This window comes from Netta rufina, assembly GCF_964035555.1.
Source record: "Netta rufina genome assembly, chromosome: 1".
NCBI lineage: Eukaryota > Metazoa > Chordata > Aves > Anseriformes > Anatidae > Netta > Netta rufina.
The window spans coordinates 145,169,806-145,241,894 of NC_140123.1; the positions used below are offsets into that span (position 1 = coordinate 145,169,806).

The following is a 72,089-nucleotide window of genomic DNA, read 5'->3' on the forward strand; positions in this document are numbered from 1 at the left end:
GGAGGAGTTACTGAATGCCTTCTTTGCTTCAGTCTTCACTGCTAAAGCTAGCCCCCAAACACTACTGAGACCAGAAACGAAAGAAAATCTGGAGAGAGGAAGACTTTCTCCTGATTGAGGAGTATTGGGTTAGAGGCTCAGGGGAGACCTTATTGCTCTCTGCAACTACCTGAAAGGAACTTGTGGGGAGCTGGGGGTAAGCGTCATCTCGCAGATAACCAGCGACAGGACTAGAGGGACTAGAAGGACTAGACAGCCTTGAGTTGCGCCAGGGGAGCTTTAGGTTGGAAATTAGAAGAGATTTCTTCTCAGAAAGAGATTGGACAGACATTGGAGTGGGTTGCCCAGGGAGGTGGTGAAGTCACCGTCCCTGGGGGTGTTTAAGGAAAGTTTGGACATGGTGCTTAGGGACATGGTTTAGTGGGTGATATTGGTGGTAGGGGTATGGTTGGACCAGATAATCTTGGAGGTCCAACCTTAATGTTACTATGCTTCTATGAGGAAACAGTGTGTCCTTAAATCCTGCCAAGATCTCATGTTTCAGCTTGTCCCCCTGTCTCTGATCCACTCAGCTGTGAAGGGTCTGCATCTGTCTAAGCGCCAACCCCCTTGTAGGCCCTGAAGGGGTGCTGTTAGGTGTCCCCAGCCACCTCTCCTCTCAGCTGACCAAGCCCTGCTCCCTCAACATCCACTCTCCAGCCCTGACCAGCTCAGTAGCCCTCCACCGAGCTCCCTCTAGTTTGTGTGTCTTTCCTGCACTGGAGGCCCCAAACCTGGCTGTGGTACTTTACACATGGTCTAGAAAGTGCTGAGTGAACAGATACTTCTGTCAACCAAATACAGCCCTCTGTACTTTCAGTAATATTCCACATTTTGAAATTCCCTTTTGGAAATTCCAAAGTGCTAATGTACAGCCTCTTCTGCATTTTTTCTTTTTGTATTTTCACGCCTGAAAACCTTTCTTTCAGCATTGGCATGGGAAGCCGAGATTTCCGGAGGCACTGAAGCAGGACGCCCAAATCATTCATGATTTCGCCTGCATCTTGAGTTTCCCTAAAGCCTCCATCTCAAATTTGTTTTTTCTGTATTTACTCGGATTCTCATTTCAGCAGTGGCAGGCTGGATGGCTGCCACCAGACACCTCCCCGTGTTTAAGAAGGCATTCAGAAGGCGGCCAGTGGCCCGCTTTGCCCCATCCTTATACCCCAAAGCGGCAGGGGGCTGGTGGAAGCGTTCCCCAAGCCTCTGCCCTGCCGGGGAAGCCCAAGACGAGGACCGAGACTGTGGGGCCGCCCAGGGGCGTTGGTGGGCGCACCCGTCCCCGCGGCGATGAGGGCGGGCCGGGACCCGGAAGAGGAGCCGCTGCCGACCGCCTGACTTCCCAGGCAGGCAGACAGGCAGGCAGGCAGAAGGGGCGGGCGCCATGCTGCAGTTCTTGGTAAGGTTCCGCCGGGCAGCGGCGGCGCCGCCATTTCGCGGCGGGGCGGAGCGAGGCGGCGGCCGGGGCGGCGGGCTGAGGGCTGCGCCGCAGGGCGGGCGGGGGCGGCGGGGGGGCCGCGCGTGGGAGGCTCGCAGGAGCTGGCGGTGGAGGAGATGCGGGGTGTGCAGCCAGCGCCTGTGGCCGAGCAGCCTCGCCTCGGAGCCTCCCGGCTCAGCGCTGTCAACACGGGGAGACCGAGTTGATCGAAGCTGCGAGCACGGTGTTCTAGTGTTGGTGGTTTCCTGCAGTTTCTCTTCTCCCGCTCCTTAAGGGCGATCATGGCCGTTCCGGTCGCACCCCTTTTTGTCAGGGAGCTGCACGGGTGCTCAGCTTCTCTGTCGTGCGGTGCCGGCCGTGGTTCAGCTCCCTGCAGGGTGGCTCGTCTCAGTTTCTCTGAAAATAAGGATGTTATGTCTTGTTTATATCTAAATCATGCCCTTAGTTTGTCTTTAAGATTCAGCAAATTTTCCTTGCTCACGGTGGTAACCTCTGGCTGCTCAAATGCCTCTGTACTAGTGCATACATGGACCTCCCTCCTTTTGGGAGAGCAGTCGCTTTCAGCCCTTGCCATTTTGCACACCTCTAAAAATTCATCAGTGGAGGTGCTTCTTTGTGTGTGTTTAAGTTATGGCAAGTGATAATGTTTCATTACTGCCTTTCTTTAAATCCCCATCTATTTAATAGATTATTTATTTATTTATTTATATTATTTTTCTCTCTTATTTTCCTTTCTGTCTTTATGCTTCCCTAAACTCTTCTGGATGTCTAAGGTTGGAAGCCTGTCAACTCTTAACTAAATACTTAATTAAATACTTAATTTTTACTGTCAACTCAGAAAATAAATTACCTGTCCACAAATAAAGAAGCTGTACTCTGTTGTAACAAAGTACAGAAACAGTCTCCCATTTTTAATTCTAGTTCTGTGTGTCATTGAGGGTGGTGCTCTAGGTTTTCAGTTTTGTTCAGATGCTTCCCAGTCAATACAAACAATTAGTGGTATCCTTTAATGCTTTAATAGGGAAGAGTAAGTCTGTTGGTTAGTAAGTTTCATACAAAGAGTTGATAAGGACAAGAAGAGAGGCCCTTTCTAAGTTGAGACAGCCTTTTGTGATTCTATGGAATGAATAGAAAGACCCATTTCGTATCTCAACTTCAAAACAAAATGTAACAATAAGTTGATATGAAAGCCTCAGTAATTTCTGTAGCAGTCTTTAGTTGTCTCTCCACTCAACTGAAAATACTCAGTAACAGTAAATATGCCTAGCCAGTCTCAAAGTTTGTGTTTATCAACTCTTTGCTTGCTGTTAATGTTTTTTTTTCAGTTTCTAGATAAAAACCTCATTATGACATCTCAATTAGTGCCTGAAAGTTTGAAAAAAGATAAATTAATTCTGAGCTTTTTTCTTCTTTGAGTGTAGATTGGGTGTTTGACTTTTGCTCTCCCTTGTTAGGGCTGTAACAGGGAGATAAAGGGATAATCTTGACAACCTTATTTTTTTGTTACCCGGAGTTAAGCATAACTTAACTAGGCATTTGCCTAAAATATGTCTCGAAATGCTGGGTAGAAATTGGATGACCCTGAACTTTCAGAAGCTTTATTGTCCTTAATTAATACGCAAATTTTAATTGCCTTTATATTTTGCAGTCCAAATTTTTTGAAGTCTAAATACTGAGATTTTTTCCCACTGTTTGAATTGTCAGCTATTGAAGTAAATGTAACTGGGTAGATTAGCATTTCATTCTAGAGCAGACTTTTCAGTAAAAGAGCATACTTAAAAGGTGTCCTAATGTCAGTACCATATGTACCAAATAAGGCTTACCACATAGCAGAACAAGAGATAGTTGTCCCATCTTTGGAACTATTCTAGGTTAAAAGTCTAGAAACCTGCTAGGATCTAGTTTGTGTTTTCCAGTGAATTCCCGAAGATATGTATGCTGGGGACAGAGGAAACTTGTTTCTATTACAATGACCCACTACATTAAGAGGAATCACAAGACTGATTTACTTCAGTGCAACATTTGTTAATGTCTCTGAATAATTCTTTAACTGATAATTAAAACTACAACAGCAAATTATAACCGATGCAGCACCCACAAAAAGAACTATGCTTCTTTGTAAATTATAAACACTATGATCCTTAAAAAGTAATTACAAACAGACAATAAGATCAAAAGTATGGAAAAAATTACTGAAGTTATTGCAGTCATGGTTCATGGGGCAGCTTTCAACTGATTTTAATTTTCTGTAGCTAACTTTTCACCAGTGCTACTTAAGGAATCTGAGTCACTGAAAAGATGAGCTGTGCTGTATACCACTTTGGGCTTGGAAAAGATGTCTACTCAGACGTGATGGGAAAGTTGTTGTGGACAGTGGTTTTAATTTTCTTATAATAGTCTTATTTTGGCAGCAGTGCCTGAGTAATAATAATTTTCTTAAATAGAATTGGCCTCAGCTGAGAATGAATGGAGGCACAGTATTAGTAGTCTCTACTTCCAAAACAGTCAAATGAACTTTTATAGTATAGTGTGTCCTTATTATGGTGTGTAACAATTAAAAATATCCAGAGCCTTTTAGAGCTGCTGAGTGAAAATTTCATCATCTGCATTTGAAGAGAGGAATTTCTTTCCCTTGCAAAATGAATCATAGAATCATTAAGGTTGGTAAAGACCTCCAAGATCATCTGCTCCAACTGCCCCCCCCCCCCCCCCAACATTACCCACTAAACCGTGTTGCAGAGCGCCACATCCAGCGTTTTTTTTTTTAAACACCTTCAGGGATGGTGACTCCACCACCTCCCTGGGCAACCCATTCCAATGCCTGACTGCTCCTTCTGAGAAGAAATGTCTCCTCATTTCCAACCTAAACCTCCCATGGCACAACTTGAGGCCGTTCCCTGTAGTCCTATCACTAGTTATCTGCAAGAAGAGGCAGACCCCCACACCTTCCTTTCAGGGAGTTGTAGAGAGCAATAAGGTCTCTTCTGAGCCTCCTCTTCCCCAGACTAAACAACCCCAGTTCCTTCAGCCACTCCTCTGCATAGGATTTGTGTTCCAGGCTCTTCAACGTCTTTGTAGCTCTTCTCTGGACACATACCAGAGCCTCAATGTCTTTCCTGTACTGCGGGTACCAAAATTGAACACAGTACTCAAGGTGTGGCCTCACCAGAGCAGAGTACAGGGGGATGATCACCTCCCTGGTCCTGCTGGCTACACTATTCCTGATACAAGCCAGGATGCCGTTGGCCTTCTTGGCCACCTGGGCACACTGACAGCTCATGTTCAGGAAAGCATCGACCAGAACCCCAGATCCTGTTCCTGTGAACAGCTTTTGAGCTGCTCTGCCCCAGGCCTGTAGTACTGCATGGGGTTGTTGTGGCCAAAGTGCAGGACACATCACTTAGCCATATTGAACCTCATTCCATTGGCCTCTGCTCATCGATCCAACATGTCACCGTCCACTTGAGGCTTTTCTTTGACTGGCAAGCACGGGAACAAGATGAGAACTGTGCTTCCATTTTGTTCTTGCTCTCCTTCCAGAGTACAGTTTCACAGACAGCGTTCAAGCAACTACGAGTTTGCAGTTGTCAAAATAGGTTGTGCCCTGCACACATTCCAGCAATGCCTTCCTGCCTTAGAGGAGCCCCTAGATCAGAGTAGATTTGGCGTAAAGCTTCTCTTGTGAGGTCCAAGGGGCCTGGTGGTTGCAGAAGAGAAGTAGCAGCAGTACTGCACTGGAGCAAAGTGGAGAGGGATGGGAAGCCAGCTGCCCATCAGTGACAGTACAGTTTTGCATCAGTTGAAGTTGATGGGGGAACACCTTTTAACTTGAGGCTGAGATCTTTTTGCTGTCAGAGCCTCTGTTGTGCAATTCCAGCTTGCAAATCTTTTTGTTGCTATTGTATTATTAATGTGTTGCATCATTCTGTGTGTGTATTCTTCCCCAGCACTGAGTTTTACTCAGGTATTGTTTTACTGAGGTATTGATGTAAGCTTTTCAGTTGTGGACAAGGACCTCTGAGGAATGTGGGTCCCTGCTGCTATGTAGTTGTACTTTCCCAAGTTACTGCCTTTATGGGTTTGCAAATAACTTTACAAAGATGATCATAGCCTTATCCAGTCTTGGAGAATTGTGTTTAAAACACACCATTATTTCCAAAATACAACCCAGTTAAGGTTTTCCTAGAGAAGTGACTGGGTAAAATTGTGTCTGCCTTTGGAAGAAGGGCACAAAAGTACAACTAAAATTGAAACTCTACTTTTCACCTTTTTTTTTTTTTTCTTTCCTCAACCGATGTGCTTTTGATAGGATGCTAACAATTCTTTTCTTTCTCCCTTTTCAGCTTGGTTTTACTCTTGGCAATGTGGTTGGGATGTATCTGGCTCAGAACTATGATGTAAGTATCCTTGCATTCTCAGAATTGAATTTAATCTGAATTGAAAATATAAGGATGTTTTACTTCAATCAAAATTGAATCCATCTTAATTTTGTTGTTTTATTGGATTTGAATAGAATACAAATTGATATACAAATAGAATACAAATTGGATTTGAGTAGAATACAAATACAAAAAAATACAAACCGTAATTACAGATAAACTCAGATTTAGATGGAACCACAAAGAGCTGGATTCTTTCTGAATTTCACTTGTCTGTGAGAAAGTAATGGGTGGAGCCTTAACTAATACTGGAGACCCAGAGCACAGATATTGTAACCAGACATCTACATAGGTAGAGGCAGGAGAAATAGAAAAAGTCTAGCCAGCTGTCTGGGAGATTTCAGTACCTGCTTCTATTTCAAACAGTACACTGATCTGCAGTCTTTCTGTCTTTGTCTGACTGAGAGTTTTCTCAGAGTTAGAAAAGAAGATTTACAGCCAAGTTTTCAATACAAGCTTTCAGTTTCTGCAGAGTAAGTAGAATCCCTTATAAGACCAGTTCCGCTTAACTGCTTGCGGGCTAAAGGAGTTACTGAATTTTAACATACTTTTTTCCCCCTTTCTTTTATAATCTATACTAGCTTTTTCTTTTCAATATTTTTTACAAAGTTAGGAAAACGCAGTCAAAAGAATGTATTGTGTATCACTTTGTATTGTAAGCATAGTATAGTGTTTTTCTGGAAGCACTAATGATGTGTAGCCACAAGAGGGGGACTTCTGCTTTTGATTTGGAGGAAATGGTTCCCTGATAATGTAATGCTGACCTGCAGTGGTAATTGGTAATTTGGTAACTGGCAATGGTAATTTTATTGCTGGTATCAAGAATTATTTTTCTTAGATAACTTCTAAGATGAACTTGTCGTCATGAGATGCTAATTCTGCAATGATAGGCGTGTGTGTTTAATTATAAGCATATGGAGAGTTCTGCTGATAACAATGTACTTCTCTTGGTTTATTTTAGATGTCAGACCTGTTAAGGGTTGGGCTTTTAATTTTGCTTTCTCAAAAGGAGCTTAAGTTTGAAAAATAGGGAAGAGAGGAACTTCTGACATTTCCTGTACTATCATCCTCAAACCATCCAACCAGAGGTCTGCAGTCTGTTTGGATTGAATATCCTTCGCTGTGGTCAGGGTACAACTGAAGTAAAAGTCCATGATTTTCTTCATAAATACCAGTGAAAATTTTGGTTTCATTTAATTAGTTCACTTGTAAAATCCTATGTTGATTCCAAATTTAGGTCGGAGTCATAAGTTAATCTTTTCCATCCCCTTTAAAAGTTCCTTTAAAAGTTCCTTTTTTTTGCCCCCCAAGTTGTCCAAACATACTGTTAGATTCCTTTTAAAAATGCTTTTGTTTTTAAATGAAAGCTGAAGCTTTGAATTTCAAAAGCAGCAAATTGAATTTTCATTCAAGTATGAAGCTGCAAAAGCTTGACAATTTGCAATGCAGTAAACTTCCCCGGTGGGGAATTTTGGTGCCCACAAAATGGACCAGCAGATGTACTTCTTCACAGATTATTTTAAAACATATTGGCTGTTACTAAGCATCTCTTTTCTCCTTTTTTTTTTTTTTTTTTTTCTTGGACCAGTATAGTACAATCTAATTTTCCCTCTAAAAGTCATTATTAAAGCCTGTGCATCAGTGATTGAATCACTTACTCTTTGGCAGTTCATTCTCTTTCAGTGAGGAAGCCAGACTGGTCTTACTGAATTTCTTCTGAAGTGATTTCTTTTCCTCCCTCCTGTTCCCATCAACACTGGCTGATGTTTTTTCTTAGCAGTCTGCCTATTCCAAAATATTTCCCAAAGTCCCATGTGAGGTGCTTTCTTCTGCTGTTTGCTTGAGGCTACGTTGCTTTTAACAAAATCTGTGCAAAGTAACAGATCCTGGGAGCAAGCGTCTATTACAAAGCAGTGTAAACTTTTTAGAGTTTCTGTGTTTATGGTATGGTCTTACCCGCTGAAGTTCATGAGATCACGTAATTCATTTTTTGTTGTTGTTGTTATTTGTTTCTTGTTTTTGTCTTTAAAGATTCCTAACATTGCAAAGAAGCTTGAAGATTTTAAGAAGGATGTGGAAGCTAAGAAGAAACCTCCCAGCGACAAGTCCTAAGGGAGCGGTGTTACCCAAGTCACCTCTGTGCATGCATCAAGGATGCAATTTACCTTTCAGGCAACAAAGATCAAGTAGAGGTTTGGCATGGGAGCTTCCTCCACTTTTAGTCTCCTAGAGCCAGAATGTCCTGTTTTGAAAAAGCAACCATGAACTTTTTTGTGGGACTGATTTTCAAGGGTTTCAGAATTTTGGATTTGCAACAATATGACTGGATAAGATCACTTGTACTTTTCGTTATTGCTTTTCCTAATATTTTGTAGCACATTTTTACCTGATCCAACTGGAGAATAGTGTTAGTCCTATTATTATGTATACCTCATACTTTGTAATACCCTAAGTCTTAGAATACCGCAAAAGAAATTAAATGCATCATGAATTAACTTTCAGGGTTTCTTGTAATTTGTTGTGGGTACTTCTTAAGATCTGCATTCCATTTGAGATGAGAACTTCCTGAGAGGTGCAACAATAAAGTTAATTTATCAAGCTATGAACTTGGGGGGAGGGAGAAGTTTCTGCTTTTTCCGTTATGTTAAGTGATCACTTCTACCAGTGTAAAATTTGTGCTATCTCTGATGATTCCGGAAGGCATAAAAGGTTGTCTAATTTAACCTACGTTTCATTGTTTCTTCTACTGTTGTCTCTTCCTGTTCTTTCCATTTGACTTGGTTGCCTGAGGATATCTCTGTGATGATGGGTAGGATGGCATAGAAAAGAGTTATCTTCCATTTGTGGTAACTAAGACATTTGGTTACAGTAACAGTTTGAATCCAAACCATTGACTGTGTATTTAATGGACCAATTTGCATAATTATTCCTGCATAGAGACAGGAGATGGATTTGATGATCTTTGTGGTTCCATTCCAACTTGGAATATTCTATGATTCTATTTCTATCAAATATATTTGGTATTACCTATCACTCTGCATGGTCTTCAGCCCACTGGCTTTTCATTTGGCTCAGTTTATCTACAATGTATTTTCATAGGATTAGAACCACTTTTTTACTGTGCCCCTTACTGTCTGTCTGGTATGTTCCTCTTCACCTTTTTCTGCCACTAAAAACCCCAGTCTATGAGAAAATACACACCATACTACACCACTATCCTTTTCTGTTTGAATGGAAATCAAAGTCAGCATTTGGAAAGTATGGTTTTATACAAACTCTGTTGTAAATTCCTAAGAAAATATTGCAGTAGTTTAAGTAGATACAAGCTTTATTTGGTAGATTGTTGAATTAATATCGTTTCCTTTTTTTTTTTTTTTTTTCCGTAAAGTTGAAAAGTCCTATCAACATTGTAAGGTGACTTAAATCACTAAGTCCCCTTGACAGTCTTGAAGAACATCGAATTTTTGAACTTCACCACTAAAGACACTACCTATTTTGCTCTATAGACTCAGGGCACTGTGCTGCTTAAGGTAAACACACCCTTCAAGCTTTTAAGTCCAGGATTCCCCTTGCATCCATTGTGATTTTCACCCCCCTACCCCAAACCCTTTAACTTGGAAAGATGCATGGATTCCAAGCTCATGAATTTTAACGGAATCACAAAAATGTTTACAAAATACCAAACACCAAACTTATACTTCATTTTCCAAAGTAAGGTGATGATAAGAGTCCTTCTATAATGCAGTTCTACCATTGAGAAAAGTATTTATCATCTTAAGATTCTCTTTAGAGAATATATATAGCCAAGATACATATCAACTATAATTTTTCATTCTGTTTCATCGTGAAATGTGTATCTGAAAAAGCTTTTGGTCTTTGCAAATTGGTATTTGGCAAACTTAAAAGCCACCTCAAGTCAGACAATTTTAGAAGCTATGCTACCAACTCTTTATATAGTAAACACTCAAACAACTCAAGGGAGAAATACTTCATACCACCTAGCACAAGTTAGTAGAAACTTCATGGTAGCAGTATGTATTAAACATGCTAAGAACGTGATTGGTGAAGGAAGTTCAAAAACAAAGTGCAGCCATGTTAAGCTATTATTAAACTTCCGAAGTGTATTTTGGTCTTTGAAAGGAGTTTTTATTAATTTTCACAGACTTCAGACCAGACTGAAAGACCTGTCCTCCACATGCTAACTTTCCATAGACTGAGACAGTACTGTACAGCTGTTTTAATGCTGTCATGAATGCAATGAACCTAGTTTCCCCTCCTTTTTAATATATATATTATTTATTTATTTATTTATTATTTTATATTTCTTTACTTCACATTCTTGAGCAGAGAGCTGAAAAATACTGGCTCTAACCTACTCATGTTTCTTTACTTGTCATATAAAACTATATTATCATGTAATATTGAACTAATTATTTCATCAAACGTGCTTTATGTTCTTACTGTTCTTTACACATAAATGGGAAGGGCAAGAATATTCAAAATCTGTGAATTTGCTGCCAGACAGGCCTGTGTCACTCTAAAAGTGCAAGTTGGATTTGAAACTTTCAGCTGAGCATTCCAAGCATACATTGGGATTCTTTTCCAATCAGATTATGAATTGAACCAGCCACAGCTGTAGTGTTGTAGGACAAGTATGTGTTAATACTAGACACAAGACTTCTTAAGCATTTCACAGAGTTTGCAACACTTTCCAGTTTAGCTCATTTCTGTCCCATATAATAAGCAGGAAATTAATATAATAGTGCAATGCAGTTCTTGTCAACTTTGCAACTACTCTATAATACATTTTACTGGTTCAGCCTGAGGCTATCCTAGGTGATAACAAAGGTTAAACTTGTGTTATATTTCAGATGGCAGAAGGTCCACATGGATAGTGCTTGATGCAGATCTTGCATGTGAGTGCTCAGAGGGACTTTGGTGTTGTCTTAGCAGGTCACACAGATAGGTTGAATGCACCTTCTAGACATCTAGGAGAGAGTTTCCCACTTAATATGGTTGCTGTGGATTTCTGCACATTCAAAATGTCTGTGTGGATAGCTGAAATCACCAATTAAAATATGCAATCTTCCTTTCTTTGCTACAAACTGTTAGATAAATGCAGTTGCATCCATTTTCTGGTGTTGATTGCTTTGTAACATGTCCTAGGAGTTGAAGATTTGAGGCAAAAGGGGAGAAAAGGAACATATGAGCTACTAACAGACTGCTAAAATATTTACTTTGGATTGAGATTTATCTTGTGATGGAAAATGTTGTCCTAGGCTCTTGTGGAGCATCATGCTTTGAAAATAGTAAAAGGTTAACACTGAAAAGATACAAAATGCTAGATAATAAAGCTAATTATTAACTTATTGTGCACCAAGAGCTAAAATAAGGAAGGTGGATTTTTGAGAGAAATTCTGGCATTTTACCTCACAGAACTTCACTGAAGTGAGCTCTGTGATTCTGTGAATGCTCAATGGTGCCATCACAGAACCACAGAGCCTTGTTGCACGATGGATGTTCCAGTCTCTTGGTTTTCATGGCCCTTGGGCAGGACTCACTCCAGTATGCCTATGTACCCCTTGTACTGGGAAGCCCAGAACTGGACAGAGCAGTCTAGATGTGTCTCATCAAAGCTAAGAACAAGAGAATTGTAGAATCATTAAGGTTGGAAAAGACCTCCAAAATCATCTGGTCCAACCACCCCCCTACCACCAATATCATCCACTGAAACCATGCTGCTACGCATTAACATTTCCTTAAACACCCCCAGGGATGGTGACTTTACCACATCCCTGGGAAACCCATTCCATTTACTGACTGCTCTTTCTGAGAAGAAATGTCTCCTAATTTCCAACCTGAATCTTCCTTGGCACAACTTGAGGCCATTCCCTCTAGTCCTATCACTAGTTATCTGTGAGAAGAGGCCAACTCCCACCTCTCCACAACTTCCTTTCAGGTAGTTGTAGAGAGCAAGGAGGACTCATCCCCCAGAGCCTACTGATTTACACCAGCTTTTGCAGCCCATACATCAAAGTGAGTGCAGTATTGTGAATGACAGAGATATCCTACCTGAAACAGCTCCTAAATAGCTGCTGTCCTGAACAAATGGAGGGCAAAGGTCTGAGGGGTCATTCCCAAAGCACCAGCCCTACAGCCCTATTTACTCCATCTGTTTTCTTCCCCCACAGCAGGCCAGCACCATCGATACCTTACACACTGGGCAATACGAATGTGGTGTGGTGGTCATTTCTCCTATTGACAGGCCCATGGACCAAATGTGACCCGCACCTGCGGGTGTGTATGTACACAACCACATTCACACAAACCCTCCATAGAGAAGCACCAGCGGTGCACAAACCCAACCACAATCTCTCGACATGCCTTTTTTTCCCCCATATATCCAAGCTTTTCCCTCAGGATTTTCCCGACGCAGCCCAGAGCCTCAGGCTCTGCCCTGACCATAGGGGAAGCTGGCCCCCTGGTGGGAGAGCCGCCATCTTCTCCCCTGCGCCACCCGGTGGCGGCTGAACTAAACTCAACTCTTCCTTCAGCCTGCGGAGGGTGGTCTGCCTAATGCAGCTGAGAGTACTGTTGACCTTCCTTGCCACAAGGGCATATTGCTGGCAGGTTTTCAGCCGGTCTGCCAGGACCCTCAGGTCGTTTTCTTCTTACTTTCACAGAATCATAGAATATCCCAAATTGGAAGGGACCCATAGGGATCATCGAGTCCAACTCCTGGCACCACAAAGGTCTACTCAAAAATTCAGACCATGTGACTAAGTGCACAGTCCAAACGCTTCTTAAACTCCAACAGGCTTGGTGCCGTGACTATGTCCCTGGAAAGCCTGTTCCAGTGCACCCTCTTAGTAAAGAACCTCTTCCTGATATCCATCCTGAACCTCCCTTGTCAGCTTGACACCATTTCCTCAGGTCCTATCACTAAAAGAGGCTAGATCAGCACCTGCCCCACCACCCCCCCTTGTGAGGAAGCTGTAGACTATGATGAGGTCTCACCTCAGCCTCCTCTTTTCCAGGCTGAACAGGCCAAGTGACCTCAGCTGCTCCTTATACTTCTTCCTCTCTAGGTCCTTCACTATCTTAGTAGCCCTTCTCTGGACACTCTCTAATAGTTTCACATCCTTTTTGTACTGTGATGTCCAGAACTGCACACAGTACTTGAGGTGAGGCTGCACCAGCATAGAGTAGAGCAAGACAATCACTTCCCTTGACCAACTAGCAATGCCGTGCTTGATGCACCCCAGGATACGGTTCTCAAAAGCTTTTTCTAGTAATAGCCTCCCACAACAGATGATTGTAGACATGGCTACAGCATAGGCCCAACCTCCTTCCAGGGATCAAATGAGGAGGCAGACTGGAAGCTGAATCTCCAGGTCTGTGCTCGAGTGGGGCTCGTGGGCCCAAGGGAGGGAGTTGTGGGTAGGAGTCCCAGATGAGGCTGCCGAGGGCTGTAAAGGCTCTTTGGTGCACTCAGGGCCCTGGCATTGGCTTTCTGAACCCTATCTGAGTTACTTAAATTACTAGTATCTCCAGCCTACTTGTGTAAAATTGGGTTATACTACACAGGAATTACTCAAGGACAAGGAAAAAAATAATGAAGACAACTCTTTATGTTTTTACATTAGTTAGAATCATCTACATCAGAAACTTTTATTGTGAGTTCATGTAAGGATACATGACTCCTGCTAATGTAGCATATTGTTCACAATATTTCTTACAAGACAGCTCTCATTTTTGATTGAAGAGTGCATATCTAGTTCATGAACCACCTTAATAGAGCTAACTATTTAGAGTAAAGGAATGTAGCACTGATCTGACAGTAATGGACGTTTCTCAGTGGTGATTCTGCAGGGAATTGTGGTGGGACTCAATAAACGTATTGCCTTTGTGAAGACAGAATATTTCCACTGTGGTTCTCCTTTGTCCTGTGTTGCTGTTGCTGGCAGTTGTGTGCACCAACAGCTGTTATGACTTCTCTGTGTGTTCTCTCTTGGAGCGATACTATATACTATACGTGCTGAGCACCTGGAAATATGCTTTGAATGGCCTGGACTACTGTTGACCCTAAGCACAGACTGCCTGTAGATTGCTATTGAGGTTTAAGTGTTGCAAAGGAAGAAATCAGTATTTCAAAATTAACAAGGAGTTGATTTTATAAGCCTAGATTTATAGGCTGTATTTATAGAAATAGAAATGACTGTAGAAATACAGAAATTATATTGAATTGATATTTGTATGTAAAAATTAATAATCTCCATTATGTCTAGTAGAATTACTTTGAATATTAAGAGGTAACAGTGCACATTACAATGTAGATGCTACTGCTAAGTTACATAAAGAAAGTTCCCTTACAGGTCTATTTTTGCCTCAGATGAACAAGAAAAAACGCTTACTCTATTTGTTACACTTCTCAGTGGTATACGCTAACCTTTGCTTTACAAATCCCAAGCCAAGGTCATTTTTATTGAATTTGTACTGAGATAAAATAGCTGAGGATGTTATTTGCTTTTTCACCTGGAACACACATTATTCACAGAGAGCCAAGATTACTATATTGAAAAATAAAACAAATTTCATAAATTGACTTCAGAATAGCTGCTCCCACCAAACTCAGTTCTGACTGTAGTTTTTAATACATCTGCATGACACCTAAATCTCTCACTTCTGTAAATCACTGACTCAAAGCATAAATATATTTGTAAACTTTTCTAACCTTTCCCTGACTAAGATTATGTATTTGTCTTTATTTTATTTTCTTTAACTGGGTTCCTAGAGCATTGGCAATCTTCTAATGTGGAGTTGATTCTTGTCAAAAATAAAAAAGATTAATCAGGCTGATTTTTTTAAGACAAAGACACTGCACAGATCTCACCTCTGCAGACTGCCTCAAAAACAGAGAGAAGTTCATTCTTCTAGCCTAACCTTTCCCCAGGCTGCCTGATAGCATCTCCTGTGAGCCCAAGTGCTGGAGTAGAACATACTGTTGGTTTTCTATGTGAAAACAGAGATTCTACAATCTTTCATCACATTGATTTCATCACCCTTCTCTGTAACCTGCACCTTTGGGTTCAAAGGTGGAACCCAAGCAGCAAGATCGGTATATGAAAAAAAAAAAAAAAGTATATGAGGGCCTGTTTTAAATTCTGTTATTCAGATTTTTCTACAAGCAAGAGAGAATTGAACAACCACTGTAAAAGTATTACTATCATGCTCTGCTGTTAAGAAATAAAGCATTACTCTATCAGCTACAGGATAAAGAATTGCTCAGTGTAAATCACCTCAGTTTACTTCAGTGAAATTGTTAAGGTTTTATATCACAGGAAAAAATAGATATGTAGTCTTAATAAAATTCTAGTAAAAGGTAATATAAAATTGTCAGATGAAATAGTATCCTGCTACTAGTTAAAGTGATTATACCTTTTGGAGAGAAATCTTAAATTCTGGGCTGAAATCAGAACTTCCATTTTTATGGCCCGATGAATGTGATGAATGTTCAAAGCTTCTGGAAATCACTTCATTTGAAATCAGGCTTTCCCCTCGAAGAAAATACTTTGGCTTTGGTTATTGGTTCTGACAAATCAGAAGTTCAGTGACAGTACGTTTTAAAATGCCAGTTAAAGGTTCCTTTTTGTTTGTTTTGTTTTGTTTTGTTCACTTGCCATTTATCCTCATTTCAAAATAGAAAAAGAAGCAATTGGCATCCATCACTGTCACCATATGAGCTGTGCAGCTTGCTCAACCCTAAGCTTGTAGTTTTCTGCTACTCATCTGCTATATCTTGTAGTATTCTGCTACTCGTCTGCTACTCATCTGCTATATCTGTAGTACTCTGCTATTCATCTGCTACTGTTTTCTGTTTTCCACTTTGAGATCCAGTTTCTGCCACTAAATACATTCTCATGTACTTTCTTGTTTCTTAAGTGAAATGAAGGGAATCAGAAATGTACATTTAAGGGCAGAATCTGGCTGTGCTGCATGCACTGACTGATCTGGTATGAAAAAAGTGCCAGTGCAGCACATTGCCTTCTTGGTGGGATGTGGCAGTGACAAGTGCCAGAAGCTGTGGACATCAAAATGTTCTGAGAGCACTGATACAAGAGGGAAGGCTGCTGGGGAAACTCCCTGCCAGAGTTCACTCCAAATGTCTCTACATCAGTCCTGTGAGACACAAACTATGCCAGAGGCTCATGGAAATGTTTCTGAAGAAATGAAATATTGCTTTAGGTGTGCAACACAGCTTCAAGCAATATTCTTTGACCTAGTGCTATTGGTGTGATTACTGGCAGCTACCCTATTTGATTTGTGAATAAGCCTACATCTCCCTAAAGCTGATTGGCACACCAGCTGCTTTCCTCTCTTGCAAAATATAAATACCCCATGTTCATATCCCTTGGGAATTGTGTGGGATAGCAAGGCCTGACGGGAGCAGAGCCGAGCCAAGAAATAAGTATTAAGCAGTGGAGAGTGATTTGTTGCCAGACAGCTAGGGAATTTGAGGACGGTGGTGGATGGAGCATGAATTGAAAAGGATTAGAATATGAGTGCAAAGCAACTAAAGCTTTGGGAAGGAAACAAGCCAGAAAAAAGTTTGTTGTAAGGGGAAGAATGGCTGAAAGTAACTTTGGGGACTGTGAACAAAGTGATGTCCTGCTGGTTGTGCATGAGGACAGGCCCTTTGGATGGGGAGGATCTGTGTTCCTGGGTCAGGCATGGGTTGCATGTGTTGGGGTGCAGCAGAGATGCAGGCTCAGGGTGGAGGAATACAGGAATCAGGGAGGCGAGAAGGGTTTTCTTTCTTGGATTAGGATGGCATGGGGATGCACCAAGCCACGGATTTACAGAAACACTTTGTTTTTCAAAACCGAGTTTACAGGATGTACTACGAATAGAAATTGTTTTGTTAGAGGATGTTGTCCCTGCTTTTGGTACAAGGAGTTAAGAAGTGCTTTTGTGATTTTCCAGTTTTGTTCCCCCTCTGCTGACCTGTAGCCTCTTACTGCGTCTGTTTATTTACAAGACAAGACTGTGGGATCCCTCTGTTTTGACAGAAGTCATAAAGCAACAGCTCCTGCTGTCTCAGCAGTGCTTTCCTAAGGGCTTTGTGGATTATGAGGTGAAATGTGTCTTATTTATATTCTCACAGAGTACAGAAATATGCAGTAGTGAATAATTTCTTTTATTGACATCTCATTTATGCTGTGTAGTCATTCACACTAATGTCTAGAGAGCCTAGATTATAAATGGAAAGCATAAAAATGTGTTAAAATATGTATATGAAGAATGTGATTACATGAAATCCAATCATCTTAATATACAGCTTAAAGTCATTGACATTAAAGAAATGATTAAAAGCAGCACATAATGCAAAAGAAGGTTTATGATGTATCACAGGTATCCAGTCAGCAAGGGCATTCGCTTTGCATACGATAAAGAGATTGGCCTTTTTGGTCTGCTAATTATCTGCTCTATGTGACAGTTTCCCACATTTCAAGTTCCTGTTCTCTGGGCTGCTAGAGAGCAGGCGGGTGTGATGTTCAAGTGAATACATACAATGATGAGATATGCCAGTGCAACTCCACTTCAGCCCTCTCCCTTCTTACTCATGGAGTAGCACTGAGGGCTATCTTAGAAGAGATGGTACTTTCTCTGTCAGGAAAATCATAAATCCTTAACCACCTAATCAGAGCCAAAAGAGAGGACTGCAATGGGCCTGTAGACCAGGCTATGTTTTGCTAGTCATGGCTCCCTTTACTGAGAAAGCTTCCACTGCAGCACAGTAATAAGGAAAGAAGATATTGACCAAAACTTTCTATCAGGGATTGCAAGTGCTGCAATACTGGAAACTTTATACTAATGCTGTGTGATAAAAAACAAACCAAAAAAAAAAAAAAAGCAAAAAAAAAAAAAAAAAGCCATAACAACAACAAACCACCACCACCAAAAAAAACCCCAACAATTCTCCTTTCTAAGAGTCTTCTTATCTGTTTTGTCATTTCTTATTATCCCTTTGAAATGCTGTAGCAGATAGTGGGTAGCTGTATATATTTCCAGGCCATATGGATTCACTGATAAACTTTTTTTTTTTTTTTTCCAACACAGTGATGACTTACTTCAAAAGAATAATAATAATTTGCCTTCAAAAGAAGTAGGCTTAGAAAACTCTGGCTTTGGGAAGAAGGCTCACCATTTACAATGGATTTATTCATTGTAGAAGTCAACAATGAAATTGAATATATAACTACTGAGTACACAAGTGTATTCATACTTGTCTTCTCTCATTGAAGTCCAATATCCACTGTTTTATAGATCATACGTAATTGTTCTAGACCATGAAAAATCTATAGGCAGAGAATTTGGAGGAGACTTTTTTTTTTTTTTTTTTTTTTTATGCAGAAGACCTTCTTGTTAATTTTCTTCATATTTTTCCCCAGGATCTTGGTTTTGTGTATGCTCAAATTTTCTCTTTTCTTTCATATGTATTTAGATTTACTATTTTGTCCTTACTCGCTTGGTCTTGCACTTTTATTTATTTATTTATTTATTTATTTATTTTTAATTTGAATTTGTTTTGTTTTGTTTTGTTTTTAAGACTAGATTTGGCTAGTGATGTTGCTTACTGCTGCCCATTCCGGAAAAGTATTCAGCTGGAAGAGTCTAATTCCCCACGTGTTGATTGCCACCATGACAACAGCCAGACCAATGAGATTTACACCCAGGCCAGCTTTAACCTATGGATAAACAAACAAACAAACAAAAAACAAACAAACAAACAAAAAACATTAGAGCATGATCAGTGATGACTTGATCAAAGACAGTTAACATGGAAAAAAAAAGGAAGGCGACAGGGTGCATGCATGGTGCAGAACTCTAACTTTGATGGAATATATTTGTAAATGTATGTGTACTTGTTTATACGTATGATAATATATATGATAATATATGTATACTGATTTGCAAGGTGACAAAAAAGCACAACTATTATTTATCATAGTGTATATCATGAGAGAATTCAGGAGTGGTAGATGCTGATGGTCAGAGGCTGATGCACCTCATTGGAAAATTAATTTGTCACTTGAACTTCTCAATCACATAATGAGAATGGGGTTTTATACTACGCACAGAAAGAGGATAAGTGCTTGTTTTAGTGTGGAGCTACATGACAAATCTGATTCCTTGTGCTCTCCTCATTTCCCCAACCACTGTGTCTGTTTCTTCTGCAACTGCCATTGTGCTTGTCCTAACAGATCAACACAAAGTATTGTGTACTTCTATTCTTTGCTACCTGTTTGACCATTATATTCATAAAAATAAAGATGAGAAATGTGCATATTCTACAGTAGATATGTAGATGATCTTAACCTGGCAGTTCTGTGTCATAATAGCAGTGCCAATCAGCATGACTTTACATTAACACTAATATCATCACCATTATTACTGGCTGCTGGATGTGGGGACAAGGTGTCAGGGTTGCATGAAGGACTGGAGGATATACCTGATCTCAAGACTCACCATGTCTTTAATCTGGCAGTGCCCATAACTGAAGACGATGGCATTTGGAGGATTACCCACCGGCAGCATCACCGCAAATGAGATACATATGGTGACAGGAATCAGAGTGTATAAAGGATTGATAAGAAGGGTTTCTGACTGGAAGGAGAGAGGAGGAAAGAGAAATTTTACTTAATCAGTAAAAGCTGGTGCTGATAATTAAGATGAAAAAACTGTCTTTGCTTTATGTGAAGATAAAAAGTTTATGCATCTCAGCTCCCTCATTTCTAAACCTAAGTGTGGAAGTATTTTTTTTGTTTGGTTGTTCTTTAAAGTGGGATAATGGTTTAATTTGGAGCTGGTCACCCTTCAGGGATTTCTGCTGAGCTATTTCACACTGGGCATGGGTGAAGATTGCTATTATTAGGCATTCCTCAGTCTTTTGCTTGTTTTCCCTGTCATTCTGTGCTGTGTGTTCTGGATCTGTCACCGGGAGGTGCTTCAGCCTTCATCCAAGAGAGATCATAACAGGTTGAAATGAAGAATTTCCTTATTACAGCTGCTGAAGTTGATGAAACAATTCTGTAAAGCTTTCCCAAGTGGCATTTAAGAAAGCTAGTTGCTTGTGGTACAAATTTACATTGTGAGGGGGCCATACTGGTGGAATGTTATTTTATTTTATTTTATTTTATTTTATTTTATTTTATTTTATTTTATTTTATTTTATTTTATTTTATTTTATTTTATTTTATTTTATTTTATTTTAAAGTGGTCTAAATAATTTTTCTTCCACTACAGCCTTCAGTGGGGGTGAAATTTTGTATTTTAATTTGTGTTGTTTTAGCAACACAATACATAGTTCCATGGGGGAAGGAAAGGAAAGGCTAACCGGAGAGTGAAGGCTAACTGAAGACAGAAGTGTTTCCAAGTTACTTTCACAGTCAAAAAAGAAATACTGTCTAAAAATGGGTATTCATGCTACGAAAGTAGATTACCACACTAAATTTCTCTTTAGGAGAGTCTCTTTATGTGTAGCGCAGAGGTAAATTTGAACTCATAAGCCATTCTAACATAATTACTTATTTTCATCTGACCATATTTTCATATTACCTCAGAGCTGTTCACATAACATTCTTTGGTACAATCTCATAAAATTGCTATAATAGGGAAACAAGATTCATGGTCTGCATTCTTGGTAAGGAAAGCTTCACATTACATAAAAAAGAAGAAATGAGGTACGTTTCTGTAACTGCTGTTCTAATATGGAAAGAGATTTGCATTTCTTTTTTCTGCCTTTGTCAACAGTGTACAATTTTTTAACTTTTCCTTACAAAAATCTCTGCACACCCTTCAACACATTTTAATCTGATACTGAATTCATTAATACAGTCTTTTCTTAGAAGTAATGAGTGGGTGACCACTAATTAACGAACAACACATTTAAAATAACATTGATAAGCTTCATGCAGACTTCACCAACTATCTTGTTGATTGCATGATCACCTTTCCTTTTATTTAAACTATCTATTCTTCAGGGCAGGAGCTATGCTTTTGCGTTGTCCTAGAAGTCTCAAATAAATTTATCAGTGCTAAAATTGCGTATCACTATTTTTTGCCAGGCTGAGTTTATAATGCCTTCTAAACATAAGACTGCGGACCAGTAGTTTGGGAACCAAGGCAGGGTTTCTTGAGATCCAAATGCCAATACTCTGCCATCCTGAAACATTCCCATGGGCCTATGAGAAAACAACAAACTAAAAATGCCATTGTTTTTACTCACCATGCTGCATAAAATAGGCAGAAATATGGTTATAGTTGCTGGGTTACTAACAAACTCTGTAACAAGGGACACCAAAATGCAGGCCAGCAGAGTTACAGCCCAGTAGGGAAGGCTGCTCAAGGAAAGCATTTGGCGTCCAATCCAAGTAGAGAGGCCAGAGGTCTGAGGAAAGGACAGAAGCACAATAATGACTAAGTACATGGGATGTTTGTTAACCAGTTTGTTCTCTTTCGGGCAGTTTGCGTCAGAGAATGCCACCAGCAAATAAACAAAGTTTAGATCAATGCTTTCTCCATTACTGTTTGTTTAGTAAACTGGATTTCACTGTAGTGTTTAGATCAATGCTTTCTCCATTACCTTTTGTTTGGAAAACTGGATTTCACTGTAGTGCCTACTAAACAATTCTCCATAGTATCAAAAAATTAATAACATGAGTTGGCACCAAGGCTGATCTTTCCTCTTTCTTCAGCATGCAGACTGAAGTACTGCAAATTGGTGATGAAGGATTTCATAGTCTAGGATTTCATACTCATACACAAATTTATTTGCTTACAGATAGGTGTCTGTAGGAGAACTAGGTGTATATTCACAAATTGTATCGAGTGGAGGTACAGTCAGTATAGCCTAGAGCATTATTTGTTTTATCAATGCTGGGTGTTTGACTCAGTTGCCCAAATATGAGCAACCAGTGGCAACTGAGATGTTCTTCCCACAGCTAGCTAGCTACTAGTTGAGATTTCCCTCAGGTGAGGTTTCCCTCAGATCCTGTGTCATTTCTACCAGCCTTGTAGAAATATCTAGCTCTACTAGAGCATCTGAAATGGTAGTAGGTGCCTATGCTTACACAACTGATTTGAGCGCTACTCATTCTTTTGTTAGCTAGGTATCTTTCCATTGGGTTTAGGGAGTAGGGGCTAGCTTGTGTACAAACTTGAAAGTATCTGCTTTATAATTCCAATCTGAGGAGAATACGAAAGGATAAAATGCCAAGTTTGCATTATTTATTTATTTATTCATTTTAGGAAGGGGAATATAATCTAAATCCGTACCTTGCATCCAGCTGCTAAGGCATAACCACCTCCAACCAACACTACAATTTCCCAGGGCATGGTCTTCTGGAAGTCCTTCCAGGTAATGATGGGATCCAGTGCGTTAATGTCTGTTGACCTTTCACTATCTCCTATATGAAAACAAGTGTGTGATCAATGTTGCATTGGCATTTATACAAAGATCTTCACATTTCATGATAGTAGTAATAATGCAATAACCATGGAAGTTATCTTGAGACCTGTCTGTGAGAGAGATGAAGAAGAAAAGTATAGCTTAATTCTCTGGATAGCTCAGCCTCAGAAAATGCAGCATATTGATTCCCAATACCATGACCTCCCCTTGGCTGCTCTCTTGATGTCAATGGTTACAAAACCCTGTGCTTTATGCTACAGCTTCTTGAGGGAATGTCTGCTGTGTATATACCTGTGAAAATTGTGTGTAGATTAAAAAGATGAAGTAAAAATGCGTTTATTTTGTTAAAGGACATTTTCTCTCTCCAGTAAGTCATGAAGCTTAATAAAATGCATTTATGTCCCTGAATCATTTATTGAAGTAGAAGCTAGATGGTGTTATTTTTCCTGATTGTTGCATGCATTTCAGTATAAAACAAAACAAACCAACCAACCAACCAACAACAAACACATATCTATATACACTTGTAATTTTGTAATCTCTACATAAGACTGTGCAGGGAGTTCTGTTTCCATACATTATTGATGAAAGTCTGGCACTGCAAACTGATAAATACTTCTGAGTGCTATCCAAAAATGAACATGAAATGTTGATCATTATTATTATTAGGAAGATTGCAAAAGGAAAAGGAAATAGGAAAGGATGGTATCAAGGAAAAAAATATCTACACTTCCACTTGAGAAAAAAAAATGTGTTCTTCAAACATTTTACAGAGACCAGAAAAATATTATTAAAAGAAAGTGTGCCAGGGCTCACTCTTGCCTTACCTTTTTCTCTTTTTCCAAAACATGGCTTTTTTGCTGGAATGAGGAAAAGAAGGAAACCAAGAAAAACAGAGACAGTGGCATCAGTCCGGTAGCCTTTCCTAAGAAAGAAGTGGTGGAGTTAGCATAAAAATTTACAGAAGCTTTCTTCAAATAGGTATGTAACAGTTATAGAATCCCAAAAACCCAGCATGCTTGAGGCTGGAAGGGACTGCTGGAGGTCATCTGGTCCAAACCTCCACTCAAGGAGTTACAGGTGAAGTTTTATTTCCACATCTAAAGTCTTAGCAACAGCCTTCTAAAAAAATGTCTGCACATCAAGGATACAAACAAATTTTTAACAAAATTTTATTCAATATAGAAAATTGTCTTCAGTAGCTAACTGTAATTATTTTCCTTTATTTTTTTATTTTATTTTTTTTTATTTTAACATTCTAGTGATAAAAAGAGATCCCTTTTGGTTTACAAATCTGTTAACTCAGAGGTACAGTAAAATAATTTGTTTACTAGAAGGAATAAATAGTAAACACATTCTCAGGAAAAGCCAAGCTCAAATGATCCTCTAGAAATGAACTCGACATTGATTTCTAATTAAACCATTAAAACTCATCATGAAAAGTACTTCAAGGTATGTCAAACTACAAAGATTCTCAGGAAATCCTAACAGTAAAAACTGTTCTTCAGTCAAAATTAGGATTATAAATTAAAATAATTTTATACAACAGAAACTGAAACAAATTTAACTTCATGTAGTCTTTGTTGTGTATTGTTTATTAAAGTTACTTCAAATAGAAATCTTTTCAATATTATTTAAAATAAAAAATAAAATCAATTGTTTCAATCTTCTAATATTTAATTGAAATATTTTCTTGATAAACTTTATCTCCACAAATTATATTTTGACCAAAAAAAATCTTTCAAAATAAAATAGAAAAAAAAAAAAAAAAGCACCCCAAAGTTTTAATTTGAAATATAACATCAATACATTTCAGAGATAGCTTCTCTTTGAATGTACTAAAAAGTTTTCACTTCAGTATGTGACTTTCCTATTTATTACATATGGAATATGTTTATTTCGTATAGTTAATTCCTTTTTCCTTACTCAGAAAGAACACAGTTTGCTGCTGTGTGAAGAGATGTAGTTTAAAAGACAAAAATGCTAAATTTGAATAAAAACTTCATTTTTTGCCACCTTGTTAAAATTGGCTAATGACATTGTGTAGCCAAAATTTATGGCAGAGCTAGAAGCTGCTGGGCTGTACTCTTCTGCATTTACACAGGGAACTTCACTTACTTTTCAAAGAAAGATGACCAGCCTGGTACAAAGCCAGGCTCACGAGTAAACCAAAGCAATGTCATTAGAATGAATAAAAACCCAGTCACCATCTCAGGATAGCTAGAAACAAAAACAAACAAACAAATAACAATAGGAGTCAAATCCAAGGTCTGTCTGAAAACTTGAGAGCAGATTCCAAAAGAAGTAAGCAATTATAAATGCTTCACACAAAAGAGGTATGAACCATAAGGAGAACAGAAAGGAAGATTAACCTGAATTAAATAATTCTATATTTTGCTCTCATCTGTGAACCAACTAAACCTAGTAAAAAATGAACTAAAAATATAATTATCTGTATTTTCAATTCAATTATTCATAGGGAATTTCTAAAGGAACATATTTATAAATGTTTGTTATGTATTTGCACTGGTTTCCAATGAAACATATGGTAATGAGTTAAAGTTAATTTTACCATTCTACTGTAAAGACTTTGTATTGCATTTTTTTAAAAGTGTAATAAGCATAAGAGCAATTGACAAAGTAAATCTGTACAAATATTTTTTTGTGGATGGTCCTGCCTGGACAAGCAAATTCCTGAGTAAATCAGGTCTGTTTTACCTAACATTTCCCAATTTCTTATATTCTTCCTGAATCCTTTTCTCTGACATTTCTTCCCGTTTGGTCTTCTTCTTCTTGCTCACAGAACAGGTCTCCTTAAAACTAGGGTAGATAGCACAGTAAAATTAGACAAAGGTGTCAAGTGAAATAAAGAGTTGTAAAAAATAACAACACAGTGGCAAGCTGAAAATTCCACTTTTCATTCTTCTTGGGAGAAGATATGACTGGGACAAGACCTGATGGCAAGGGAAGCAGAAATTATTGCTTGTCACCTTTTCATGGTCTAGTTCTGTGTTTTCTGAGATGCAACCCTGGTTATGGTATGAAGGTCCCCATGATGCTTTGTCTAATGCTGACTGGTATTGCTGAACATCTCCAAACTGTGGTTGGACACCCTTCCTGTAGGCTTCCTCAAACGGCTGGTGGTGGCTAGATTTTTGCTGTGCCTGAAATCTCCAAAGTTTATGGCTAGTTTTTATGAGTGAAGGAAATGTTTGCTTCCCGGTAGGATCAACTATGGTCAAAACACTTGGATTTTAGTCTGGCTTTTGAGCCAAAGTTTGACTTGAATATTTAGGTTTTCACTATGAGTAATGGTGAAAGCTGTGCTGGAGATCCAAACAGCTTTCGGAGCTTGTCTGTCTCTACTCTTTCTAGCCGTTTCTGAACCAGGCACAATTAGCATAGGACTACATCACCTCAAAAAGGCGACAGCGTTTTGTTCTGTTGAAAAATGTCTGTATTTCCACCAGGTAAATGCAAGCACAAGCACATTTCACATCTGAACACATTTAAACCTGCCACACATTCATATGCAGATTGGGTTAAGCCCTTAGTTTATGCAGCTTGCCTTCATGCTGTAAGACTAGACTTTCCTAATTGAAATGAATACACTTGCAAGCTCATTTAAACCTTTTTTTCTTTTATTCTTTCCAGTAGTGTCACTTTGCTGTGCTTTGAGCCAAAGTTCTCTGTTTTTTTACTCCAGCTGTACTATCTGTCAGACAGGGGCTTATGGAGGGGGTTAAGAAACTTCTGCAACTAAGCCAGTCTAAGATAGGTTTTTTCAGAAGCTGGTATGTTAGTACGTTAGTAACGTAAGTACATTAAGAGCATAATTGCCTGGTTTTAAAGTTCCTGCAATTTGAATGTGTCATTTATTGCCCCACAAGAGATCTGTGCTACTGCACTGGCCAAACTGTGCACTAATATCTCCCTGAAGAGTTAAGGTCAAATTATCAAAGGAATTTGCTTACCTAAAGATACAAATAATACACGTCTGGTTAAAAAAGAATAAAAATTCTTTAACATTTTTTTTCATGTCCCTTGCAATCAAACACCTATATGACACTTGTTTTAAACACCTTTAGTACAGTTCTACAAATACAAGTATTTAAATTTCCTTGTGAACTTGTTTTTAAACTCCATTAAATCCACCAGCAGTAATGAATCTGCTGGAAGTATGAAGGTCTTTTTAATGTTCAATTCTATAGTGACAACTATTAGCTCTGCTTTTCTGGCAAAAATTGTTTGGTGGGTCTATTCTTCATCCCCTTTGAATTAGTCAAAAACCTACAATCCAAGTCTGAGATGTTGTTCCAATTAGGCCAAGTCATAGCCTAGTGATACTGGGCTTCCTAGGAAAAGAACATGCAACACGTACATCATGGGAGTCTGATAAACATTTATGCACAGACATTAACAGCTGTTTCAACATGTTGTGAGTGTTGTTAGGCTTAGGAGGATGTGAAGGCAAAGTATTGCAATCAAGCTCTTAACATAATATATTCTTTAATGAACTGCAATAAACAGAGATTTAAGAGGCTTGGAATCAAACAGCACTTCTCAAGAAGTCCATAATGCTTCAGTCTCTCGTATTATCTACAAAAACATTAATCAGCATGAGGTCTTGGATGCAATGTGGAATTTCAGTAACTTTTATTAAAAAAAAAAAGAATGTTTTTGAGGGTAGTGTTAGGGCTTGTTTCCTCTCAAGCTTAAAAAAAAAAAAAAAAATGTTAGCCTTTTAATTTGGAACAACAAGGCTCAGTGACTGAGAGAAGGACATGGAGCAGAGCTATTCCCCTCTAAATTACCTCTTCAAATCTAGTCAAGGTCAACAGCAAGCAGAATTCATTATCATATTTTTGGTTGTCTTTCATGGAAGAAATTTGTGATGTCAGTTCATCTTACTTTTAAGAGTAAACTAAATCAAATTAAGGCCGCTTTAATTCTGAGTAAATGTGTCTGCACCACAATTTAAAGCAAATTAACTAATCCACTCTAAATGCACATACTTAGTCAATTTTCATTAACTTTGCTGAGTACTGCTGCAAAGAGAAGACGTGGTACAAATGAACTTGGAGACTGAGCCTTGTTCTTATCTGGGGGCTCAGGGACTAGTTGGTATCAGAGGATATTCACCTCTTAGTCTGAGTCCTTTCCACATTAAAGACAAATATAAATGGAGACAGTTTACCTTTAATTTTAACTTGTCTTACATTAACTTCATTGAGCTGGGGGAAGATCTGAAAAGTAACTTGTTTCATTTCATGTGTCTCTTGCTTTGTTTTGTTTTGTTTTTCTTTCATCTTTTCAGTTGTATTTTTCCAAAATACATTTTGGAGATTTTTGCTCCACAAGACACAGTTATGAGTCAAAAACAAAACAAAACAAAACAAGACAAAACAGACAAATAAGAAACAACCACACCACAGCTGACTGCATAGTAACGATTTCTATCACCATCACCTTTACTCTGAAGCAGCAATGCTATACACTGTTGCCTATTCAGTGCTGCTAAGAAATATGACTTCCTCCAGTAATTGTTCTGCTAAGAAAAAAGAAATTATACATTAGCTTTTGTCATTTACAACTAGAAATGCTTTAATAAGACCCATTCTAATAAAGTCAGACACCCTGCTTTTGGAATCCATACTTTTTGAACAACTTGCACTCACTTGCAACCCAAGAACAGCCAATGCATCCAGAACCAAGTAAGGACCAACATGATGAGGGATATTGGGAAACTGAACAAAAACCAGGTTCCAAAATTCACCACTTCAGCATTTGGGTAGTGGCTGTAAAGGAAAAAATAAATAAAAATGTCAGTGTGTAAGAGTTCAGAATGATAAAAAACACCTCCAACATGTACAGATGCCCATGCATGTACTTGCATATATATATCTGTCATGATATGACAGGAAAAATTAAACAGTATATATTTGTGACAGATACAATACCTGTGCATATTAAAGCTATTTACCAAAGAATGTCAGTCGCTGACCATGCTTGACCAAGAGATGAGCCCTACAGCACTTCACACCTTTAAGACCAGATGGTCTGGATTGTCCAGCCAGCTTCAAAAAGCTCTTATAGTTACCAGGAAAGAGATCCTGGCCTTACTTAAGGTTATTGTTAGAAATCATTTAAGCATCAACAGACCTAAGAATGATTCACCCAGAACATCTTTGTATGTCTTATTGTGGATGATAAAAATAAAAACTATATTCTACCAGGTTCTGACAAAGATGTCTGCTATGTGCATTTGATAGAGGTGTCATAATAACAAGGTCTTTGGAAATACCGTGAAATCCAAATTCTTGAGCTAGGGATGAGTTCTGTATTCAGTTTTCTTTGTTGCCACCATTTCAGAGAGAGAAGTGCAGCATATTATGACAGCAAATATGGCAGCATATTATGGCAGCATTAGATGATGAGAATTAGCTTTGAGCTTGATCTGTGCATGAAGAGAAGTTCTACTGGTCTTCTCACAGAGCTATCTTTGTGTTTTTGAGACTCCTGTTTTTGAGAGATATGATAAAGTGAATATTTAGCTGATCTCAGAGCTGCTTTCTGGTGTAAGGCCACATTTCTAAATGTAGTTATTTTTTGTAACACATGTCGAACAGCACACCAATGATGCCTATAGATTCACCTCAAGAATTGGCTTTCTAAGAACACATAGAAAAAACTTGAGGCAGGTTTTATGACTTTTCACCTTTTGCATAGATTTCCTTTTGTCTTCATTATTATGTCTGCATGGCTTTAGAAAGTAGTTTTCCTGGGTGTCTGCTGCTTTCATGATAATTGGTTTGTAATATCAACAGAAGTTGCTGAAGAAATATCACATGCTGAGGAGTTTTTAGTTTGCATGGGAGAAGGACATGGATACGTATTAACTTAAGCTTCCCCTTTCAACCATTAATCATTAGAAAAAAATGTTAGTAGAGAAGGAAAGAAAACTGTCTTCAGAGAGACCATCTTAGAAAAGTTCCCTGAAGCAATAAATAACCCATGGGGAATGTCACAGATATGATAATGAAACAACCATATTCTCATGCACTCACAATGTCACTTACTTGTTGAAATGCTCTAAGAATATGAGGCTAGTAGAAGTCCCTATGATGGTTGTCAGTCCTCCAATGGTTGCTGCATAGGAGATGCTTAATGAGAGGCATTTACAGACCATGTGGTCATGTCTGGACTGATACCGGAATTTAGTGCTCAGGTGTGGTTCTGAGGGCTGAGGAGGCAGGACCAGTATCTGAGTCTGTGAGGAGATACATTGATCAAAGAGAGCAGGAGTTTAGAACAGCAACCCAACTTTTTCTAATGCCGTGGTGCTACTGGTCTCAAAGAAACAATAGGTTTGCATAAAAGGGAGCAAGCTTCTTTCTTCACGGGTATTAGTTGAGATCAGAGCTAGTAACCTGTCCAGGAGCCTGAAGTTGCCTGTCCTGAGGCAGAAATGTAGGACAAACAGTAATCAGGCTTCTGGCCATGGTATGGGTCAACTCCAGTTCTTACTGGAATCTCAGCTGGATACCAAAAGCCTTTGTGGGTTGCAGAGGCAGGACGCCAGCACTGCAGTAGAAAGAATTTGTAATCCTTGAGGCTTATGAGCAGCCACCAGACAAATGCTTGGTGGACTTTTTGCACTCATACTGGCTTAGGACCTCTTATTAAGAAAGGAGTGTTAGGACGCTCAGAAAGTTCATGAAACAGGCTGGGCAATGGTGATATGAAAGAAAAAGCTACAGAAAAAAATATTGCTCCAAAAGTTTTCTTAACAGTGACAGGAAAGATGCCATGTTAGTAAATCAAGCACTTGGAAACTGGTAAAAAAAAAAAAAAAAAAAAGGTACGGAACTTCAGAGCACTTAGCATGCAACCCAAGGCTGTAATTTAGAATCAGGAGAAAGATAGCAGGGGAGTTAACAGATCTGTTAAATTGTTAATTTGAATTTGGGTTTAGGCCATAAAATAAGTTATGCTATGGATTCGTCATTCTTGTGAGGGTACTCTGGTTCACTTCCCTGTAGGTTAAAAGTGAAACAAGTTTACTAGCAGCAAAATAACCACTGAATGCAAGTAGAAAATGGATATAACAGGAAATTAAATATCAGGAGCAGTACATTAGCCTTTATTTTAGAAACACATGTTTAGATTCTTTTGAACTAGTAATAAAAATACATATGCTGAGTTTAGGTTAATCTTTTCTGGAGATCAACTTATGCCATTTAGGTACTATATAACTGTAGAAGAAACAGCAGCCACTCATTGAATCCACTCAGGAAAAGTAGAGATACTGCACTGGAGTGATGTAATGGAGGATTTTGGTAGAGGATATTTGTCAGAACAGAAAGGAGGAGGATACTAAGACTGCCAAACTCAGTTAAATGGTTCATGTCTGCTGTTAGTATGTTGTGTGTCAGGAATTGATGTTTTTTTGTGTTGCAGTATTTTCCAGGGATACTTTGTAGAAATAAAGTGGGTAGAACAATCAAACAAGGGAAACTTGTGGTCATTAAACTGAAGATAAAGCTAAATGAATTGTACTAGATATTAGGAAATATCTTACTGGGGGAAGGCCCTCCAAAAATACCTGTGCTGTGTGTGTCTAAATAGGAGCAAGAATCAGCATAGGGCTAAAATGTGACCGCGGTTAAGTTGACGGAGAGTAATTCCATACAAATTGTTCCTTACAAGGAACAAAGATGTGAGTGAGCAGTGATGAGCAGATGATGTTCATCTCTGTCTTTTCCTTTATCCTCCATGTCTAACATTTCCTTACCTGAAGTAGGTGCTGCCCGTTGCTCTTGGAATTTACTGTTCCATTAGGATTGGCTATCATGTGCACATTATTCATACTCTGTAGGGAGGCAAATGCCTTTAGATTAGCCTTTCTTCTGTTCCTGGAGACACTTAGATTAGAACAGATGATGCTTTGCAAAGGTCATGGGCTGTGGGCTTTCAAAAGAAAACAAAATAAAACAAAACAAACAACAACAACAACACTGACAATAACAAAAAAAATCTAAAACTTCAGCTATAAATTTTATACTGGAAAAAAAAAAACAAGTTTTTTTTTTTTTTTTAATATTATTTTATTTTAAAGTGATGTTAAAAATCAGATTATAATAAGTTTAAGATTTCTCCTTCTGCCATGTAGGAGGATCTAACAGATCCCTTGCTAGAGACTATGGCTTTGTAAGAGATGCAGTTTTTTCTAACCTACTGAAACATCTCAGATGTAAACCCTACAAAGTTATTGTTACCCATCTTGATTTGTGCAAGCAGGCTGATAGGTTAAATACAAAGCTGGACATCGTGTACTATTCAGTCTCTTTACTCTTTCCCAACAACCACTTTTTTTTTTTTTTTTTTTTTTTAAATAAAGGAAATATAAGTTTGTTGTAGAGCTATGTAGACTGTGCTCTGATGGCATTACCAGGCAGTATAGCTCAGAAGATACAGGTACTACCTATGACAATACCTTTGAATGCATCAAGGAGCTGAAGTCAGTAGTAGTAGCACTAAAAACAAAGAAAGGAAAATATACTTTAAAAATGCCTGTTCACCCTGCTCCCCCAAAAGGCACAAATCATTGGTAGGAAGGGCAATATCTGTGGAACTAGTGCCTACTGAAATGGTGAAGAACAACATTTATTAATATCTCTTTTTTTTGGTATCTTGGGCATATATATAGGAAAAGTCATAATGTTCCATAGCTCTGCCTCCAGCCTAGCAGCAATGAGATTCCACTTCCACATAAGTAAAAATAAGTATTCTTGGTTGTGTATACTACATTCTAGAAATGGACTCCATTCACAGTGGAGTGAATCACTGGGCAATCCAGTGTTACTACTGTCTTGTTCTACTCAAGTTTTTCCTCTACAAGCTTCTTTAATGCTTTTTCTGAGCACCTTCTTGCGCCACATTAAAGTTTTTCACTAAAATCTCTCTTGTGTCATATGGACCATGCAAACATTCCAATGAACTTTGTCATTGAAATCATATTTAATTCCAGAAGATGGGCTACTTTTCATTTCCCAACAAATTTCAAGCTCTCTTTCAAGTAATACTGTTTTAATAGTAGCTCTGTTATGAAAGTTCTGTTATGAAATATCCCTCACATATTTTTCAATATGGCTTAAAGGAATTAATGACATAATGTCAGACTGAAAGTTTTTATTCTATACTGAAGAAAACATGGTTAGGATTAAAAGAGATAGTGGACAAAATATTGGAGAGTGCATTAGTCTCCAAACAAATGAGAAAACTATTCAGAACTTGCAAGGTAACTTAAAATCATCAACATGAGCCATCTGGATAATAATATTTGTTTTAAAGCAAATTTTCAATGGTGTGACCAGAGCTTGTTTCTCTTTTATTTTGAACACTTAGAGATAAAATAGAAGGAATTCAAGAAACAATTGTGCATTTTAATCTCATATCTTGTAAGGTTTTTCTCAGAATTTACCTGTAGTATAGTTTGAGGACAAGAACTTTGTATATTCTCCTATCTAGCTGGTTAATTTGATAATTTGACATTGAAATTAGACATTTCCTTGATCTGCCCTTATTCTACCCCAAATAGAGGCCTGGTTGAAACTGTTAGTGGTTCAAACTTTTGAATAACCTTGGCTGTATTCAAAGAAATCTATTAATCTTTTACAGTGTTTTTTTTTTTTTTTTAATTATTATTATTATTTTTGTTTTTGTTTACCCCTCTTCTGTCATCTGTCTCTTGAATGTTCTTAGCATTCAGGGTTTTCTCAAGAATCTTCTGTAAGTGGATGTTTCTTTCCCTTTATAATGGCCATAGTGTTAAAATAAAACAAAATAAAATAAATGAATCCTGGCAAGGTTTCATGACATCCAGACCATTACATCAATTCTATTTCTCACATAAGCCTTCCTTGTTAGTCGCATCTAAAACATTCACTTTTAAGCTTTTGATTGCCCTTCCTGGCTCTATTCCTAGGTTCATTTCATTGCAACCTGTGTAGGGTTCAAATCTCCAGTCGTGATGTACAGGGTTCATTCTTACTCCTCATTGGTGAAGATAAGCTCCAGTGAAGGTTGGTCATGCCTTTCGCTGAGATCTGTAATGAAGGAAGAGAAAGCAGCTCTTGGGGTAAGAACTGACCTGAGCCCCTGGGCCATGCCACTGAACCTGGAGGTTCAAAAAAAAAAAAAACCCAAACTTGTTTGTCCGAACCTTCTCAGGTACTCTCTGACTGTTATGCAGCTTTTTTTTGTGTTGTGTTGTCCTCATGACATACTTCTGACAAAAGTCAGATGACATTGTTTGGCTGGAATCTTTGAAAGGAAAGAAGAAGTAATTTTTTTTTCTTTTGAAATCCTTGCTTTCTGGGAAGGAATGAACATTAAAAGCCTCTAAAGTTCTTATCAGTCCAGAAGATTATTTTTTTTTTTTTTCAGTTTCTTCACAGAGATTTCCTTCTGACCCTGTAAAATTACATGACCTAAGAGTTTATGACACACAGATTCCAGCTCATCCTATGATTCAACCTAAATAGTTTCCCACCTCCACTTCTTCCATCACATCTTGAAACTCTCTTTCAGTTTTGAAAGAAATATCACTATGCAGAAAGAAAAAGAATGGACTAGTATCATTGGCAGTACAAATCAGACAACTCTGCCTGACCTCAGTAGAATTTGACTCGTGTGTCAGTGATTCTGGTCACTGATAAATAAGAAAAGAATGGGCAACATTGGCAAATACCTATTGGCTCGTTTTCTTCAATAATGGTGCTGCCTGCAGTACTGATGACATCACGTTCCTCCTCAGCATTCACTAGCTCCTGGAGCACAGCTTCCACAATTGGCATCACCATGGCTGTGGTGGATGTGTTGGAAAGCCACATGGAGAGCACCGTGGTGCAGCACATAAAGCAAAGAAGCAACCTGGAGTACAACACAGTAAGACCTTGAGGCATTTTCACAGATATTAAAGGTTTTCTTACCTAACATTTTTGTTAGACCAATGGTAACTTTGTGAGGTCATTTTCTTTTTTTCTTTGTGGGTACAAAAATACTATTCTGTGCTTGGATAAAATGCTGCTTTGTGCTAATAACTGTCACAAGACCACGTATCATTGAAAGCCCTTTGTTGCCTCACTTGGAAACCATCATGTGATGTGAGAAACGCCAATTTTCAGCACTTCCAGGGATACTTTAAGAATCCTTTTATGTTTGCTAAACAAGCAAAGAAGGAACAGAGAGACTAGGAGACTAGGAACAAGGAATAAGTAAAAAATAGGAAGCAATAGAAAAATAAGCCAAGAAGTAAGAAGTGGCAGAAAAAAAAAAAGAAAAAAAAAAAAAAGAAAAAAAAAGAGAGAGAGAGAGAGAATATTTGAAATCTTTCAAACTCTGAAAGGAATGGTGGGTAGAAATAGTCTCCCCAGACTGAGCTAGCTTTTGCCTGTAGATGGAGAAGTTTAAGTTATGATTTGATCTTTCAATCTGCAGCTGTGAACCTCAGACTACCCTGAAGTCCCACTCACATGCCTGGCTTTGCTCCAGCCATCATGACCATTCGCAGGGCAATTCGCTTGTGGAGATTCCATTTTTCTACGGAAGCTGCTACACAAATCACACCCATTAGGAGCAAAGTTGTGTTCTTGAAATATTCTGCAGCCACCTGCATTAAAGGCAAGAGAGAAATAATCAATTAAAAAATATCAGTAAGTATCCTACACAGAGAACATGCTGAATAACAAGACATATTGTAAGTTTCTGCCCTTACACCAGAAGAATGAGAGGAAGCAGGAGAAAATGAACAATTAATTATTCATGTTTTCTTTAATTTCTTTTATGTTGCATTTACAAGTAACAATGCTCCATGCCCACTTGTCTGTAGATTTCTCAGGTTTGAAGAGACTGAGAGAAATCTTACTTCTTTGGGCAGGATGTTCATTGCTTGCAGTTAATCATATGCAGTGAGGTCCACACTGAAATGGCCTTATGTACACTTATGTACTGCACTGAGGGCACTTTATTCACGTGCTTCATCGTCTTTTTCTTTATGCAAATATAATTGTCTATCTCATTTGTATTTCTTATGTTCAACTATCTCTCTGAATACAGTAAGCAAAGATTGCTGTGACTGTCTTTAGACACTGCACCAGAACTTTTCACAGTGGAAAGACGCCTGCATTGTGTCAAGAAAAGAAGTGAAGTTTAAAAAACAAAACAAAACAAAACAAAACAAAAAACATGTCTTAGGAAAATATTCAGAGACCATGCAGAAAACACTCCAAAGCAAAATTCTTGAATTTAGGACTCACTAAGATATGAGAAAATGTCTGTGAAGCTACTACAAAATTAACAAACAAGAAACAAACCAGAACATTCACACACCCGCACACATTTATGTGTGAAAACAAGCTAAATGGTAGAAATAGTGTATATAATTGAATGCTTGGAATTTAGCTGATTTTTTTCTTTCTTCCAATGGATTTTTTCACAAAGTATTTCTGGAATATTTTTCCCTAAACATTGGCTCTTCAGTTTAAAACTATTCGTGTAATAAAATGTAGACTCGAGTATTTTAAAGCGATTAAATTCAGTAGAAATAATAGCATTTCTTCCATTGTCTTCTTCCATAAAAGTTCATGAATGGCTCTAATATTTTGTGAATGTTACAGTAAGTGTTAAGCATTTACTTATATTTAACAAACCCTAAATAGACTTGGCCATCATGTTTGTGTGCCAGAAATTTTAAATATCAGTGGTTTTTTTTGGCTTTCTTCCACTGGTTACTTTCTCATTAACTTTATTTATTTTCATTCTAAATTGTTCAAAAAAATCTTGAACTGAATGAAAGGAATCCATCGAATCAGCAGCACAAAGAATCTGTTGTTTCACTTTATCCCTTTCACAGTTATTTTGGAGAAAAAAGTGAACACTAATGTTCTTATTAATACACATGTACACGCATACAACACCCAGGCTCATGCTCTTAAGCCCTTGTGAGTTATGTGTGGCTCAAACTGCAAAGCTTGAGACCTGGTTTCTATGGCACCACAGAAAAGCAGACTGGAAATACTGCAGCATCATCAGCCTTGCTTATTTTAAAATACAGGGTTTTATTTATTTATGTTCCTAAAGTAAGTAATATATTCTCTGCAGTAGTCCCACTGCCATTTAATTTGATAGTACATTGAATTTCTGTCAGGCTACCCCTAAATTTTCCTTCTCTGATATGCTGCAGAGTTTAGAAATGAAAAAGTGTAACTACTTTAACTTTTTGTTAAGAAAAAAAAAAAATCAACTGAAAATATTTAACTGTGTTGACATAGAAATGTACTTGGTTATATTACACAGCTGTTACACCATTGGGAGGAATAAGACAGGTCATAAAACTCTTGGTTAATGCTTGACTCAATCCATTTATGGGCATGCATGGTATTAGATTGTGTTAGAAATTCAACTACCTTATGGTTTCTTTATATTCTTCTGTGTTCTTATCTGTATTTCTAGTCCTAAAAAAACAAGTGTTATCCCCTCTCCGTCCCCCCCTTCCGAGAGAAAGAGAAAAGTGAGAAAAAAGCTGTAGATGAAATCAAAAAAATTCTTGGCATATCATGAAAGGAAATGACATTCAAGAGAAACTTAAGTAAGCCAATTCAGAACTGATCAAAGAGACTTTTTATACAGCTACTCCTTTGCCTTAGAAATAATGACTACAAGGCAACTCTAGGTTGGAAAAAAGGACCCAACATTTGCCTGGATATTAAAAGTATTTAATTTTATACAGTAAATGGTAATAGTTTTTAGAATGTGTAGCCTCATGCTTTAACATGTCGTCTATAACTCATGTAAATCTTCCATCTATTACTAAAATAAAACATTCCACTTTCCAGTTTATCCCATAAATACTGTTAATACAATTTTGGAGGAGGGGAAATGTCATATCCTTAGGTGGAGTAGGCAAAGGCCATTGCTGGTGATGCAGTAGCTGATAAGATGAACATCCCTCTTGGCTACTATGGCCTTTCCTATGTCTAGCTTTCTTCCACAGAAGAAAGTGCTGGTTGGCCCAAGTTACACATTGTAAGATGTACACTTCTTCCTCCCAGTCTTGCTAGTCCACTAAGATTTGTTTTCTTCAAATAATTAACTGTGAGTAACAAGTTATAAAAAAGTGCACACTGGTCTGACCTCACTGGACTTCATGACTCCGAAAAGTGGATATAGGAAAGCAGGAATTAAGGCTGCTGCACCCAGAGGTACCGCTTCAGAAACCCAATACACAGCTGTCACAATCAGCACGTAGGCACATGAGGCTTCCTGTAGGGAGAAAGCACTGAGGTTACATGTTGCTGTCATACCACCTATTGTGAAAGTGTTCACGGGACTCATCAATTTGTGGGTGCCTGAACTAAAAGAACTCAACAAGCTAAAAGCTTTTATTGCAGTTGTAGCTTTGGTGCTACTGAGAAGAACTTTTAAGAGAGGCTAGAGAAGATAGTGTTAGAAAGAATGGGGTCGGGGTGGGGAGGGTATTTTTTAATATTAATGAATATTAGTATTATAAGCATGCATTTTACAAAATAGCATTGCTATATTCTTTGAAACACTGAAGGACTGATGTTCAGTCTGCAGTAGCTTGAAGTGACCACCTCAAAAAAAAAATCGGAACTAAAATGGAAATCATTTCAAAAAGTGAGAATACAGGGATTAGACATTTTTAGTAATCTCAAGTATAAAGGCAAAACTCTTCTATGTACGAGTCACGGGACTCATAAACACTAGCCAGCTTGCCGCTTAGTCAATTTTAACTGCATTTGACTTCATGGTTAATATTGCACAGAGAGCGAAGGTAAAGGTCCTTTTTGGTTACCAAATAACTATTTAACACTTTTTTAAAAATTATTTTTTAACTTGTTAATTTCTGCTAACAAGTTAGTATGTATTCATGGGCTTTATGATGTCCAGCAGTTTTGAGGAAACAAGTCCTTTTTAATGAAACAACATTAATTTTTATTTTAAATCAGTGCAGATGTAACATCCAAGATATATATTTTGTCAAAATTCCCAGTGTTCATTTTATCTTAATCTAATCCCAAATTATTTTCTCCTTCCAAATTTATATTTGTCTTGAATCTCTTTGAAATAGACTGTTATTCTATATTGCCTGTCTGCATGTAGCAACAGAATAACAGTGGAAGTAAAACAAAACAAAAGGAAATTGCATCTCTGTCAAAAACTGTCTGGGGCAGGAGCTAAGTCTTTGTGTTACTTATTTTCTACTTGCACTGTTTATCCTCTCAGTGCTCTAAACTAGCTCTTTTCCAACACTAACTAAATTAATATCTTCTAGTGAATTGGATTGAGTCTATATATTTAGTTAATGGTTACCAGAGCTACTAATTACTGGATTGAAGTAAAAAAGAGTATAATTTCAACTGTTGCCACTCTTCTTGTTGTACAGATGAAAATGAAGGTTAGGCCCACCTCATGGCTTGAAGCAGAGGGTAGGAAAACACAACATGGTGAGCTCATATGTGATGGTTGGAGGGACTACCACTTAATTTCAGTCAGTCCTTTAAGGAGATGGGAAAGAGGGCAGAATAAGAAGTCATGGCTAAAACTTCCACAAGGATCATGCATAAAACTTTAATAACTAATGTGTCTGAGGATCTCAGAGTGATTGAAAACAAATTTTGGATTAAAGATTTGCCCACTTAAGGATGAACAATACACATCTTGCATGCATGCATGTGTTTGAATCATGAGGAAAAACAAAAACAAAAATAAAAACAAAACTCAGTTCAGTGTCTGGTCTGCCATCTTTGAGCTGTTAGGATCACACTGTAATTCCCTCCCTTCAGCTTGTATACATAAAAACAAAAGTTAACAAAAATGTGCCATCTGTTACTATTCAGACTGTTCTGTGCATCAGGCTCCATCCCCTGGATGTAGCATATCAAGCTGTCAGCGTCACCTGATGGTCTCACAGCTTACAGCACCTCTTGCTGCCTTTTGAGGAACATGGTTTGGCACAGGATCAGCAGTCTCAGGAGATCTTCCCACTACTGACTCTATTGATGTGATACTCTATGGTATCACTATTGGCTTTACGAAAAAAAGTAGATAAAGATAAAAAATAAGGTAGAAATGCTTCCCCATTACTGTTAACAATGAAGGAAATTAAGACAGGATGAAAAAAACCCACAGGCCAGAAAACACAGACTCTTCATTTGTTTTTCGGTACACAAGATACTAGAAAAGAAAATGTGTATATGATCTCCTGTAAATCTTATCTCCAAACAGTTTTGAGTCCTCATGCTTCCTTTGATGTCCCTTGCTACTACATATGTACTGGTACTTTGACACTTCCAGTATTGTGTTGATATCAACAAGGAAGATGCAAGATGAAACACGAATACAATTCACCTAGCCATTTTGAACCCTATAAGACAGAAAACTACTACAATTGTCTGGTAACTGAAAATATATGTCAGCAGGCAACACATTTAATATTCAGATTTAAGAAGTAACCTTAGTCAATGGGTTGTAACAAAGTAAATACTACACTAAGACACTTGAATAGTGTCCTGTTAAGTGAGTTTATTAGGTGTAGATGTTTTCTTAATGGCATTACAAACTTTTATCCAGCTCAGGGTCAGGTTCACAGCTATGCTCTAACTTTTGTGGTCATTCACTTATAAACAAAGTGAATCTAAAACATCATCTGATGACTTTTCATATCACTTTGCAGTAAAGCAACACTACAAGGTGCAAAATAATAGGGCAGAGGAACACATGCTGTATAATAGCAGCTCTTGCAGCAATACTGCCACTGAACTTCTGTTCCAAAACCCACATGATGCTATTACAATTCCCTTGGTTATTAGAGTTTCCTTATTACATCCTGTGCCTCTGATTCCAGCAGTGAGTGAACATGAATAACAACATTAAGTGCAGTGAATCTCATGTTGCTTAAGACAGGTTCTCAAGGGATATGAAGCATGCTACCGTTACAGTGCCATATAAGTGTATCACAGAGAATCTGTTCATGTCATCCTTTCAGAGACACTGCGGGAGTTGAAACCCTTTTAAACACACATTTCTGTAAAAAAGTGTGCATTACTGTTCTCTGGAGAAGGCATGATTGTCTGTCATTCATTTCTTCTCAAGACAGAAGAGATGAAAAGATACTATAAGATTGCAGCTGAGATATATATTGAAGTTTCAAGCAGGAAAACTCATTCAAACTGCAACATACCATTTGTACTAGCATTCCTTTCCATGAATCCTGTTTTTTCTTTCCCAATAAAAACCTGTAGATTTAATTTTGAAAATTGCTATACAATTTCTAATCCTTTATATTTCAATTTGGTAAAGTAGTAGTATTCATAAATCCTCTAGTGCTAGAAGGAAGAATTAATCTTTTACAGGGTAGAGGAAGGAATGGAAATTGCTGCACCAGATTTATGTCTAGCTCTGTGGAAGCCACAGCTGCAGAATATTTAGCATGTTGTTAATGCTGATAAGTTAAACATCACCATCTCTATAAGGTAGGAAACTTTTTTTTTTTTTTTTTTTTTTTTTTTTTTTTTGAGAACTGCAGAGATATGCAGATGAGTTGTAGCCAGTAGTGGATGTCATGTTTGGTCCTACATATCTGTCATTGAGTCCTAGTTCCTCACTCACTTGAATAGCTGTCCTCCAAACTCACATCCAATTTAAAGTCCATCCATGCATACTTGCTATTAAAAACTAAAACACTGGAAGTATTAATTTTAAACATCTCTCTCTAAACAAAATTTTATTGGAAATGTTCTGTTTTCCACTTCCACCCAAACGGTGTTGTAGAAAAAGAAGAAATGCAGTGTCTCTGCCTTAAAATAGTGCTTCACCCGGTTCTTCAGCTCTGCCTGTGACATTACTCATACTATCTCTGGTTGTTACTGTGATGACTGCTTAATGACTTGTATTTCACACTACTTCAGATTCGAGTTCTTGTTTCTAAGAGCATTTTTTGTTTTGTTTTGTTTGTTTGTTCTCAATTCTTGCCTTACTTTTTGACTACTGCTGGCTTATCCAGCAAAACTGCCTACTGTACTCAGAGGTTTGTGAAAAAGGAAAAGAAAATGTACTTACACTGCTGGGGTATAAGAGTGGCAGAGGAAGCAGCAGAAGTGGAATGAAAACCACGAGTAAGAGATTTCTGGATCGGAGAATCTCCTTCACCATTGCCATACTCCTTTAATTCCCAGTGACTTTCTTCTCCTTGGGTTTCTCCTTGGGTTCCTCAGATAGTCCAGTTTCCACTCCACATTTTCCTTCACCTTTGCCTGGATTTCCCCAAAAGGGCTCTCTCTGCCTCGTTTCCTATTTCCACAAAATCAACTCAAAGAGCTTTCTTAATTTGTTTATTATTCTTGCCGTTGTTTTGGAAAGAAACCCTAATATTTTTTCTATTAAAAAGGCATTCAGTTTATGTAGGGTTCATCAGCACATCCAAGGGATTATCACACCATAACAGGCAGAGGTTTGTAAATTGGAGCATAATGGTCTTTTGACATTTTTTCTTTTAATTCAGAATCACAGATATAGCTATATAAAAACATGTTTTGAAAGTTTTTTTTCTTCTATCATCTGATTTCCAGCAATGCAACTCCTATTTCATAGAGTGGGTCAGATATCTTTTGGGATGCCTCTTTTTCTCCTGTTAATTAGTCTGAATGCCTCAAATATAGGTTTCTTTTCTGCTGGAAAATAATTAATACTAAAAACATATTGTTCACTGCATAGAAAAAAACTTGTATTTTTTCTTAAAAAAAAAAAAAAACATACAAAAAACAAAAACATACAAACAAACAAAACCCAACTAACTCCAGCTCCTTATATCTTCTCTGTTCAGATTTTGCCTCTGCTATAATTTTGGCTTCTACTTTGAATCTACCTTTAGCCCACTTTTTCCCCGAGCTTGGAATTCACAGGGTAGCAATTCCAATATAGATTATACTTGGTCTCAAGAGTCTCAAGATTAAAAAAAAAAAAAAAAAAAGTCTTAAAAGGGTGGATTTTTTTGTTTGTTTTCTTTTGTTTTTTAATTCACCAATGAGGACTGCAGAATGCTGTAGTTGCTCCACCCATTATCCAAAACGCAGTCACAAATTTTGAGAAAATCAGCAGACTCCTCTTTCTGACACACACACACAAAAAGTTTTATTTTTTTTTTCAGTTGATGAACAGTTTGTTATTGTTTCAAGGTCCCAGTACTGATAAACAAATAATCATTGTTTTCTGGACAATACCTTTTGTCTTTCATGTTTTTTTCATCTTGAATCTTGAATGCCTTTTATTCATAAAGCATGAACATTGATTCATGTGCCTTCAGGAACACTAGGATCCCGACACAAACTCAGAATTTTTAGGCTTTCTACTCTGGTCTTTTGGAGGAACATTTCTACTGCTCTTCAGTGGTTTCTTTGTGGAACAGAAAGTACTGCAAAATTATGAGTGAATACATTGACCCAGGTACAACCTGCAGACATCCAGGTCTGGGTCTCCCTGGAAGTCATGCTCCTGAACCTATTCAGCTTGCCTTGCTCTGCTAATCAGACAGAAGATGAGCTCCCCCAGCTGAGCTGGGATGCTTCTGTGACACTGAGTCCAGGAGAACTGGAAAAGGCAGACCTGTGTCAGATGAGACTGCTTCAGCATAGGAGTCTGATGTGCAGCTTGAATTCTTCCTAAAATTCATAACTGTATTTGAGACTATGTAATGTTTCTATGTCTTGAAAATAATGTCAAGCAACAGCACCCTGAAAGCCTTCAGGCAAGTTTAGAAATTAGATCTGGAAGCAAAAATGTAATCAATATGAAGATTTTGGGTTGTACAATCCAGCCAGGGAATTTAAGTCTCTTTTTGGCAGTTGTTTTCAAACAAAACAAAACAAACCAAAACAAAACCCCAAAGAATTATTAAAATATTCAAAATTTATTATCATTATTATAAATTTAAAATATGTGTTATTTTACTTTTTCAAGATCTGGAAGGTCAAAGGGTGGATAAAACTTTATATTATAGACAATGACTTTTTACCCCATGAAAGAAGGACCATTTATAAACATGACTCAGTCTGAAGAAATGAGAAGCAAGTTGAGCTAGGGATAGCCAACAGTCTTCTACCTATCTTTCTCTTTTAGGAGCAGACAACCTGCACATGTATCTTAAGCAATACTAAGGGAGGGAAGCTGCCCTAAACTCAGAGATCTGCCCTGAGGCAGAGTGCTCCTTCCCACAAGAACTCTGGAAAAAGGAGACACCCTTGTTCCCATTTATTACCACATCCTGCTCCATAGAGGGAAGAGCTATGCTCCCTTCTCTCCTGTACTGTTGATTGCACAGTTTTACAGACTGAAATAACCTGTTTTCCTTTCTGCCACTCACTAAATAGCAAATCTGCTGCTGAAATCAATACAATGGATAAACAGTTTTATGCAAAATATTTTTTATTATTACATTAATATTTTTCTGTTAAATTAACGTGGGCAATCCAAGCACATTCCTGAAGAATAAATCTCTTTACCTACACTACACAGAGCAATGCAAGAGCTGAAACAAACTCAGAAATATTTTCTTTTCTTTTCAGGAGATAAAGGTTTCAACTACCTATTTGCAAGGTGTGTATGCCATAGGGGATGATCACCCATCATTCAAAACTATCTGTAATTCTTTTCCAAAGAGCCTATGATACGTAGTGATGGTTAAACCCTCACTGCTTTACAGTTCTGTTGTGGGATGAGGAGGGTAGCTGGGAAGTATTTTTGTGGATGATCACTGCCAGCAATTAATACTTGCTGTGGTGCTCTTTTCTGTTATCTTTGCATATTTGGAGTCACTTTCTGCAAGGGATTTGAGAGTTTCTGTTCCAGGCTCTTCCAGAAAGCAGTGATTCAGGGAGCCAAGAATCAGTAGAACTGGAAAGGCAGGAATGTGCTGGCATTCCCTCTCCCCCTGTTTATAAAGCATAGGGTAGGAAGAAAACACAAGCAGATCAACAGTTTATGCTGAAGGCTTTAAAAGGCATGTGAGTTGTAACACAAGGCTGCTTTGAGGGTGCTGAATTGTGTGTGCAAGTACAGAAAATGGATATATTTGTGGCTGAGGTTTCCAGTTTCCTTTTATATAAACCAGTAAGGCTTTGAAGATGGACAGCAAAAGTCTTCAGGTGTAAAAATGCATCTACACATATGCATGTATACATGTAACGATGTACACCCATGCATGCTGATACTGTAACTGCTAGGGAGGAACAGGATTGTCTCTGACTTTTATATGCCCCTTTTCCAGCTAGTTATGCCATTTCTAGCCTGCCCCTAAGGCTGCTGTGGTTCCACATTCCCATGGGTGATTGCCAAGCCCAATATGCTCTGACTGCTTGCAATATTGGTTTGCTGCAGCCACTTGGTTAGCTACAACCAGCTGATGCTGGATGGACTTTTTCAGCTCCAGTCCTTGTAGTATCTTTGTTAAAGGACATGGAGTTTAATGCTCCTTTGCTCAAGTGATACAGGAGCAAAGTTCTGAAACATGTCTCAGAACTGGATTTAGGGTCTTCAGCTGCCCTTTAGAGTCTCATGTTTTTGTGATTTGAAACCATCTCCTTAAGATATTTTGCAAATAGATAGAGAGTGCTGGTATGAAAGAACGAAATATGCTCAGCTTTTTTTCCCTCGCTTTGGAAGAAGAAATACCTCTAACACCAATGGAGAAACAGCATTTGTATAACTTGTTGATAAAAAAATTGCGGTTTTGCTGTAGAAAAGTTTAGATTTAGATCTTTCTTTGCTAGCCACTTGTGTTACTAGATAAATTTCCTTTTCCTGTCCATTACAGCCACATCTTCCATTATATATATATATATATATATTTTTTTTTTTTTTTCCAATTTGTAATAATCTGTTGCACTACTTCTACAAACAGGTTTTGCTATAAACAAGTACTGTTTTTCCTCTATTTCCAAATTCATGATTTCCAATGCTGGACTGATGAACAGCCTCTTCTGCTAGATGGTCAGATATAATTGTTCCCTGAGTGAACAAAAAGGATTCTTCCATGCACATACATACACACACATGCACAAACATGCACACACATGTACACAGGTGAACAGTTCAAAAAACAATCAAAAATGAGCCACACTAATGAATTCAGCACCAGGTATGTTTTAATCCACCTTCTTCCCTTGCCTCAGAGGGATTCTGAAGCACTGGTTTAGATGATATGTGTTCAAGTGATAGAATCAGGAAAATATTGTCATTGTTAAATTAAACAGGGTTTTGTTTTGCGTTTGACTCCACTGAGGACAAATCCATGTTCCATTCAAAAACAAAGGAGCAGAAGCAAAGTCATGTGCAAACAGTGAAAGAGTCATTGCAGACTGTTTAGGAGGGCAGTTCTGAGGGGGGAGCAGGGAATATGTTCACAGGCATTGTTTGCTGCTGGTGTTCACAATGCTCTTTGTCTTCTACAAATGTTATTGTGATTAAAAATTAGCTCAGCCAAATGAAGTGAGTCAGACAGTGCTTATCTACAAGAATATTTGGAATTAATATATTTTCCATAATTTCTGGAGGCTGACAGTAATGAATCCTCTCCCTTTTACAGAGGACCTTTGTATCTCTTTTTAATATTCTTTTGCTGGGCAGCTGAAACATGAACTTGTTTTCCCAGCTAGGAAAACAGCATTTTCCAGCACATACACATAAGTATGTGAGCATAAGCATCATGTACTTATGTATTGTTTATAGGAAACATACAGATTAGACACGGGATTACCCATCTGGGACTCCCTTATTTTCCAGTCACAGAACATGCCTCTAAACCAGCACAAAAACAAATTTTGGGGACTGAAAATAACATTTTTTTCCCCATTTAATTTGTATCTATAAAGTGGATTCCACAAGAGGGAGCTAGAAAACAAATAATCTTTCATGAAGCAGGCTATTAAATTCTTTATAGAATAAAGTGGTGGACGTGCTACATGTGTCCCTTATCAACCAGAAAAGATGGCTGAGTTGTTGTTGTATCAAATCTCCCATTATGATGGCTCTTTGGTTTTATGGAACATCAGGTCGTGTTTCAGGGCTTTGTAAAGACTGACAAAGGATTCAACCCAAGTGTCCTTCTGGTGCCCATCGGACTGAGCAGCCCTGTAGGCTGTGTAGACCATGGTCAGCACTGTCCTTTCAAAGTCTTCTTTCTTGAGGATCCTCGGGTAGGACGACAGTCTGCTACTCAGCCTGCGGATCTCTGTGATGCTCTTGGGGATAATCTCATTGCAGATGGTGTCAAACTCAGCAGCCTTCCTCAGTGAAGCCAGTTCCTCATCTTTGATAGAGATCCTCTGACTCTTGTCGATGTCAAGCTCGGCTAAAAGAAACTGGTACAAAATCAGAACACAGAAAGCTATTTATCTTCTCCAAGAGACTCTATTCAAAGTAAAGACAAATTAACAACATATTCTGAGATCTTTGCTACATGTCAAATGGAGACAAATCTCTGAGAACACTGGCTGGCGGTGGCGCAGACCAGAAAGTCTCTGTGAGAATATTGGACTTCTCCATTTTCTACCTGGGAAAACTAGAGACAGGCTATGGGGAGAGAGGAGGAGGAAAATCAGGTAGTCTCCTCTTGTCCAAAACAGTTAGAGGTTACTGCCAGTGCTATGTGAGGATTAGAGAGGAGGGGACTGCTATACAACTAGGAAAGCTCATTTACCCTGACAGGCATAACAGCTCTGGACTCTATTACATCTGCAATCTCCACTGCTGCAAAAGAGGGGACCTGAATAATTTTGAAGTGAAAAAGTCATGCCTGTGGGATTACTCTGCAGTGATTGATACTGGTTGTTTTAATAGCTTGGACAATTAGTTTGGGACTGAGACTCAGATCAAAGAATTAAAATACATCGTGCTTTTAATATATAACTGTTCTGAAAGAAAGTTACTTTCAGTGAAGACACTCACTCCATCTTTCACTTTGCCTGCAAGAGAGCTAGAACCCACATCTGAGGTACTGCAGGCAGCTGCTGCCTGCTTAAGTGCTGAAAGAGGTGCATTTGGTATCTATATGTCTTTTCCCTTCCTTCTGGTAAGCTACTATATAGTCAGCGATGGGTTTAAGGCTTGGATTAGTAAAGGTGACATGGAGACATATGATGGATAACCCCATTATGAAAAGTAACCCCAGTCTTGTTCAGAGATAGAGGAACCATCTGCTCCCATATACTGAACCTCATAAAGCAGGACCACGTCTTCCAAGGAGTTTTGCAGCACTGGATTAAGGAAGGCAGCTGAAGACCTCTTCAGTCGCTGAGCAGCTGGGTAAAGCATAGCTGGAAAATAATTAAGGAAAGTATGATTTCTCACTGCAAATAAAATGGGCCACATGGATTGTTTTGACTGCAATCAAAAAATCATGTTAGAGGTTAACTGTCTGTCCTGTACCTGTAGAGAGTCTAACACAGACAGGTTTGTGATCCAGGCTTGGGACTCTGAGATGTAGCCACAGTATAAGGAATAGTAATAATAACTTCAACAACAATATATCCTGAAATGTGTGTTCTTCTCCTGCAATATGAAACCAATACTGAGCCTCTATACAGACTACGTTCTTCAGGTCATTCTCCTGCTGTCACATGTCTAAGACCCTACGTTTCTCCTGGTTTCAGCTGTCTAAAAGTTAATCTCTCTTTAGTTGACAGTGAGCACCTCCAGAGAGATTACCTCATCTGTCCTGGCTATTTATGTCTTGAAGGAGTGACTCATCTTTTTGAAATTGCTATGTCTCTTCATTATGCCTGGTACCAGCTTGAACAAAATTCAATGAGGTGAATCCCAATTTATTATGACCTTAATACTACACAGTCTTATAGATAGATACAGCCCAGTCTGCCACTGTTAGGCATTTATTCAATTGCAAAATTCAGTTGCAAAATGCACTATGGATATTCTCTTAGGAAAGTAAAACACATAGATTCCCTGAACCCAGCATCCCAGTTTGGTAAAACATTTACAGAATCAATGAACTGTACAGTCAGGAGCACAGAAAATGTCTGGTGCTGGAAGATGACCACCAAAAGGCTTTGAGTTACTAGTTAGGTATTATTAAAAGGTGTAAACTCCTTTTGGAGTTCAGGAGAAAAAAATATATATTTTGTTCAATGTTTTATATATATGATTTGGATGTTGATGTTTAGGTATGATAACCATAGTTTGGATTTGCTGGATTTCTTTTAATATCTGGGAACAGGAAGTTTTTTGTTTGTTTGTTTGTTTGTTTGTTTTATGTTTGTTTTTTGTTTGATTTAAAGATGTGCTGACATGACTATTGGTGAATTTTCTCATGAACTTCATTTCAAAATTTTAGCTGTTCAACACTAAGTAAACTTGGTAACTAATTTAGACAAGGAGGAAAAAAAAAAAAAAGAAAGACATTATGATCACCCTCCTGCTCCATCCCCCCCAAAATAAAATATATTAAAAAACATACAAACAACAACAACAAAAAACAGTTCTACAGTTACTAGTAACATTTAATGGGACACTCAACTTATTTTAAATTTCTGAGAAATTTCATTCCACCCTCTATCTACCATATTTTTTTCCATTAAATATTTGAACTAGCTCAATTTTGTCTTTTTTGCCAAAGTTCTTGTGATGGATTTTGCATGCTGCCTATAGAAAATCTAAATGTCATTTAAAGCTCTCTATGCTGTACATGCAAAAAAAATTCTGCAGTAACTCTAATTTTATGGAAAAATTATCTGCTCCTTGACGATATAGTTCTTCAGAGAATTTTCTTGTTTGATTACCCAAGCAGATCAAAAATGTATAGTTTCTTTCAAACTCTGTAGCCAAAAATGTATTCTTGTTTCCTGAACTGTTTCCAACTGTTGACTTTGTTAAATTTTGACTTGTTAATGATGTTTAAGTTCTTATAATCCAATGAGAAAGAAATCAGACCTTAAGAGATTTAATTAATTAGGATCTGTGATATCTGGCATATGGAAAATTATTTGGGATAATACCAGGTATAAAGTAATTCATGCTTGATCTAGGAAAAGGTATTTTGGACTTGAATTAATGGGGAAATACAGTATAGGTAAAATAGTTTGCTACTTTGCAAAAAAACATCCTGGATGTTATTACATCTAGGATGCAGTAACATTACATCCAGCTGGATGCTACTAACTGTCAATATATCCTACAGTGTCGGGTGTCATGAAATTTTGGTAAGACACGGTTCTTCATATAAGGCTCAGTGCTTAATATCATACCCATATAAGTTTGGATTAAAACTTCCTTAAGGAACTGAATGGTACCTGAACAATATGTGACTAAAAGCCTGAAAGTGAGAATGCACCAAGTAAAGGAACAGAAGTGCAGACAACTACTTGGTCTCTGCAGTAGTCTTTCCCCCACCATGACACCTTTACTACCTGAGCATCTTGTCTGGCCCAGTTGAGGAGGTGGTGAGTTTAGGACAGGTCAAAAGCTGTCTGCAAGATCTGCTTTGCAGGTATGTCTGCCTTCATGTCAGGAGTCAACTCAGATCTGCTCAATTTGCTCTGGTGTAGTAACTGGAGGATTGTGGAAGGAATGATGTAAGTGATCAAAAGGACAGGTGTCTCATAGGTCTGTTCTTCAGCTGAAAGTCAATATGTCCTCTCTTGGTAACAACCTCCTCTCTAGCATCCTTCCTATCTGCTTCCTGATATTGGAAAGAGAACACAGCTTTCCTACAGCTTGGGTTTGACCTAGCCAAACTGGCTGACCACTGGCAAGTGGAACTATCCACAATTTCTACTGCTGCTCCAACACTGATGTTCATCATTCTTGCTCATAGCTTTACCAAGACATACTGGAGCTATTTCATCTTTCACTATTGGCAGCTGGAGAGTGCATTTGAGTGCTTGTGAAGGACTTGAAACTTCAAACGTTAATTGCTGAGTAATTAGAACTTTTTTTACTGGGCAATTAAAATTCTAATTTCTAAGCAGCTGGCAAAAATCCAGTCCATAATGGTGACGATTCATTTTTATCTCTTTTATATGGCTTTTCAATGGAACCAGACCCAGAGTACAAAGTACCTATGCATACGCAGATGATTCACAGCTCAAATATTCCCTGAGCCTTGGAAAAGTTGTCTGTGTCATTTGGTTTTAGTGCTGTTATTCTTTCTGTCGTCACACTGTTTTCTCTTAGTTTTCAGATGAGAGCAGGTTCCTACACTGGAGCTTGGTGAGGACTCATCAGATCCAGCCCATCACCATTTGCCCAGAAAAAAAACTCACTTAAGGAGTCCTCAGGATATTGAATAACATACTATTGATTTAGTACTGACACACTTGCAGAATCACTAGTAACATCTTGAAAGGTAGATGGGTTCTCCTAACATGCTGTTCCCAGGCTGACATATATTACTTTAGGAGATTCAAAGGGACAAGGGCCTGAGCTGTTATACCGTGAGAAACAGTTTTGTATGCGTATCAGAAGCATACCATCCTCTGTAGGGGCCAGACTAGCACTGACTCCCTGATCTCATTATCTTGTTCCCAAAACATATTAAACTTTGTTACAGTTCTTACAAACTTTACTCAGAAACTCTTTCTGAGCTCATTTGTATTTGTCATGGTGATCTGATTTTCCTGCTTCACATTTTATTCCAGTCCTTTACTTTCTCTTTCTTCCTGCATAGCATTTAGATCCTTCCACCATTACTGCTTCCACCATTCTCTCCATGAATTCATGAGTTCCTCAGAGACCATGCGAGCATTTAGAGCAAGTACTCTCTGACTTTTATCACACTAAATTAACATGTACATAAGTTTAGCAAAAAAAAAAAAAAAAAAAAAAAAGCTGAGTGATAAAGATTTGCAGCTAGTTTCTAGCTAGTTTCTAGCTGCAAATACTGGTGATTACAAATTCCACTTAAAACTTTTCTGCTGATTTTACTTCCTCCTCCATTTACTTCTAGATCTGATGTAAGTTAGCTGGGCAATACCAATAAATAAAAGAGTTGCCATCTCTTTACAGTTTTCTTTTTCAAAAGAAAATTACCACCTATTTACCTTTTTCTTCCCCAGAAGAGTTACCATACCTTATCTATTTTCTCCCCTATGTCATAGGAAGATTCAGAACAGGGTGCATCATTTTATGGTGATGATTCAGACAACTCAATTCATTTTAGTGGCAGCAGTTGTAAATGTCTGAAAAGATCCCCTCAGTACTGCCAGAGAAGGCCCAAACTAAAACTATAAGGCAATGGATAAACTCCTGTTGATTTATAGCTTTTACTTTTGTTATAAATATGTTGAGAGATCTCCAACTGAGTTATGGGTGCTTCTGTGCACAGGGCTGAGTGGTCACATAGTAAAAAGCTTATGATACATGGAGATAAGAAAAATCAGGTTTTGATTAATATTACTGTAAACATTTTCTATTACGTATCTGTGTACTAGCACTCATCCTCCTCTGCATCCCCTCTTCAGAGAGGTGTTAGAAGTGCTCCCAGATCTGCCTACCCACACTGCACAGAGAAACCTCAGGGCTGGAGGGAGATGAGAGCAGTGTGTTTAAACACGGTCACCTGCTCCCAGCCCACCTGCCTGACCCTGAGCAGCTTCACTCTGTGCCTTGGAGTGCACCACTGCTCATGCCTGAAGGTGGTGGGCAGCCAAAAAATCTAGTCCTGCAGGCAGTTGAAAGTGCCCCACAAAATGGAGTAGAGGAGTACCCATCTTCGTCATTGCTCACAGCAGGAGTGCGGCCATGCTCATAGAACTGCTGACAGCTCCATTTCTCCTTAAGGACTACCCAGGTTTTTAAATAAGAGCTGCAGCAGGGTTCACCAACTCATTGGCCTGCTTCTAACTGTTTAGCTGTTTAAATGTAATGTCAAGTCTGAAGCTGTCGATAGATTTATTTTAAAGATGCTTTCGTCTTTTTTAAGAACTGTGCAAGGATTTTCTGGAACTCAGTATCCACATGATAGATGTTTGTGATCTTCTCCCAGATTTTCCATGCAGTTTCACTGGTGACAGTATAGCTGTTTGGTTTTGCTCTCCAGTCCATGTTCCTGCTCATGACAATTTTTTTCCCCAATTCAAGCACTGTGATGTGCTTGCTCAACAAGTACAGAGCACAGCAGCAGGACTACTGAATTGTCTGTGCATCATCAATGACATTTTCCTCCCCTACAAAAAAAAAAAGTATCAAGCCAAGAGCATGAATCAGGCCCTGTGGGGGCCATCCTGGCAAAGCATGTCCCTGGGGTTCCTGGGACATTAACACAATTTAACTGGGATCATGACTCAGTAGGAATTATTTTGATTGACTTCAGGGTCATGGAAAAGGACTATCTAATTGCTTCATTTGGACCCTTTTCATGAAGGACAAGAGGAGCAGAGTAACAAGAGGGACTTGTGGCTTGACTTCCTGAAAGCAACATTTGCCTATTGACATATGTGAAGGCAGTGGCCCAAGTGGAGCTGTTCTACAAGCCAAATTCAAGCCTGCAGCTGCTAGTTTTGTCTTTCAGTCTTAGATTATTAGAGCCTGAGTCCAAAGAAGTAGTGAAAATCATTAATTTGGACATCACTAGATTTTTGAGACCAACTCCCTATTTCTGAGATTACAAGGAAAAGAGCAGTTGCACAGGCAGTAATGCACCAGAAAAAGAAGAGCCGTCTTTGAAAGTCCTTTACATTTTTACCTGTAATTGTAGTGAAACCACATCTTTTCAGATCACCACAACCATCTTTTTTACTACAAGATCACAACCACTGCTTAGTAGTGAGAAACTGGTACAAACTCTGTAGTACTTGATTCCTAACAGCAAAAGTTTCCCTTTCTTGCCAAATACATTTGAAATCAGGACTTCTAGATTGCAATGGGAGGAAAGGAGAACAATTTTTCTCTATTTCAATGCATTTTATTAGTAAACCAGAGAATAAAAGTTATGGTTATAAAAAGAGCTTTTCAGTGCTCTGAGTGCATGGAAACAAGTATGCTACCCACTACATGAAAGGAAATGAAAATGTAAAACTTGATAGGTTATTGTTCATGAAGGTTCAGTAAAGTATGTAAAATATTTTTTAAAATTAATACTTGGTTATTATTTTTGTTCTGTCCTATAACAAACCCAGAGAAGCAGAGCATGACACAGCATTTGAATCTTACTCCAAGGGTAGCCTAAAAATCACATGGTTAGAAAAGAAAATTTAACAAATCTGTAAACTTTCTCAGTCTTTTTTTCTTTTACATATATATATATATGTTAGCTTCTTCAAGAGTCAAAAAAAAAAAAAAAAAAAAAAAAGGAGAGAGAGAAAATACCCTTTTAAGATTGCTTTGAATCAGCCTGGAGCATATGTTAATTCCATTGGGGAGCTAGAAATTTTCTTGGTATCATGACATTTTTTTTCTCACGTCCCTGGGATTTGCACTAAATGGATCTCTGCATACCCAGAGGATCTTGTCAAAAGAAGATATTTGTTGATAACCTGATGATAGATTTTCTATTTTCTTCTTTAATTAAGAAGAATTCAAGCATTTGCAAAAGCAAATGAACTGAACACCTACCACAAGGTAGTTGTATATGCAGATGCAGCAGCCATTATAAAGCTATGTAATAATTATTAGTGATCTAGTTTTATTGAACTTGTTGTGGAGTCTGCTGGGCAGTTCTCAGGGGTGACTGTTGCTGTGGATCTTAGGGAAAATATCTGAAATTCTTGCAAGAGGGTTTTTTTAATGGTGTATGAGAAGTGTTGCTTTGACTTTGTTCTCTATGCTTTTCCTTGACTATACACTACAGAGAAGAAGACATGAGTCTCAAAGTCTGCATGCCCTTGAGGAAAGCTTTTTGTTTCATGTTTCACTTTGATTATCTCACTGATGGAGGTTTACAACCAGACCAGAAGAATATTTTGTACATAAAGAGCTTTAGTTTTAGTTAAGTTGCTCCATTGCTGGTGCAGGAATCCCTAGTTAACTGACTCAGGTTGATTGTGAAATTCCTGTCCTTACTTTTCTGCAGTCATACAAAGGCAATAAATATTTTGCTTTCTTGAACAACTACCTACTTTGTGTCTGGGACAGACCTTGATTCCAGAAGCACTGTTTCCTCTAAAGTCAAATGGTGTTGGCTTATGGAAGTTGTGTGGTTGGCAGTGAAAATTTTGATGAGCAGGTTTATGTGCAGTAATCCCATTCTTCTTTACTTCTTGTTGTGTACTTGCCTTGTCCCCTGTGGGTTCATCACCTGTAAGGTGTTTAAACTGTCCTGGGCCTGCATTCTCTGCTAAGAGAAGACCTGAGCTTTGACTGGCCAGCACTGCAATGGAGCGTGCTCAGGCAACGTTTCTTAATACTTCCAGATACTTTGTCTTCATGCATAAAACCGCGGTGTTAGAAATGATTGAACACTTTGCTTTAGCACAAGAGAAATAAAATGAGTGGGAAGCTGAAGGAAGAATAAGAGGAACAGAAAGAAGGGAACCACACACACACACAAATATAATTAAAAATAGAAGGACTAGGGAAAATCATCACAGTGCTATAGGCCAGCTTCTGAAACCTGCATGTGGAATTACAGTTACTCACAAAAGTAGCTCCCATGACAACAAGTACTATGCAAAACTTGTGCATTCCAGCTTTAATACATTAAAATCTCCATTACAGGGACTTGAAATCCCAGTGTCCCTTATGAGAACACAGCAGAGAGATGAAGAAGACATTTTAATTACAAACCAAGATGAACTAACACGTTTTTAAAAGCAACTACCAAGAGAATTTTCCTCTCTGTACTTTCAGCTCCATATCATTGGTATCTTAGCTCCTAAGAATAAAATTAATAATGTCAATGATACGTCCTTTTATCTGACTGTTGACTAAAAGTGAGGATAGAGATTTGTTTCTTCTTTACTTATAAATGGAAGGTTAAAAAAAAAAAGCTCCATCTTGAAAGTCTGAGTTTTGTCAATAAGGATACAAGAAGCAAATCTTCCTACTAAAATCAGTAACAAGTAACACTGTGCTTAGAAAAAAAAAATAGTAAAAAAAGAGAAAAAATCACCTTAGAATTATTAACAGATTGTATTTAATTACTTAGTTAATGACCTAATCTTTTTTTTTTTTTTTTTTTTTTCTGTTTTCCTTTTTTCCCAAAGTTAAGATTTATTATTTTACCTCCTTTTAAAGAAACATATTTTCTAAATGGGCACCTTAGTTCCCTAAAGTTTGACCAATCCACTTTATATTTCTGCACTTCATAAATATTCTGAGATACATTGGAGTAGATTAGACTACATTAAATTAAGTTAATGTGTAACAGAGTTCCAATATTAAACAAGAATTGTAATAGCCTTTCTAGTTATTTAACATAAGTAAGAAAAAAACCTGTTTATAGAAATGGAGACTGCTAGAGAAGGAAACAGTCCACCTGAGCCTGTGATTGTGAAAGAAGGAGGAGATTTTAACTTTCATGATTTAAGTAGATGGTTTGAAAGATATGATTAACATCAACCAACTAAAATGGTCTCAGAATTTATTTCCTCACATGGAATTTTTATTATACAGCATTTTCACCAGTTCCCGGCCTGGAGCAATATATGCTGTGTTATTTATTCTTCCCTTGGTCATAAAGAGGGTGTCCCCACCTATAATTATTTATGCTCATAAAAAACATGAAAACAGCCAAGAAAGCCTTTAACGTGCTGGAGTAAAGCTGCTGCAGTAGAAAATGAGAGAGGAAATAAACACACACTAACTAAAGGGAAGAAGAAGTGAAAAGTTGTGTCCTTCAGTTTACTGCCATAGTTCTAGGAACTGGGGATGGGCTATGGTAAGCACTACATGAGCAAAGGGCAACAGTAAAGAAGGGAGATTAACATTTAACAACAATTAACATTGTTGCACAGACCTAACACAGAAGCAATAAGCAATTTTAGAAACATGAAACTTCAGGCAGAGGTGGGAAATGAAACTGTGCTTTATATCTCCTTCCTCATTGCAGGGCCACCTTTCCTTCCCTATTTGTATCACATTGCTCACAGGAACTTCTGTTCAAGATCTCTTGTATGAGAGGAAAACATTAAGCAATCTTAATTAAATGCATTTGATTTTTTTTTTTTATTTTTTTTTTTTTTACAAGTGAAGGGATATAATGATGGTTAGGTCTACTTCCAGATCTCCCATGAAGGGAACGGGGGCGGGAAGATGTGCATCCAGGTTGGTGTTTAAGCACCAAGTAGTAAGAAGGGCCTTTTTAGTTTTTCTTTTTCTTTTTATTTCTTTTTCTTCTTCCTTTTTTTTTTTTTTTTTTTTTTCTTTTTGTTGTAATTTCTTTTTCAGTCAGGCTTCCTTGGTTTTGAGACAGGCAAAGGTGTCTGTGCAGCTAGGATTTTTCTGAGACTGACCTCATCATGGCTGCAGCTGCAAGAAGCAGTCTTGTATGCCTTCCCCACAGTCACGTTCTCCTTCTTCCCCTTTGTGCCAACACCACGTCGTGTGGCCACATGGTGAGCCAAGACCCAAGTCAGGGATCTGGCTGGTTGTGAATGAATGCTAACAGCAAACCCAAAAAAAAAAAAAAAAAAAAAAAAAAAGATAGATTTTAGCTGCCTTGTTTCCCATCACAGCTGCTACGCTAGCAATGCTCCTCCTTGTGAGCAACTCCCAGTGCAAGTGGTGGTCCAAGTGCTCTTAGGACATTTGGTGATGATTCCAGTTCTTGAATGATGTAAGGATGGATGGTAGCCCTGGTTAGGAAAAGCAGAGGACATTCCTCATGGTTACACACCCTTGATCTAACCACCAAGCTCAGGGTCTCCTTTCTGAGGAAGGCCATCTCACACAGTGCAGTTACTCCTACTAGAGATAAAGATAGGCTGCAGGACCACTAGCCCACTAGCCACTGACCATTCCTTTCTCTTCTATGCTTACACTCTCCTGAACTTTTAACAGAGTAAATTCAGCTGGCACAAAGAATATTTCAAATTTATTCTAGGCATGAATGCTGAGAAAAAATTAAAACATCTGGTTTGAACTACAGACCTAGCAGAGAGCAGTATGGATTTTGTCATAATCGTGAATGACAGCTCAGATTCTTCAGTGGAAATATGTATTGCTGTTGTTGGCCAGTTCCAAAAAATGTCTATTCAGAGAACAGGAACAGTATCATGTACATTAGCTAGACAACCACTACTATATATATTTACAAGCTCTTTTCAAGGTTAGCCTGTCCTTTTAACTGAGAGAATGGCTGTCCCCTACCACAAGAGAATTTACTGCAAGTGAATTAGGAGATTTCTGTTTCCTGATGTTTTCCAGTTCAATCTGTCTGCCTTCTCTGCATTAATGAAACACAATGCACTGGATCTGTTGAAAAGGCCATTGTACAAAGTTCTGTGCAGGTGTCCAAATTTAAAAATACATGGGCCTACTGACTTAAAATATATGACCATACGATCTGCAGATTAAGAAAAATAACGAGGGATTATTGCTGGTACTGATTATGTTGTCCTGTGGTGAATTATTGTGTGGGAACTGTCCCACTGAGATCATGGAACTGTTAGCTGAGGGGACCTTACAATAATTCACTTAAGCTATTTGTGAATACCTTCAACCAGCAAATAAATTCCAGAAGTTAACTTTGGATCTAGGAACAGTTATTAAATTGATAACAAACTATCTATTATTTTAATTGTGCATGAACTTCTCACCCACATATAGCACACGTGTGAAATGGCAAGTTACTCCTCAGACTCATTAAGTATCAAAGTCACAGCTTAAAACTGAGGACAAATAAATGTTAGATTGTTCATCATATCTTCTCCCTCAGAACAGAAAGAATCAGAATTTTCTTCCCCTTTCCTTCAATTCCTATCCAAGCTCAAGTAAATCAGTAAGAGGAAAATGCATAAATCCCATTTCTCTGCTTCCTCTGCTCCAGGATTTCACTTTTTCTTCAAAACCAAGGAAGACCCAGCTGTTTTTACAGCTGCTCATTGAGCTCCAAATGTCAGTGCACCTGCTACTGTTTTTCTTAATGACATGAATATGTGCTGGATAGAGAAAATGTACAAATCAACATTGCCCAATAAAGAAAAACCAGGGGGATATAATGTCCTTTTTGTGAAGAAATAAATTATTTCTGGAAGTAATGTCTTTTCAAAGCAGTGTGTATTTTCTAGTAGTGAAGATAAAAAAAAAAGACATCTGAGAATGTAACAAAGCTGAAGATGGATTCACGTTGTTTCTGAACTGGACTGGTACAACTGTTTTGCCACCTGAGCAGAACATGGAGTGTGAAAAGCTGTGCTGTATCCCTGCTGAAGAAACAGAGGGGACCACATGTCTCTTCTGGAGTGGTAAGGGAGGGTTGCCATGAGAAGACATCTGTTCTGTCAAGTTCACACCTGTGTGAATGTCTGGGCCCTATTTTGTTATTTTCTACATCTAAGTGAAAATATTACTAAAATAATCGACAGAACTCAAATATAATTATCAACAGAATATAATTGTTGGATTTCATTGTGTGAAGATGTAGTGGTCTGCCAACAAAATTTCATCAATCTTTGTGATATTGTCAGAAACATAGTAACCTGAAAGATGAATGAAAAATGAATTACTTTTTATAGCTGCCTCTCCCACTCCACAAACACATATATGGGATTTCCATTTTACAAAGCTGTCCTTTGTCTACTGTTCCTTATTATTTCACACTCTCCTAAAATCTGAATATTTCTAGACCTTTCAGGTTTCACAATCTGCAAAAATAAAGCTGAGACTGAGGTACAAATGGATTCTCTATTAAATACAGAAAGTCCTGCCAGAACCTTGAGTTCTGCAAACTGCTAAAGGCAGGACACTGTGGACGAGGTCCTCAGATGACCTGAGCTAGCACCACCAGCCCTGTGATGCTGCTCTGTGAACACCCAGGTAACAGAGAGCCCTGTGCTGTGAAAGGCGTATTTGGAATCAAATGGAAGAGAAGAAGGTTAGATTCGGGCTTCCAGAACTCTTACAGTCAACAAATACATTGTCTTCTGATGACAGGAACTGAAAGGAACCAAATGCTGACAGCTGCTGCTGAAATTAATGAAAGTTCAAATCTCAGCATCTTTTGCTGCTCCCTCTCCTGTCACCTACAGATGTCATCAACCAATGGCTCCCAGGCAACAGCACCCTGCCAGTTTGTCCTGGGTATTAGAGTCAGAGCTTTTCTTCCTTTCCATACAGTCTGTTTTTTTTTTGACCTGAACTTGTAAAATGGATTTTTGCTTCCAGGAAAATAGTCTAAGTAAATGTTTAAGGAAAAAATGCTAATGATCTCATGTTCTATACTTAGGAAGAATGAAATTGGAATAAAGGAGGAAGACTTGATTTCCCATGAAAACATCTAGCATATTGCTGACTGAAACCAGCTGGGAATTTATTCTTCATTTTAACTCCTCTGTGTGGGGGAACTGGAACAGAAGACATTTTTATGACTGTGGAAGAGCAATTTAGGTAAGTTGCTGTGATACATTGTAAATATCAACCTGCCTTTTCCTGGATTTGGTCTTTCTTCTCACTAAGTTGAACAATTTGAAGCTTTCATAATGAAATATGCTTGCTTAGAAAAGTTTCTGTCAGCATGTATACACTCATTTGCTTGTCATTGTAAGCTGCTAATGAAAAATCTTTAGGTCACTCTTCCATGGTCTTGTGTCTAGAGAAATGCTCTTCATGAAAAACAGACTTCATTATGCATGACTTTTCTTCCTCAGTTTGGTAGTAATGATTATCACCAAGGAAGTTTAGAGAGATCATCTAGATCTGAGCATGTGATTGATATTCATCTTATGCCATCCTCATCTGACTTGCTTTTGTCATATTATGGGAATATTATTATTGGTCTACCTTATAGATAAGAGGCAATCACTGTCTGAGGTACTGGAGCACAAACGATAAAGTAATTATTTATAGTGGTAAATTGACATTTCGCATGGCTACAAAATGAGGTAGGGACAACTTGTCCCCATATTTGTTTCTAAATGGGAGACACAGTACTCTTTAAGTTCCATTTTGACCTCTAAGTGCTGCACAGACATTAATGATGAAGCAGAATGCAAACTAGCTGGCTGAGCTCCTAGGGCACACTGGATTAGCAGCTGCATTGGGTTACAGACAGCACGCCAGGCTGCTGTGAAAAAGACACTCAGAAGGTGATTTATAACTTCATCTAAATAATGCTTGCTTTATTTTTTCAACAAAAACACACACAAAGAAATGCACTGTAGTTTGAAAACAGATAAGTAAACTGAAATATGTTCAAGTAGCTGCTCCCAGCTGTAGGACCAGCACTCTTTTCCATTTCAGCAGGCAGGCAGGCAGGGCCTTGAAGTCCAGCCTTGGGTTCAGCAGCACTTACATGCAGAGGTGTCAGAGGAGACTCATTTGTTTCTTTGACAGTTGTCTTATTTGGCAGTATGAATTCAAGCAGGAGTGAACAAGCCAGCTGGAAATGATGCACACATCTCTTTGATCAAGTAAGTAGAAAGCAGGAATGAGTACAGAGTATTTAACACACATGATGGGTTGGTTATTTTTACCTCACTGGCAAACGTGTGCAAGTAGAAATAGAGCTCTGCATTGATGGTGCTGTTTTGCATGAGTCCCCATATGTTCCTCTAGGAACTATGTGGACATCTCATTCTGCTTTAGACTTCACCTCAGCTGGACAGTGCTGTCTGTGAGCAGCATGCACAGAGATTTCGGCTGACATAAGAGGATCTGTGCTGGATAGATGGTCTGTGGTACATGCAGTTAGTCATTCAGGGTTTGAAGGGCATCCAGAACTTACCAGTAATCATCCAACAGCCTGTTCCCTAAGTACTATTTCTGGCAAAAAAAAAAAAAAAAAGTCTTTCTAGGGAAATGAAATTTCTCATGGTATCCCTAACAGTTAGCTATATACCGGGCAGACTCTTGAAATACTTCTTCCTAATCTGGAGCCTACAACATTTCCTCACTGTGAACATGAGAAATACAACACCCTGAAAAGACAACCCCTGAGTCTGTGTGATGGGTGGCTTGTGACTGCCTTGTCTTTCTCAGCCCCACTGATAAATATCTGAATCTTCCTCTCAGCTCCTTGCATTCCTGGAGGATTCCCTCCATCCACTGTAGTCAGCATTGCTCAGGCCTCAGCCAAGCAGCTGCTGTCTTTGTGCATCTGAGTTTGATTTTGGGGAGAGACAGGGCATGGTGAGACAGGAACTTGGTGCAGAAAAGCAGGAGGGTTAGGCAATGATGGCAAGAACCCCAGACCTGAGATGGAAAGTAGGTTTGGGCTATTCTTATTGTTTGACACTTCCCTTTGCGACTTGGGCCTAACTGGGCCTGATTGTATGAGATTCCTGTAATAGGGAACACAAGTGAGGAAAACTTGTTGGATATTTTTATGAGGACCCAACTGATCTTTGGGCTTACTAAGTACAAGCCGAGCTAAGTCTGCCCCTTTGCCCCTGTTTAGTGAAAAATCCTGTGAAAGAAAGCAATAAAACAAGCTGTATATACGTTTTTATCATTAGACTTATCACCTTCCAAACTTTTCTGCCAAATTGGCATGGCAATCCAGAAAACCAGAAGTTGCTGTGACTATGACAAATGAATGGTTTCACTTAAAACATGCTGTACTATATTAGGATGTCTACAAGTAGCATTTAACTGGAAATGGAGTTTGTTCATTGCCAAGTCATGAACAATAGCAGTAAACGAAAATGAAGCATGCGTTAAATGCCTTTTATTTTAGGAGGGGGTTTAAGTCACAAACAGTTCTCTCAGACATAGAATCTGCATTTAATAAATAAATTCAATAAAAAAATTACTTTGTGCCTCTTTAGAGCCAGGCACAAACAAAAACATAATGTCATGGCTGTGAGCATTATGAAAACCAGGGAGGAAAATGAGGGCTTGCAGAACTTAACATTTCTCCAGGGACTGATAGGGGGGAAACAGGGACATATGCCACTGTGTCACTGCTGCTATGACTGATGTTAATGGGAGAAGATGATGGGTATTAGTGGGGAATGCTGTAGCCCTATAACCTTGTAAAAGAGCAACCTTCTTACAACTTCCATGGGGAAAAAAAAAAAAAAAAAAAAAAAAAAAAAAAAAAAAAAAAAAAAAAAAAAAAGCCTGTTTCTTGGGAAGTGGGAAAAGTTCCTTTCATACCTACATAGTTTAAAAAGCTCAGAGAGAGGCAAAAAAAAGGGGATATGTGGAGACCTTGGCACCTTTCTGATTCAGCAGCAGTAACTTTACCTTTTACACTGTGATCAGTGGTGAATTGCCCAGATTACGGAATCTCACCATCCTGGTGCAGTGGCAGGTCGGTGAGGACCACAAGAAAATGGGAGTCCTGCTTATGTGAGAAAAGGCAGATATAAGCAGCCATCCCATGAGCCTGAGAAGTAGACAGATGAGATGAAGATCAGCTGTGACAGATGGACATCTGCTGAAGAGCAGGTTCAAATGAGGATGCATACCACACTGACAAGGGGGTGAATGCTACCCTATTCTTAAGCAAATGTGTGCTTTATTTTTTCCTATCTACATTTATCACATTTTCTCTCTCTGTCTACCTTTCCTCTCTTTTCCTATTTTCCTCTCATTCATGCCAATTCCTCCAATTTGCTATCTTTGCCTTCAACTTTTTATCTCTTCTTTCTTAGTACTTCTGCCTTATCCTTTTGCCTCTCTTGTTTCCCTCTCAGTGACTCAAAAAGGTCCTGTCAGCTTAGAAAGTCTGTACTTTTTCCAAAACAGACAAAAGATCAGAAGCGTCATCTCCATTTGGGGCATGCCACCACCTGCCAAATAGATGGAAATGATGAAATCCTCATGCTTTGGATCTCAGCAGATATCCACAACTAGCCCAGGGCAGTTTACTCTCTTCACAACTAGGCAAAATCTAACCTAAATGTTCTGCTCCCCCACTGCCATTCCAGGGAAGGGTGTGAGGGGATCACACAGAAGACCTTGTGCATTTGGGTCTCCATCAAGTGCTTGCAGGACAGCATTGCCCTTCTGCCACCCCATTTCCTCCCAAATAACCTCTGAGCTTTGAAGAGCTTATTTTTCTCTTTCTCAGAAATTCTTTTTCAGCTACCCACCTGGCTCCTTCTGAGCAGAGAGAGACTCCTGGAGTTTGGAGCCCAGCTCCTGGCTGGTGACCTGTTTCCCTGTGGCCAGGGAGGAATTTCCAGAGGATGAGCGGTATGCGTGCCGATCTCAGAGGAACTGGGGAGCTGCCAAACCGAGCCAACAAGCTGAGCCAGGAAAGGCCCCACATACGCTTTCACCAGAGGAAAGGAATGTTAGTGGAAACTGGGAATATTGGAGCTTATTTAACTCTGCTGTCTTCTTCCTTGCACTCTTAGCCTCAAGTCCAGTACGGAGCTCTGCTTGCCACAAAAACAGCAGCAGCAAGGCAAGAAAAGCCAGCTTATGGTTGCAGTCTGCAGCACCTCGGGGTGGGGGGGATGAAGAGAGTTACTGGTGAAAGATAAAACATTGAATAAGCAAGGGAGCCCCATGACTTGGGATGCAGACTCAAGCTGGTATAATGTCTCCCAATGAGTACATATACTGTGGCAGGTATACCACATATAGACACTGTGTGTCTTCCCAGAAGTGTTACTTGTAGTTCATCCTGTTTGGTTTTTTTTTTTTTTTTTTTCTTCCTTTTTTGTGATACTTTGATACATTTCCTTCTCTGCTTTCCACCATCAGCCATCCACATATCTGACCTGCATCAGCTTCACCCTCAGTAGTGTCACTTTGCTGAAAAACACTTTAACCAACAAATAACATTTCAAGGCTGGAAGTTTTCAACACTCAGGGTCACTATAGGAAACTAAGTTAGTGAGAACTGAGGTTGTGGCCTCCCTCAAGACAGTGACGAAACTCTTACTGACCTGAGTGCTGCTGGTTTGCACATTTTGGTGCTATTAAGGTTAAAGCAAGGAACAGACACCTTTTTCCACATCAGACCAAGACACCAAGACACATGGCTCCCTGTTTTGCTAAAAACTCGGGGTCCATGTATCCTGCTAGGTTCTCTGCATTTTAGATGTTCCCTTCAATGGGGTGCAGAGGGAGAGTGCATGGTTTTGCAGATCCCAGTTTTAGTCTCCAGGACTGCAGCCCAACGTATGGGTCCTGTCCTGCCTTGAACCTGAGCACTGACATTGCATGCAGAGTTAATTACTCCACTGTTCCATGTTTTACCTCAGTGATTTACATCTTGCCTGTCACAATCCAAGTAATCAGAGCCTTTGCACACTGATGATATTCATTAAGACCTGCTGACTTGCACTTCAATGACACTGTACTGTTCAGTGCTTCTGACAGGATTTCATTCTGCCCAAGAAGTCATTACCTTCCTGCTGAATCTGGCATGATTTACCCAAGGAAACAAGAAAAACACTTTATGCTTCAGAAACATGAAGTAAAAAAAAATCATCACTAACCAATATACAGGACTACACACATGCAGTCATCCTGAAGAAACCCAGAGCAAATGATTAAATTACCCTGTGCCTCACAAAGAAAAAGGATGTTAACACTTACTCTCTTTAATTACACTGAAAGTTCTTTGGAGAAGAGACATTTTTACCCTATGTTTGTTTGCACGATGTCAGGTATTAGTGGTGTCTCTGGCCAGAGCAGTTGAGTAAAAGATAATCAGGATAGGACTCACAGAGTGCTCTACAGTCTTTGCAAGTGTAGATGAGTTATTTCATTCATAACAGAGCTGCTTCGCCTGTGGAGGAGAACATTGGCTTAATAGCGTGCATTTGGAACAGTGTTTGGGTTGGTAAAAGTAAGATGAAGAGAGCTATTTCAGTCTGAAAGTATAAGGAGGGATTTGGATGGCAAGAGGTGCTTCTGAGCTGTCCTTTGGCTGGGAGATAAGGAGTCTGTATACTGATGAAGATCCCATGGCAGTTCTACATCTGGGACCTATGCAAATACATATGGGGCATGCAGAAATCCTAAAAAAAATAATAAAAAAAATAAAAGTAACGGCATGTGTTTTACTGGCTCACTAGTCCTCAGTATTGGGATGAACATGGGATCACTAAGAAGATGCGACTGGGTCACTTTCATCTTCTACTTCTCACTTAGTATAGCAAATACTGAAGAGAAAACTGCTTTATTTCATAACTCTTTCCAATATTCTAATATTTTTTACCCAGATTTCATTAAAATTATTGAGATATTTTTCTTTTTAACTTTTGATTCTGTCAACCAATTTATGACAATATGGGCTGTAAGATTTAGCCATTTTTTGTCTGCTTCCTGTGGTGATAAGAGTCTCAGAATCACTTAGATCCTTCCCTGTTAACAGCTTGACTGATTTTAAAGAGTACAAAATCCACCTGTGATCTTACTAAAATGCAAAAACTATAATATATCCTTCCTCTGATCTCATCACAGTTTAGCACCATTACCCTAGAAGAGATTATAAACTTTGATTTTTTTAAGTATCCTTTGTATGTCTTTCAGCGTTAGGTATCCACAGTGAATCCTGATTCATGGATCATACTCCATACAGCTTAAATTAATAAAGACTGCCTCTAAAGGAGAATTTGGGGAATCAGGACATGCTAGAAAGGATTTTGATTACAGTTGCAGCTCTACCCTATTGGATATTTATCCTACTCAGGTTAAATTCATTCAGGGGCTATTGTAGCCTAGCTATATTTTGCAACACTGAGCAGCTTTTACAGGTACAAAGAATTAATCTCTTTTCAGCCTCTTCAGTCTACTCCCTGCTGTTTCGTGCAATAGCTCCTTGTTTTACAGTTTCAGACTCCCACTGTGGCTGATGTCCAAGGGATCTGCTAAGTGGAACAGGAGGACCATATCTGTGCTGCACAGCAAAGTGTAGGGCAGACATGTCAGAGCCAGACGCAGTACGGCCATATCATTGTGGCAGCAGGTCCAAGCAAGTGACCCTTGCTGAAAGGCATAGCTTATTCCCTTGGGGACATGCCACGATGTGACTGTCACCCTGCTCAGACTCCAGATAGGGACCTTTCATTGCCTTGTGCTGTGCCGCCTCCACCCTGGGTCTGTGATCTCTGCTCTGCACACCACTGGCCATGCAGATGTCCTAGTTGCCTTCTTCATTTGTTAATTCTCTCTCTCCTCTCTCTCTCTCGTTTTTTTTTTTTTTTTTTTTTTTTTTTTTTTCCTGCTTCAAAACACATTTTTGTCTTTGTCTACTTCTAATTTCTTCAACAGCAGGAAACATTCTTTAAATGCCTCCTTTCTACTTATTACAGTCTGGGATTTTTTCTTTAAAGATCTATTATTTAGGCCTATGACATACACTTACACTCATCTGTTCTACAAGTCGTTACAACGGAACTGAGGAAATAAAAGCTTAGTTATAAAAGCTGTCTTCTTCAGGTTATTCATCTTCAAAGCTAATAATTCTTCTGAATTTCAATACCTTTCACACAGTGCCTACTTCTCTTTACAAGTACAGCTGTGATAATTAGTGTGGTAGTGATTTACATCAGGCAAATGAACCCCCAAACCAGGACACTCCAGCCCATAAATGTGTGTTCACAGGAATTGGTACAGACTGCTGAAATAGGCTCAAGGTACGTGGGAAGAAAATCCACAGCAGATTGATCAAGCGGATCAAGATCAGTGGAATGGGTCCTACAAGCAGGGAAGCTGGGGCAGCTGAAGCAAGTTTCCAAGTGACCATGTAGGAGCCAGAGAAAAGGTATTTTTGTCTCCATAAGAAGGAACATACTTTACACAGCCAGGCATGGGTAATGTGTGTTTTATGTGCAGTATATATTATATATATAGATAACAGTAACTTTATGAAAATCAAGGGAAGTTAAATAGATGTTGCACTTTAAAAAGATCTTGTACCCAGTCAAGCTAGTGCAATTTGCCTTTGCTCTTGGGCCAGACATTTGGAGACCTCAACATCTCCTAAAGAAGCCAAAATCATAAGTTGGTATCCTTGAGGTCTGCTAGGTGAATATGTATGTTTGAACATTTGTGTCATAATTACATTCTGTGTTCAAGCCACATTCCCTTTGCTCACACCATCCAAGCCAATGTGTTGAACAAAAGTTGTTGAACAAAGTGTTGAACAAGCAGTACTATCAATGGTGGAATCCCAGACATTGCCTGAGAAGAGAGTACCTGGCCATAACAGTGCAAATAAGAGATGAGGTGGAAGAGAAGAAAATAAGTTGAAAGGTGTGGAGATGCTGTGTATACCCTAATTCCAAGGCTTTCATCTTTTTTTCCACATGGTGAAATCACCAGCAACCTGATATGCAGGAAATGTTCACATAGGATAGAAAATTCTAAACTCTGCTTCCTTACAAAATGACTGGCTGGGTTTCTAGCAGCAGCCAGTCTCTCCTTCTCTTCTGCATAGTCCCCCCCTCTCTTGGCACTGGAGAGCTACCAGCCTGCTGCAGCTACGCCCAGCAGCAGAAGCAGCCTGCAAGAGTTGTTCGTGTAGCAGCTGCTCCTTCAAACTCCCAAATTCAGTTGCCACAACATTAGAGAAAATGCTAAAGGTTTGCACTGTTGGGAAATCAAGGAGGACAGGCCTTCTGTTCTTCCAAGTAATTGTTTCTTCAGAGAGCCTCTAAGAAGAACAAAGTATTCACCTGGTGTTATGGAACAACCTTTTGACTTTGACTGAGCACTAGAGGTACAATATAAAGTGGATCAGATAAATCTGGACATGACTATAATAATGCTGAAGGTTTGGAAGGCACAGCATAACCATTCCCAAAAGCATGGAACCTCATAAGTATTAATATAGCTAATATATCCATTCTTCACTAAGGTTTTCTGTGTCTTTCAATTTTCTGTCTTCCAGTATCTCCTTCTCCAGCCCCCACTTACTATTGCAAATCTCTCCCGCTGTCCAAGAAGCCACAACCACAAGGAATCACACTGTCTTCACTCCCCAAGCAACCACATAACAGGCATGCTACTGTTTGTGTGCTGTTTATTTGTATTATGAAGCCCTTAAGGCAAATGTTGCCAGCTGAGATGAAATGTATAACAAGACTTGCCTTAGAGTTTTCCTCTCAGGGAATAAGCAATTGTTGTAATGCAGATCTGAAGCTTACTTTGGCTCTTCAACATATTGATACTCATCAGAGCAGTGTGAAGAAAGCAACTGGGTGGCAAGCAGTGACATTGGCTCAGGTTACCACAGCTGTATGTGCCTTTTTTGTTTGTTTGTTAGTTTTTATTTATTTATTGTCAAAGGGCAGGGTTTGTTGCTTGGTCTTTATAACAAACACATCTTTTAAGGACTGCAATTATTATTTGGACCTTTCAGAAATTAATAATCACCTTTTCCATTCCATAGGGAAAGCAACTCATTAGAGACCTAACATTATATTTTTTCCCTAGACATGCACTTTACAAAATTCAAGAGACTAATATCATATGGATAAGTCTACAGAAGGCTCAGAAGGCTTGAGCAAATCTGTGTTGATGAAACAAATCGTTTTGTGCTCACTTAGTATCCCTACTTTAATATTCTAAACATGTCTATCTTAGTGACTAAAGTATGCCTGTAACTTCTGTACCAATGTCCACAGCTGGATCTCAGCAGGCTGAGGACTGTGTGTCATTTTTAATGCAAATGAATGAGGGAGTAAAAAAGAAAGTACAACAACAACAAAAAATAAGCAAGCAAACATAAAAAAAGCAAACAAAAACACACAAAACAAACAAACAAAAAAAACCTCTAAGATTTGTGTAGATTTTTTTTTTCTTTGCATTTATTGATGTTTATAAAAGCACAGGGACGTGGCAGATTGGTGTTCCGACTCAGCACTAAGCACAAGCACATTCGTCTTTCCTCATATGACTTTGTTCTTAAGCAAAGACTAAATACTTTGTTACAGGGCTTAGGCATCCAAAGTGCCCCAATGCTGCCAGTGAAAAAAATAAAATAATTAAAAGCTAGACTTTGCTTTATCCATTTTTCACTGATCATTTCTATTGGGAAAACAAACAAACAAACAAAAAATGTTGGTAATAAAAGCAGGATTGCTTGTCCAACTGTTTTGTAAACAGACTGGACTACTAGTCAATATGGAGCTGATATGCATATTTGTATTTCTTTTCCATCACACCAGATGCTGGTTTGTCTTTTCTTTTCTATTGCAAAACACAGATAGAGAGTTGGACAAGACTTAAATAACTGAGATTTAATCCGGACAAAAGTCAGTTGTCATTTGTGGAGGGAGGGAAGAGTAATGAGTGTGCAAAGGGGTGTGTCATGCCTCGGTACTCAGTCAAATTTCCTCTGAGGTTTCTGAGCAATTCATAACTTAGGATGGTGCTTTGCTCCCTCCCCCCCACACACACCTCCTCTAGATACTGCAGAATAGGATGGGACTGGTTAGGCTGACACATAGACATTTTAAGGGAGTGAAGGTACTCTGAAACAGCTATTGCTGAAGGAGTCATGCCCTTAAGACTGTATCTGCACAGTCCCATCAGCTGTGGAGAAGTCTGGTTTCTTCCTGAGAAGGTGTCTGTATATAATATCTGTGATCACTAAACTCCTTATCACAACAGTGAATGAATCTCCTTTTCACTCAGAAATCTCAAAAAACAAGCTGTAGAGATTCCAGCTTGAAAATAATCTGCTTTCACAAAAGGAAGAACAGAGTTCTGATGTTTTCCTTTAAATGTCCATGGTGATTAAAACTGGATTTTAATAATTGTATGGGTTTCTTTTAAGGTTGTTTTGTTGTTCTTGTTTTTTTTTTTTTTGTTTTGTTTTGTTTTTTAATTGAAGTAAGTGGGTTAGCAAACAATGAACATCCTTAAAATGCGTGGTGACTATTTCATGGAAATGGACCTTCCTCCTCCTCCCCCCACCTTTTTCCCCCCCCCCTTCATAAATAGGGTGTCCTCATTCTTCCAAAAGGTAGGATATATATATATACATATATTTTATATATATATGTTATTTATATATATAGATATGTTTCAGATATGCAAATCTACTTTTAATTTCATGACCTTTTTATGTGTCATCACTGGAAAGACAAACACTTATCTGGAAAACTAAGGTTTTCATGAAGGTGCCATTACCTCTATTATACAGTCACAAGAAAGTGAGTTATGTGAAGGTACAATAACTCATCCAGCATCATTCAAGAGGCTGATGTAAAAGCCAAGGAAAGAACCTGACACTATGAGTCTCAGGTCAATGTCCTGACAGCAAGACCCTGCTGACTCTAAGGAACAATTAAATATCGATACAGACTTAGCAGAGTTGCATATCTCTTCATTACTTCATTCAGACTTTGCCTCACATAAGAAAATTAATATGAAATCCAAAGAGCAGATTAGAAAGAAATTATAATGAGAAAGAAATAGAAGATTGGGGCTGGAGGGTAGGAAAGGACACCTGAGTGCTTGATTTAACAGACTCCAGTTCCTTTGGAAATCTGTAGATGTCAGTATCAAAAGCAAAAAAAAATCCTTTTTGGAAGGGAAAGACCATCCTTAATAGCTCTTAAGCAAGCATCTCATATGCAATCTAATAGTCCCAAACTGTTTTATAAGTTACTCTCACGCACTTGAATACAAATATATCATGACTATGTATTGTCATATTGGCCATCAAAGCCTGATAACACCCTAGGTATCTGTTTATATGTTGTGTATGCTAGTCTATCAGCACAGTGTCACAGACAGTTCTAGGCATCCTGCAAAAGCTGTGCATTACTGTGTTTCCTGTTACCAGATATCTGCCTGGTAGAGCAGAAAATCATGCCACCTGTGGCTGCAAAGGTTTTTCCTTTAAAGTTTCATGACATGTATTTTCTGTTAATTCAAGAGAAAAAGGAGAAGGAGAAAGAAGAAAGTAAGAAAATAAATAATTTTTGTTCTTGGGTTATTTCTTTAATATTTTTATTATACCAGAATATATAAATAATTTTACCTTTATGCACTTATGCATGTGTATTTTTCTATTTGTCTATGTAGCTATTTAACTGACCCATTTAAAGAAGAAATGAAATTCCAGATCTGGGAGGGTCAAATTACACATATATAAAATGGAAGATTATTACAGACCAAATCTACAAACTCAAAGATTTCTCTTAAATGTTTTTTCATGCTTAAATCTTACCTCTGCTCCATTTGTATGTCACAGTGGCATGAGCACTGTAATAGAATAGCAGCAGCAACAAAGTCTTCCAAAGCATCCTTTTCTTTAAAATAAGTATGTCTAGCTATATATTAGCTTCTTTGTTTTCTACCTCCCTTCTTTTCAGGAATAAATAAATGGCTTTTCCTCTCCCCCTCCCCCTTTGAAGGAGAACCTGTCTGATCTTCCGAGTGCAGCTGAAGTCAGTGTGCAGCTCCTCTCCCAAACCAAGTCTCCTCGGGATCAGGAAACTTACTTTCACAGACAGACTTTGTTTTTATCCACATCTGGAATGACTCATAGTGCATGTGAGTTTGCTGGCAGCTGTGTGAATAAATATCATTACATTTTTGCAGTTGAGTTTCATTTGTTATATGGGCCAGTTGGAATTCATTTTTGTCCAATAAACAG

General features: G+C 38.5%; 3 protein-coding genes across 3 annotated transcripts; 1 reads left to right on the plus strand and 2 right to left on the minus strand.

Annotated features, from left to right (window-relative positions):
• The first annotated feature begins 1,372 nt into the window (after positions 1–1,372).
• STMP1 (short transmembrane mitochondrial protein 1) lies at positions 1,373–8,412 on the plus strand. Its single transcript, XM_084306064.1, has 3 exons — positions 1,373–1,438; positions 5,821–5,874; positions 7,948–8,412. The coding sequence occupies exons 1-3, from the start codon at positions 1,424–1,426 to the stop codon at positions 8,026–8,028; spliced, it is 150 nt and encodes a 49-aa protein (XP_084162190.1). The 5' UTR covers positions 1,373–1,423; the 3' UTR covers positions 8,029–8,412.
• A 10,115-nt stretch (positions 8,413–18,527) lies between these two features.
• On the minus strand, positions 18,528–41,629 carry SLC13A4 (solute carrier family 13 member 4; the record flags this gene model as incomplete). The annotated part of the gene is made up of 16 exons (XM_084303940.1): positions 18,528–18,665; positions 19,447–19,584; positions 21,206–21,367; positions 22,255–22,385; positions 23,215–23,312; positions 24,506–24,607; positions 25,106–25,207; positions 28,066–28,185; positions 29,467–29,657; positions 31,182–31,259; positions 31,884–31,923; positions 33,441–33,495; positions 34,140–34,321; positions 34,924–35,060; positions 37,583–37,711; positions 41,531–41,629. The coding sequence occupies 16 exons, from the start codon at positions 41,627–41,629 to the stop codon at positions 18,528–18,530; spliced, it is 1,902 nt and encodes a 633-aa protein (XP_084160066.1).
• A 4,853-nt stretch (positions 41,630–46,482) lies between these two features.
• On the minus strand, positions 46,483–71,736 carry FAM180A (family with sequence similarity 180 member A; the record flags this gene model as incomplete). Its single annotated transcript, XM_084304063.1, has 3 exons — positions 46,483–46,824; positions 47,678–47,778; positions 71,661–71,736. The coding sequence occupies 3 exons, from the start codon at positions 71,734–71,736 to the stop codon at positions 46,483–46,485; spliced, it is 519 nt and encodes a 172-aa protein (XP_084160189.1).
• Positions 71,737–72,089: the final 353 nt, after the last annotated feature.

Coding starts and splice junctions, on each gene's coding strand:
- STMP1 (XM_084306064.1), top strand. Junction 5,875..7,947: donor ATCTGGCTCAGAACTATGAT/GTAAGTATCCTT, acceptor TTGTCTTTAAAG/ATTCCTAACATTGCAAAGAA.